This window comes from Solanum dulcamara, chromosome 1 (genome assembly GCF_947179165.1).
Source record: "Solanum dulcamara chromosome 1, daSolDulc1.2, whole genome shotgun sequence".
Taxonomy (NCBI): Eukaryota; Viridiplantae; Streptophyta; class Magnoliopsida; order Solanales; family Solanaceae; genus Solanum; species Solanum dulcamara.
In genome coordinates this window covers 66,288,914-66,357,193 of record NC_077237.1, presented here as the reverse complement: position 1 = coordinate 66,357,193, position 68,280 = coordinate 66,288,914, and the positions used below count along the sequence as shown (strand labels likewise).

Genomic DNA, 68,280 nt, shown 5'->3' with positions numbered 1-68,280 from the left:
TCAAATTCACACAATTGTCCTGCTATGCTCTGAAAATGGTTGCTGATATGAGGAGTAGGATGAGTTTGTATGTGGCTGGACTGAGTCATTTGACAAAGAAAGAGGGAAAGAGAGCAATACTGGTTGGAGACATGGATATTGGGAGATTGATGACTTATGTGTAGCAAACAGAGGAGGAGAAATTATAGTATAGGGAAGAGTTTAGGAGCAAAAGGGCCAAGACATCCAACCATAAGGGTAGTAAGAGAGGGAATGGGAATATGAGCCATTTTCAAATGGGCCCATCTAGGCCATCTCCATCATCTTCTAGTGCGCCTGCACCCAGGATCAGAAATGAATAGGAGACCCAAAATTGTATAGCCCAAGGTTCCCAGTCATAAGATAGCGTGGCTCAAGGATCTAGAGGTAAGCCACCATGTGGAAAGTGTGGCAAACTTCACATGGTAAAATACCGTGAAGGAGGGGATGGGTGCTATAAGTGTGACCAAGTGGGTCACTTTCAGAGAGACTATCCGAGGTGGGCCAGAAAGACCCAGTCTTTTGTACTAACACCACCAGTTCGAGGGAACCAGAGAGGTGCTACTACTGTTACAAGTGGGGGTTCAAATCGTTTGTATGCCATGGGTAGTCGCCAAGATTAGGAGAACTCATCAGATGTTCTCACTGGTATGATTCGAGTTTTTACTCTTGATTGGTATGTTTTGATGGATCTGGGTGCCACTTTGTCATTTGTAACTCCCTATGTGGCTAGTATATTTGATAGAATCCCTGAGTGTCTTCTTGAACCTTTTAGTGTGTCTACTCTTGTTGTTGAGTCTATCTTAGCTGAGAGGGTCTATAGATATTGTACTATGTCAATTACCATGGCTGACTTAGTTAAGTTGGATATGGTTGATTTTGATGTGATTCTTTGCATGGACTAGGTTTATACCTATTATGCCTCCGTTGATTATAGGACTCGGATTATTAAGTTCAAATTCCTGATTGAGCCTGTCTTAGAATGGAAGGGTAGTCCTGTTGTACCTAAGGGTAAATTTAATTCCTACCTTAGGGCCAGAAAGTTATTCTCTAAAAGATATATTTATCATATCATTAGAGTCAAGGATTGTATTATTGAGTCTCCTACTCTTGAGTTAGTTCCGATTATGAATGAGTTTCCTAAAGTGTTTCCTGAGGATCTGCTTGGAGTCCCTCTTGTTAGGAAGATTGATTTTGGAATTGATGTTCTTCCCGATACTTAACCTATCTCTATTTCGCCTTATAGAATGGCTCCTGCTGAGTTGAAAGAATTGAAAGAGCAATTGAAAAATTTGCTAGATAAGGGTTTTATTAGGCCGAGTGTCTCACATTGGGGCGCTTCTGTCCTATTTGTGCAAAAGAAAAATAGATCCCTTAGAATGTGCATTGATTACTGGCAACTGAACAAGGTCATAATAAAAACAAGTATCCTCTCCCCAAGATAGATGATTTGTTTGACCAACTTCAGGGTACCTCTTATTTTTCAAAAATTGACCTCAGATCGGGTTACTATCAGCTAAAAGTGAGAGAATGTGATATCCCAAAACAGCCTTTCGGACCCGTTATGGCCATTTTGAGTTATTGGTCATGTCCTTTGGGTTGACTAGTACGCCTGCAGCCATTATGGATCTCATGAATCGGGTGTTCAAGCCGTATCTTGATGTGTTCATGATTGTCTTTATTGATGATATTCTAGTCTACTCCAAGAATGAGAAAGAACATGTTTATCACCTTAGAGTTGTCTTCTAGACTCTGAAAGACAAGGAGTTGTATGCAAAGTTCTCCAAATGTGAATTGTGGCTTGCATCAATGGCTTTCCTAGGCCACATTATATCTGGAGATGGTATTCGGGTTGTTACCCAGAAAATTGAGGCAGTGAAGAATTAGCCCAGACTCACATCCCCAATTGATATAAGAAGCTTCTTGGGTTTGGCTAGCTATTACCGAAGGTTTGTAGAGGGATTCTCATCCATATCATCTCCATTGACTAAGCTGACCCAAAAGAAGGCTAAGTTCCAATGGTCCGATACTTGTGAGAATAGTTTTTAGAAATTGAGAATCATAGAGATTGCTTCAGTCAAAATCCTGTAGAGAAACCAATTTGTTGAGGAAGCCATTGGGAAGCTGAGGATGATATGAAAGCTAAATACCCGCATCTATTCGTGCCTAATGATGCAAATGATTAAGGTAATGTCTCTATTCTTGACTTGAACTGTTTTGTCTATTGTTGAGTTTGAATAATTGATTGTCTAGATTTGATTTGATTGATTAGTCGATTTGATTGAGTCTCAATTGTTATTCATGAATCGGGTCCCAATGGCTCTTCATTCGAGGATGAATGATTCTAAGGGGAAAATAATGTTACATAAGGTAAAATTACCAAAATACCCCTAGAGTAAAGAATTCTCGGACAATGCATCATCCTTAACCTTTTGGGTCAATCCAAAGCCGTAATATCGATTAGGAGGAAACATCATGTGGGAAAGTGGTCTCGGTTGAATTTTAGGCCAACCGAATTAAAAGATATTTTTTTGGGGCAAAAATGCAATTCTAGATAAATGCGCGTCAAGTCCGCATCGCGGACTTGGCCAATCTTGGTTCAAAAATCACTGTTGAAAATTTTTAGAAAAAAATGAACTTTGAGGGAACAAGTCCGTGTCGCACACTTATTCTCCCACAGACCAATTTTCTACCTATTTTTAATTTTAAGGAGGGGTATTTCGGTCTTTTATCCACCCCTCAGATACTTAACCCATGACTTATGTAGGTCATTTTCGACCTTAAAATACTTTCTAAACATTCCTAAATCAATTCTACGTAGTCTAACTAGAGACCTAGGGCTAAGGAGTGGAGAAAAGACTAGGGTTCAAGAGATTGAAGTGATTTCTTGCCAGATTGATTGTCTTGTACTTATCCCAGGTATGTAGGCTAACCTAAAGCATGGAATTTTTTCTTCCATGTGCCCCACAATTGCGATAGGCTGAATTGTGAATGAAATGAGTCCCCATGATTGTGTTTCTTGAGAATTTTGTTTAAACTTAACATATTTTAACATAAAATTACGTAATTGATGATTTTTATGAACTTGTTCTTAAATAAATAATTTTTGACAATTTACTTCATAAACCCTCATGATATTTTGACTAATATTGAATGAATATGATTAAGGATTGAGTCTAGAGCCTTGATCTTGTGAATGTATGATTGTGGTTAGGATGTGAACACGATGATAGACTTGATGAAACTTGATTGCCATGGCATCTTCATTATTGAACTAAACTTAATAGTCTCAACTAAATCTTGTCATAAATGATTGTCCTAACTACTCATAAATGAATGATTTGTGAATGATTGGAAGATTGATTGTCTGAAAGAATTGATTGGATAGAACCGATGAACTAATAAAAGCCATATGAGGCTTGTTCATTGGTTGATTGGGATTGATTGTCTTATGAGAATTGAGTCTTGGGAGGAGTATCCATCACCGATTTGGGTAAGGGTAAGTAATAACTTGAACCCAATAACAACATAGTCAGCATATGAGAGGATTGAACCATTAAATTTGGATGCTTCCCTTTTCTTTAATGTCGTGAAAAGATAGGACTTGATTGTTTGATTGGATCCTTGATTGGGTGATTTTTCCTTTACCTTGGCAAAGTACTGGACAGTTGTGGCAACAACAACTGGCTTGTTTCATGATCACTAGCTCATAAGTAATTATTGTTGAATAAGAGAAACTCTCATATAGGTCTTGATAATACTCTGATTTGATTGGATTGGATCGGATTATATTGGATTGGATCAGATTTGGATTGGATTGGATTGTATATGATTGGTATCTGTCTTAACCTTACTCTTGCTTTAGACTTATAACATCCTGATTGAATTCCTTATCTTTCTAATTGCGATATCTGAACTGGTACTATTATACCTTATGCATATTTCATTTTGCCATATTACATACTCGTATATTCCACGTGCAGACGTCCATTTGGGCCTGCATCATTTTATGATGCTGAGACAAGTACTAGTGATTATTAATAGGTGTGTTGTTGAGGATCTATTTGTACTCCACTGACTGGTGAGTCCTTTCTGCTTTTAAATAATGCTAATCATTTATCATCTAGCTTTAGAGTTTAGACTTTCACTTTTATTTTATTTGAGGTAGTCATGAATCTGTCATTGGAACCACTTAGACAGTTGATAGAGGCTTCATACACTAGATTGCTGACTTATTGATTTAAGATTGTCTTTTGGCTAGTTTTATTCCTACTAGTCTTGTTGATTAGATTAGATAGATTGTTGGCCTTTGGCCTTAATCCTTAAGTATTTATTTGATCATCTTGATGACTTAAGTCTTCCGCTGATAGAGAGTTGATTGAATAATTGTGTGAACAGGCCAAGTGGTTTGCTTGGGGACTAGCAATAGTCTCTAAGTGCCGGCCACACCTAGGGTACCTTCCCGGGATGTGACATCAAGAGCCTAGATTATAGGGTTTTTTATGAGAATCATCGTGGTGTGGTTGGTTTTAGTAGTTGGGCCCTCATTTCTGGTAATTTCTTGGTTATAGTTGCTGCCATGTCTCTTTAATAGTGATAAATTTGTAAAATTATTACATGTGCTTGTTTGGGCTATTTTGAGACCCAAATTGTGTTCCATTTTGGAACACAAGTTTGGGGTAGTGTTTAGGACCTCTTGATGGAGTCAATTCCAGAATTATTAGAGCGGTTCACTTATTTTCCTTTTTGACTCCAAAATTATTCCGTCTCAGTTTTGTCTTTACTGTCTAAATAACTGTAACGACATTGCGATTTTATTTTTGACAGTGTGGTAGCAATTCGAGGCTATTCGAAAGGGAAAAGCTCTGGTAGAGTAGTTTAGAGCGCGCCTGTTCGGCCTACAAGTAGGCTTCCCTTCCTTTAGATTGAGCTTGAGAATGTGATTGCATGTTGATTAGTTAGAATTTGGGTTGGGTAGCTATTGAATCATGTATAGGTGTTTAGAATTTATGTTTTGGGCCTATTTCGGGGATTATCAAGTAACTGTGGGCATGCCTTGTACTTATTTATTTGATCCTCTTTGCTATGTGGAGTATTTGTATACTATTTTGCTATTTATTGGAAATATTTTGGGCCTTATCCTAGGTTTGACTAGTGCTTACTTTAGAAATGCATGATTCGGACTCGATAGGTCTTAGTTTTGCCCCGATGTCATTTTGGTCAGCTTAGATCCCTGTACACTGGTATAGCAGACTTGAATATGATAGTTTAAGCCTTAGCTAGGTGATTTGTTGGCTCCAACGATAGTTAGACATTTTTTTTATTCTATGATTTCGCGAGTTACGTCGACAACACCGATTTCATTCTGCGATTGGAGGTTAGTTGCAGATTCTTCCTCGGGAATTACATTGATTGGCTAAATGTGGAAAACATTCCACAGATGTTATGATTATGGATAAATTGGTACTCCTTTAGCAACTACATTAGCACTTTTGCCTGGTATCCAGATTTATTCTCAAGCCCCAACCTTATTGATATTTCAAAGAGCATCCAAATTCAAGCTCCAACCTCGATCACTCAGATAATCATTTAGAGCATTCGGTTGGAGTTCCGACCTCAATTACATAGTATCTGCAGTTGGTTACTTAGATACTTTTGGGGAGCATCATGTGCGACGTTCCTCCATTTAGTCATATTCTACTAGTGTTGGTTGAGGTTTTGGTTCAGTACACTCTAGTTTTGAGTCCTCAGATTCAGTTCTCTTTAGTCATAACTATTTTGTGTACTCGTCGGGCTTATGGGAGTCCATTCGGTGTTTTATTTAAACTTGTGCACGAGTGTACCTTCTTGGCTTATGGGGGTCCAGTTAGGTATAGTTTAGTTTGTAGATTACTTCAGTTAGTCCTTTATACACTCGTGTTCATCTTATTATTACACTATAGCTTTCCTCTCTTGACCATTATTCTGCTCTATTCCTTCTTTTCATATTGCCTTTACCTTTCAAGCTCAACCGACCTATAATGCCTACTTGGTACATGTTGTTGTGGACTCATACTACACTCTGCATCTTTTTTATGATGCAGGTCTGAGCACCAGTGGCCAGCATTGGTATCGAGCCTACAGTAGACTGATCCAAAGACGAGGTGAGCATATGGCGTTTTTGTACTATTTAAGTCTCTATTTGTATACATTGACTAGTCTAGTGCATTTTGAGACAGTCCAGTTTCTATAGTCCACTTTTGGAGCTTGTACTCATTTTGTTAGTGGCTATGTACTTGGAGGGATCTTCTTTTGTATATATATGTTTTGGGTTGCTTCCGCTTATCTATTCTTTTCATCTTAGAATTGCCTATCTTATTTAGTTTCTGCACTCAAACTCATTACTTGTAGTTTCGGGTTACAAGTTGACTTACCAACTGATGGGTTATAGTAGGTACTATCATGACTCAAGAAATTGGATCGTGACAATTTCAACATTTGTTATATCTAATTGTGATTCATTACAAACTATGATTTTATCAGATCCATTATAGTTTTTAAGGTCAGATAGAATACCTAAGTTATTTGTCATATGATTGTTGGCTCTTAAGTCCACATACAAGGTGTCATCAATAGCAGATATATTCTGCAAATTGACACCACCCAATGCTTGTGGTAGTTCATCTGCAGATTGGTAAGAATAATCCCACCTGTAAAAACACTTAAAATCAGTATGGTTATTCCTACCACAGATTTGACATGACTCATTAATGTTCCTTTCCTTATTTCCACTTGGAAAGCTTTAATTGTTCTGAGAACTTATTCCTTTCCAGCAGGCTTGAAACCTCTTCCTCTAGAGTTAAAGTTGTTGTTTCCTTTTCTCTAAGAATAGTTTCCTCTTCCCCTGCCCTTTTGAGTAGAGAATGCCATGTTATGGTTCTTTTGTGGCACCTATTCTTCATCCTCACTCATATCAAAATCCCTGAGAGCATTAATAAATTGATTAAGAGTGGGATATGGTGTCTTACCTAGCATGACAATCTTGAAGGTCTTATACTTTAGACCTAAAACTCAAGAAAAAATAATTACTTTGCTATCTTCATCCATAGGTTTATGAATGGTTGTAAGGCCGTCAGATATTCCTTTGAATTCCTTAATGTATTCATCAATCTTATTGGTTCCTAGCTAACATTTTGCAGTTATTGTTTGAGTTGAAACTCCTTATCTTTGGTTGCTTGAAGATAGGCTTCTTTCAAGCATTCCCGCATCTTCTTGGCAATTGAGCAGCCCATAATTTAAGCACATGCTTTGTTCTATAAAGGTGCCTGAGATCCAACTCCTTAACAACACATCTTTCTCCTCCCAATCATCAATGTTGACACTATCTTCTGCATCCTTCTCAACGGTTATAGCTTTCTCAGCAGTATTTCAAGTGGAACAACCACTTTTAGTGGTTTATTCATTGTGATGAGATAGGTTAGTCTCATCACCCAAATCAACTGCATCATTTGTGTCCTCCATAAGAGATAGTTTGTTGGCTTAAGTTTAATGGGGAAAGAGGCAATGAGGTGGTGACGGGAAAAAGTGGACAATGTATTAGTAAGGGAACCATTTCAGTTGAACGTGGGATTATCTTGGATTCAATACTTTAGACAGTGGAAAATCTTAAAAGCTCTAATACCATGTAGAAATCTCAACAACTATTAAGAGAAATTAAGGATTATATTGATAATTAACAATCGAGTACATGCTGCTTTATATAAGAGAGAGTTGTAGAGTCCTAGGCTAGATAAACATAGAATTATACTACAACACAAATAAGATTACAAGTAATAGATTAATTACAGATAGACTACAATCACTACGTTTACATAGCCTAGTCACAGTCTGACTCTAACTCTCCAACAGTGAGTCCAACTCTAACTCTTTAACAGTCTTTGACAGTCTTCATGACTCCTATCAGTTGGACCATGTTGTTTAACCTGATCCTTAGCTTCATCATAATCCTTATCTTCAACAATAAGTATGAGGATGTTAAAAGCTTTCAATAAGTATTATCAATCATGTTATCTGTCAGATCAGAATGTTACTCATTTGTAAATTCCCAAAAGTACTTTACACTCAGTAATGGAGAAACACTATAATATAAATTGAAAGAATCAAACCTAGGATTAACATCAGATATCTTAGGTAGAGTAAAACAAGTCCAACCAGATTCAAATTGAACACCGATGGATGCAGCAAAGGAAACCCGGGCAATGCAGGTGGAGGAGGCATTCTCAAGGATGAGAATGGTCTTTTTATCATAGCTTACTCAAACTACTATAGAGACTGTACTAATAATGTTGCTTAATACAACGCTCTTCTTCAGGGAATGCAATGGTGCATCACTAATGGATACAAAAATGTTGACATAGAATCTGACTCCATGATCATTATTAACATGAGCAATGATCAATCCAGTGTCAACTATTATATCATTGATCTCATTAGCCAGTTAATTTCCTGAAGAGAATGTTGATTACAAATTCCAACATTGTTATAGAAAAGTAAATTACTCGGTAGATTACCTAGCTAATATGAGTGAAAAACAAAGGAAATATTCCTTCTTCACACAGAATTTGACTCTTCTCAATAAAGTCAAAAAATGGTTGAAGAATGACATTGAAGGAACACCAAATTTAAGAATTCGAGCACAAAGGAGGTCTTTTTCTTTTGATAATGGTTAATTACTTTTGATCTTATTTGGGACATGGAAGCTGTATATTTCACATTTTGTATTTATGCACCCGAGACGTTACCATGTACCACTGTATTAGGACATTTTCGTAAAAGGATGAATTGTTCATCCATTTTATTTCTCAAGGTGATTTGGACAAAAACTCAACACATCGACTCTGTATTTTTGCTAATATTAATATATAAATTAGGCAATTCCTAATCCCCACCTTTGGCGGTTAAGAATGACTCATAACATACCAGTGACCACACCTGGAGAATCTTCTTCATCCTGTTGAGTCAGAAGAACATAAAATATGTTTGGCATTGTCCGCCACCAAAACTAGATAAGGTACCCTGCAGAACCCTGGAGCTGCTGAAGTGTTCGGCTGAGACTGCTGGCAAACATCCCTACCCTTGCCTCAGGCCGATGGGCAATCCCTCAAACTTTGACCGATCTTTCCACATCTGAAACAACCCCCATTACCAGCCATGTACTCTCTTGGATGATTCTTACCACACTTATGACAAATCGGTAAAGAGAAACCACTAATGACACCACCTTGAAACTTATAGTCGGGTTCTCCATACTTGTTAAACTTAGGCACCAGAGCACTAGCAGAAGATGGGGTCAGGAAGAGTATTTCTATCAAAACTGAGAGAGACTACCACCTCCTAATTTCTATTAAGAGTAGTCCACACTATCTGTCCGAGCCCTCTCGTTATCCCCAATATTTTCCTTAAGCTTCTTCTCATAAAATTTTGAGCATGAGTCATAAAATTGGAGATATCCGTCTCTCTTGGTTCTGCACTCTTTCACCATTATCTTAGAAACACTAGAGACAAACTTACTCATGCGGACCCTAGAGTCAACCACCTTAGTCGTTGTATACTTTGATAGTTGGATAAACTTCAAAGAGTACTACTTCATAGTCATATTTCTTTGCTTCAAGTTAATGAACTCTTGAACCTTAGCTTTCCTCAACTCAAGTGAAAAGAACCTATCTAAAAAAACACCCTCAAACTTGTTCCAATCAATGGGGCCTAAAACATCAGCCCTATCATCCTTTCATTGCTTATACCAAATTTGAGTCACTCCCTTCAACTTCAACTGATAAACAGCCAAGTTTGCACTCTCGATCGGAATGACACCCATAATCATAGTGATCTTCTTGATACCCTCAATGAACTCCTGTGGATCCTCATATACCATAAAACCATGAAAATTTTGAGGATTCATCTGAGTGAAGTCCCAGACTCTAGTAGCAGCAGTATTAGCATTAGGATTAATCAGAGCCACAATCACTCAATTGTCTTGATCAGTCATAGCTTGGCCCAGCACCTGAAAAACAGCCCTAAACTTAGCATGAGAGACATGTTCAGCCAAAGAGTCTACTGGAACTGAAGGTGTTTGTTACTCTTCATCTCTGTTCGTTCTGAGATAGGCTCTTCTGGGAGGCATGATGTTGTAAACGTATAGAGCAAGAGTTAGAAGGATATTAAATAGAGTTACACTCTATCACATGACTGAGAGTATAGAAGAAGTGAAGTATTTCTTAAAATATTTCATAGCCTCCTATTCATAGATGTGGCGCTCTTCATACCCATGAATAAGACTCTACTTAATGCGGCTTTCACACACCTTAAGACACTTGAACCTGAAGCCCTGATATCAAGTTTTTGTTATGAATCAAGACTAACCCCTAGTTGTGACACTGTTCTTAGAGCCATAAGTGATCCAAAGCTAACTTGATGACATGGCATGACACTAAGATTCATAAAATCAACATCAAGAGATAACTGAAATGCGTAAATCAACATGAATAGTCTAGTAAGATTTTAACATCAAATAGAAAATATCTAAACAACATAAGAGGAATCTAATTTGACTATCTGAAAAGCTTCAACTACATGCGAGTTGCTAGGACAAATCTCTAACTAACTCTATATGTCTGAAACTGAAAGTAAATGATGAAATCAAAGATAGAGGTCATCTCCAAATATTAAGGATTCATCAAAAAGGCTAACTTGCAGATCAGAACTCATACTAACCATGGCTCGAATGTTAAATATCCGAACCTATATTAATAAATAATATAGACAAAAAGTATATGGTAGTACTTTGAATGTACTGAGTATGAGGAATATGCATAATAAACATAATATCAGAACATATTGAATTTGTAAAACATGTTGATGCAATGATCAAGTAAATAACATGAAAACTTATAAATTGAACTGAGATAACTGAAATACTTTATCATGCAATAACTGAAAAGTCTAACTTTGGGAGGTACTATTAACTGACAGAACCACGTGAGCTACAACACTGAGTCTGGTGTATTGCCCCACCAAAAACAGCATATATAGTTGCTAAGGTATAAAGGCTGAATCTGAGCTAATGTGGATCCACTAAGCTAAAGTCTGTGTGAGAAAAATCCTACATTAGCACATAGTTCTGGGAATAGGAATTTCTACTAAACGACCACGGATGCTAATCAAAATCCTTCATCCCTAACTTCGATTGGTGTTAATTATTACTCTCATAGAAAAATGCATAAAACTAATACAGTATTAATATGATAATACTATAATTATATAAATTGATAATATATTGAGTAGCTCCTGAATCATAATTTAATCTGATAATAACTAAAAGATACTTTATCTGAAAGCATCAAAATTATGGCAATCTAAGACATGCATCTGAAATAGCATAATTCTAAATCATAAAATTACTTTCATGCTATGAGTTCATTAAAATACCATTAAAACATGAAATTATAATTGAAAACATGAAATTAAATATCATACTTAAAGAAGAACTGAATTTCAATAAAAACCCATGAAAATTTAAAAATTCTAGGTTTGGAGAATCATAGAACTTGAAGAATTGGAGTTTTCTTGGGACTCAATGAGTGAAGAGATACCCATATTGATGAAATTACACATGCCTCGAATAGAAACCTTGTCTTGATTCTAAGGAATGGAGACTTGAAGTTTGAAACCGTAACTCTTGCTTGAGAGAAGACATGAGAGAGAACAAATCTATTTTGGGTATGCTATGAGAGAATGAGAGATTTATGCTAATAAGAATCACATAATTCCACTTAGAATAATCAAATAACGTAGTATAAGGATTGAAAGAATGGGAAAAGACCTAAACACTCTGATTAAAAGTTGTTAGAAGACAACTACATGGGTCATCTGCGGACCGTAGATCCCTTTCCGTAGATATCAGGAAAGATTTCAGGATTTCTGAAGTTTCAAACCACGAGACTAAACTATGGTTCATAGTCCGGATTATGACCTGTCCTGCTAATTTGTAGAACAATAATACTGAAAAGCATTATCTTTGAGGTTTAATCTACGAGACCCTTTCTAGAGACCATTTCTCAAACTATGACTCGTAGATAGTATTTCGTAGAACTCAAATATAAATCTAAGTATTAAAGTTTGGGACTTTGGTTTACAAGACCATCTACGGTCCGTAAAATCATCCATGACCCATAATTCCTCTTGTCCTATTCAAGTCTAATTTTTCCCGAGTTTTTGAACATCATTTACGACCTCGATCTGCGACCCATAAAACAAAGTACAACTCGTAACACCTGGCTCATAAATCTCAGACCAAATTTTTGATTTCTAAAGTCTCATCTACAAATGGTATTTACGAGCCATGGTTCCATTTACCCCGTAAACGTCCATCATAAAACCCAAAAATTGCAGACTTCAGATTTTTCCTAAAATATCCAATGGATTTGTACTTAGGGACTTCAGATGTGTTACAATATATCTCAATATGCTAGCATTTCCAGTTATCTCTCAGGACATCACATTAGTATATATAGATTAATAAAAAATTCACAATAGCTGACATGTTTATTCATACAAGAAATCATTAATTCAACTATCGACAAAACAAAACTACTCCAATGACCAATCAACATGTTGTACAACTCATATTACATATCAGAAACTAAGCAAAGTGTAACTCCAAATAAACCTTTAGTTATCACAGTTGTTCGCCCCACTTTAAAGTATCCAAGTCACTTTATCGACTTAAACAAATTGCTCAACTTTGATCATCATGTTTAAACTAACTTTCTTCTTACTTACCTTTAGAGCCATTTATTAATATCACATTTTAATCCTCATTTAAGCTCATTCTTCTTCTTTACTTAACCAATTATGATTTTACTAACTATGCAACCCTCTTGATTCCACCTGACAAACACATCAAGACCCATAAACAATCCTTCCTTCCCCATAACCATTATCAAGTACCACATGGTTTCATTACCAAAGACATAACAAGCACAACCAGATTGACTCTATGCACTTTTCACATTTGCTCGAATTATTAAAATACCATGAAATTCCTAAGTATCTCTTCATATTTTATGCTATTAACAATCCATATAGATCACCACCATGATTAAAAAATTTGGGTTACTCTATTTTTAAGGTTAACACCCAATTTTCAATACCGGGAGACCTAAATTTTATACCTCTCAAATCTGCGATGTAGAACATATCATTAATCAATTCTAATGAGAATTAAATCATAACCTACCTCAAAGTCGAGCCGCTTCCCCAATCCCCATACATCTCCATTTCCATTTGGTGGTTCGATGGCTTGCTGGAGAAACCGAAGGAAGAAACAGTGGTTGATTTGCAAGAAGAATTTCCTTTCTCCTCTCTTTTGAATTCTTCTCTCTCAAAATAAGCCCTAGGATATTTTATGAAGTGCTCTCACTAAGTTAGAATAAAATCCTTGAAAGCTACATAAAATAGTTTACTGTTTCTCAGGGTTTGCTATGGAGAAGCTTGTTGACCTGTCAACTTTGACTTGGAAGGTCAACGAGGTCGGAATTGACCCCAAAATTTTTATATTAAGCAGTTTCATTGGAACTATTTCAAGTAACAACGGAATGAATCATTGCATCATATACCAATTAATCAACCGTTCATTTCCAAGCGAACTAGGCAGAAGAACTCTGCGATAAAATCGCGAGATAACTTATCTCGAGATAAAATTGCGAGATAACTTATCTTAGGATTATAATGTTATTTTTATACTACATTGAGAATGGAATAACGATCTTTCAATAACTAATCCCAAAATTTTTAGTTTCGGGATAACTTGTTCCCCAACCAAATGAGCCCTTAGTGATATGCTACCAAAGCTGACTGTTTTCAAACCAAAGCATATGGCTGACTGTTTTATATCAAAGTTTAAGACTTTGTGTCAAATCATTATATTAGTTCCTTTTTCTTTTTCTCTTAAAATTCCATTGCTATTATATAACTCAGCTGGTTATATACAAATATAGGTACGTACAAAAATAATTTTGGATTTCCTATCCTTTTCTTAATTGTTGTATTCAGTAATAAGATTATATTAAACAATTCAACTAACATTTTTTTGTCAAATTCACGGATGAAAGGAGTTATAGTTTTGAATCAGAAAATTGATATGATACCTATATGTGGATCTATATATAATTTACATGCATCAATCAAATTTTCCAATGTTAACAATTACTAAGTATATATGTTTATCACAGGTAACTTTTACATTTTTTTTCCAGATGTAATCTACTCATATATAGATCATATTTCTACACAATTTTTATAAAACAATAATTTTAGGGAGAGCTTATTCTAACTTTTGTTGTCAATGTAGATTTGCTCATATTAAGGGTGTTAAGTGGGCCGGGTCATATAAGCCCACCAATTTTTTTGTCCATCAGGTACCGGCCTGGGCTGGGCCGGTCCGATCCGGGCCCAACAGTGCCAAAAGGTCAGACGGCCCAGCCCAGGACCTATTAAGGGTATAGTTGTCGGGCCTGACGTGACGGGCTGGACTAGACCCATTGGGCTTTTTTTTGGCGATGTTTGTGTATTAAAAAATTTGAGTCAATCATCAATATAGTGTATCATTATCTTTTAAATTTAGAAGTAATTATAACAATTTATATTCTTAAAATATATAATGATATACTTATATTATATTACATATATACTTACAATGTATATCAAATATAATCACAATATTCTATCTATTATAATGATATACTTACATTATATTGTATATACTTACAATATATACCAAATATACTCATAATATACTATCTATTATAATATACTATCTATTATAGTGATATACTCACAATATACTATCGATTATAGTGATATACTTACATTATATTATATATATACTTCAAAGTATATCAAATATACTTATAATATACTATCTATTATAGTGATAAACTTACAGTATACTATATATATTTACAATATATATCTAATATATTCACAATATACTATCTATTATAGTGATATACTTATGTTATATATAATATATATGCTTATAATGTATATCAAATACACTCACAATATACTATTTACTATAATTATATACTTACATTAATATATATATATATATATATATATATATATATATATATATATATATATATATATATAGTATATCCAATATACTATCTATTATAGTGATATACACACAATATACTATCTATTATAGTGATATACTTACATTATAATATATGTATATATACATATACTTACAAAGTATACAAAATATACCTAAAATATATTATCTATTTTAGTGATATACTTACATTATATATTATATGTATTTACAATGTATAACAAATATACTCACAATATATTATCTATTATAATAATATTTTTTCAAGTATTGAAATCTTATACTGACTACAAATTTATTTTTTCTTATATGATTATGTAAAGTAAAAAAAATTATTTAATTGAATCATACAAAATTTATAGAGAAAAAAAATTAAGAAATACAAAAAATTCAATGAGTCTTTGACTTTATTAATATATTGATAAAATTCAAAATATACAAGTTACAAACTTACAATTAGTTGTATATAATGAATTGTAACTTCTACATATTTCAAATTATTTTCTTCAATTCATCTGTATTAACATTAACAGCAATTGACTCATAATTTTCAAAATCAACTAATCCGTAATTTGGACTAGCTTGTACCGAAGAATCTCCAATTGACATTATTTCTTCAAGTTCTTCATCTTCTTCCGTATCTTCTGCTCTTCATTAATTCCTATGCTCTGATCTAATCCGATCTTTGACGCAAATTAAAACATTCATGGCATTGCTCCCCAAAAGTGTCGATTATCTCCGATCTGTTGTCTTCCTTGACTAAATGCGTTCTGTGATGTAACAATTGACATTGAAATATTTAGCACATCCCTAACCATAATTGATAGTACTGAATATTATTTTTGATTGTTCTTCCATCATTCCAGTGTAGCGACATTATTTTCATCATAAGTCTCTAGAACCTGTCTCAAATAATTATTAAGCTCGTCTCAATTTATAGTCTATTGTGATGTAGGCTATATTTTATTCCAAATAGATAAATTAAAAAAATTATGGACAGATATATCACATGCCTGTCTTTTAGAAGATGATGGCTCGTCAGAAGGGAGACAAAAATAATGAATGGGATAGTGACACTCCACTAGCCACCAATGCGGAAGGATGCCGTCGGAAAGAATGGAGGAACAGTATGACTAGGGGTAGCATTATCAAGTAAGTTGATTTAATGATTATATAATATTTGAATATGATCATTTGTAGCACGCATCGCCTTAAACATATTAGGATCTTCATCTTTTTCAATTTCTATAGAAGTATATATAAGGAGAACATATTCAGACATAGTATTAAATTTCATATACAGATTTAACATAGCACCAATTAAATAAATAGGAGGAATAAGAAACAAATATTTTTAAAATTTTTCTATCATTTCAGCGACAACTTCTTTGTAATCATCATTTTTTTTATATTCCATAAGCAATACAGAAATTTCGGCTAAATAAACTAAAATATTGAAAATACTAGGATAATAAGCACCGAAAAATTCAAGTGTAGCTAAATAGTTTTTTTTAAAAAATATAACAACATCATTAATTTTAGTCTAATAAGATTCTTCCAATATGACTTCAGAAAATTTATATGCATATTGATAAAAAGTTATAGTTATAGGGGCTTTATAAATATTATAAGTCTTTAAAAAATCATAAATCGAATTCCACCTAGTCTCAATTTTTCGGGCATTAATCTTGGTCTAAGATTATTTTTCTCTCATTTTCTTTTAAATTCTTTAAATCTAGCTTTTATATTATTTCCTTGAATAAAACCAACTTCATGCATAATTTTTTCAATTGTTGGCTCAAAAAAATAAAATCCATCTTTTACAATTAAATTATATATATGACAAGCACATCTAATATGAAAAATATCTTCTAAGGGGGGGAGCTCAATTTTCAAAGAATTAATAGCAATTGTATTGTTATATGCATTATCAAAAGAAATACATAAAACTTTGTGTTGAAAACCATAATATTTTGCAACCATTGATATAGAATCAGAAATAAATTGTGCATTATGTTTTCGATCTTCAATATATTGAAATGCTAAAATACGTTTTTGCATAATAAAATCACTATCTATCCAATGACAAGTAACAATTAAATAATCATTTTTATTTATAGCACGACCAAGATCAGAAGTAAGTGAAACTCTACATGGAAGATTTGTTAATAACCAACGTAAATAATATGCATATTGTCCATGAAATATAAAAACATCTGATCTACAAGTACTTCTAGGAATACCGTTAAACATGAGATTATAAATTAATTGTATATAATGAATAAAAACATCAGAAGAAGCAAACGAAAAAGGTACACAACCCACATCTATTATTTTTGCTATCTCTTCATGGTCTCTCATTTTATTGTACGTCCCATTAATTTTTTGGTTTGTAGGTTTATTCTACCTTGAACTGGTCTAGTAGCACCCCTTATTCGTTCTTTCCAACCAGAATGCTCATTGTCTAGATGTTTAGTCAATTGACTTGTTCCACCTTTATTACCCCCAATCTTATGCTCAATTTTTTTTGACATTCTTTACATTGAACTTTAATTGTTTCGGCTATGCGTTCAAAACAATGTCATACTAAACTAGTTTTTTTTGTTTCTTTTACAGGTCATGGATGAAAATTAACAGTTCTAAATTGAGCATTACCTATATCTACATCAGGATTAATTAATGTAACATCAACATCATTATTATTATTTTATTCTATTTCTACTTCAAATTCATTTGGTTATTTTATACCATAAGTTTCTTGATATTCATTTTCATTCATATCATATGTACCTACACCTATTTCTCCAAATTTATTTGGTGGTGCTTCAGGCATACGAGAATAATTTCTACTTATACTACCTCTATCGGAAGCACTTTTTTCTTACTATCACTACCTTCGCCAAGACACAAATTTTTAACACTTTTACCTATATTTTTTAATCTATCCATTATGCAAATTAAACTAATAAAAATTATAAACACAAAAATTAAATATTTAAATATACTAGAATTAATTTATAAAATAAAAGCAAGAGAAGGAACGATTATACAAAATTGTCGGAATCAAACAAAGAATCGTAAAATTGATGAATATTTAACACTTGAAAGTTGAAAACTTCCACTTGATTTTTTTGTACAAAAACTAATAAAAGATTGATATCACTTTAAGAGAGAATTAAGAAATTGAGAGAATTAGATGATTGTTGGTGGAAAAAAATGATTAAATGTTGTAGGTATTTATGGAAAACAATTAGATTAATAATTTTTTTTTCTTTTTTTAAAAAATGTCATTTTATATAGATGTTGGCCCAACAACCATTTTCTGAAAATTGGCCAAAAATGACATTTTTTTTAAACAGAAATTTTTTTATTACTCAAGTTCTTTTCTATAAATATCGACAACATTTAATCATTTTTTGTCATTGGACCCAACAACCATTTTTTGGAAAGTGGCCCAACGGCTATTTCAGAAAATAATTTTTTTTAATTATATTGGGCCGGTCTAGGCTAGTGGACCGATGGGCCAGCTACCGATTCCATAACGAACCAATCTAATCGGTCCAGGCCAAAAATTACACCGAACCAGCCCAACTTTCTTTTGGGGTGGGCCAATACTCGATCCGCTCCCAACCGTGCCGAGCCCTTAATGGGCCGAAAACCGGCCACCCAGCCCATTTGACACCCTTAGCTCATATTCATTGCTATTGCACATTATAATCAAATTGAAATCTTTTTAAGGGACCCCACCTTTTTGAGTTGGTGTGTAAGGCATTGATGCAAATGACTTTAGTACATTGTTGGTGGGAAAAGATATCCCCCACTGCTGCAGTGAAATTGTAAATTATATTATGATGGGGTTTAATTTCTACTCAAAAGAGTAAAACTCTAATTCATAATGGCAGGGGAATTACATAATTAACGTTGATATATTAGTTCAAGAGTAGTAAATTAAAGGCTTTGATCTCACACCCCTTCCCTTTCTGATTCCATGTCACTGATGCGAATAGAAGCATTTTCCATAACCTGATTATAAACAAAAGGAAATTATAGGTCAAAACAAAGCAATGTTGACTAACTATTGATCAAAATAAAACCATGAATTTTTTTTATTCATAAACTAATCAATTTTGAATGCTCTTTACAATTCATCACACTACAAAAATAGCTAGCACTACTTTTATTTAGGCAAAATATATAAATGTGTCATCTAAATTGACGGTTCTCTAATTTTGGGTGTACAGAAATAAACATTTAAACTTATATTAAGTTGAACAAGTAGAGACGAGTATCCTATGAGAGAACTTAAATAGTTGTCCTATATATATATATATATATTATGACAAGTAAGATGTGTTTGTTACTTGTTCAATTTTTATATAAATTTAAATGTCTATATGTGCACACTCAAAGTTGGAACATGTAATGTCAAATGACACATGTACTATGCCTTTTATTTATATTAATAATAACAGGAAACGTAGCTACATTGACTATAAATTGACAAATGTCTTCATGAATTTTGACTAACTAGAGATGGAAGTAAATAAACTAACAAATATTGAATCCTAATAATTTTGAGTTTACTACAATTTGAATTATTCTAAGTAATTAATTCCAACAATAAACAACTAAATGTATCCTATGTATGTACATTAAGAAAGGCGCAATGTCAAATATATAGATAAACTTACTTGGATCACTGAAGGTAACAAGACCAGTGCCTTTGAAGTCACAGTTCCAATAATTCCTTCCATGCATCTGATAATAAGCGTTCATGGCATAGGATGCATGGGCATAAACTTTATCAGGTTGAAAGCAGTCCCCATTTTCATATATCTCTCTACAGTCCACGCCCCCAGATCCACAACAGAAATCCAGCACCGCCTGTATTACCTTGTCATCTGCATGTGGCTTAGCCACACACCAAACTGAAGGTCCACGACTTAAGGACGATACTATTTTCTCTCCAAATTTTTCATTACTGCAGAATTGACAACTCAAATCCACATCATAAACCTTTGATCCATCCCCATTGAAAATCCCAAAGTTTCTCTCGCTATTTGCTCCTTGTTTCTTGTTTTCGTTGAATAACGCAAACACAAAAACATCAATGCGATCTTTTGGGCTCATCGGGGTACCTTTATTCGACTGAGCACGTTCAATTAATCGGGTATTATAAGTTCTAGCATTTTCAGTGGTTGCGGCTGCATCTCCCTTCGATGGCCATCCTGATTCTGACACGACAATCTCAATCGTCCGATTTCCAAAACCCAATGCATTGATTGCTGATCGAATCGCATCAATTTGTGCATCTAGCATGTTATTGTATACGTAACCTTTAGGGTCACGTACCCCGGTTGCGTTTCCTAGTAACGCATATTCTAAATTGACCATAGAGGGATTGTCCCGGTAAGCAAAATATGGATATGCATTAATCATGAAGGGGGCATTTGTATCAGCTAAAAGCGCGACAATGGAAGTCATAATAGGAAGGAGTGTAGTGGCAAATGTAGACGACGAAGGTGGAAACGAAGAAGCAAGTACAGCCATGCTATGTGGGGTGGACACTTTAATTTTGCGGTCTAATCCGCGTGATAGTAGAACCGAATGCAGATTTTGCATTGCTTGGAGTAACGCATTATGGTCTAACAATTGATGATCATCGCCATCCGCATTTAAATACTCATTTCCTACGGCAATTGCAACGACAGAAGTGGAAGGAATGAAAGGCAATATACGAGTGGTGAACCACTTATCCGCAGCGGATTGTGTGGCGCTTAAGTTTGCGACGTGGGAATTTTCAACAGCAACAATGAGGTCAATGCCGGTGTTGGAGAAGGCTTCAAGGATTTCAGGGTTGGTATCGTAGATCTTAACCTTGTCAAAGATTGTGGACTGAAGTAGCTGAGCCACTTTCTTTGGTGAAGGGAGGTTGCTTCCGATCGTCCCATAGTTTATTCCGACACCATAAACGATATTGCAGCTAATAAGAGGGAGGAGAATGAGGAAAAGACTGAAAAGGAGAGACATGCTAGAGGTTGCTCTGAACCTGATGAGGAGTGGACAGTAGTTCAATTATGTATGAATCCACTGATGATATGATAAAATTATCTGTACTGTACGTGTCATGTGCCCCAGCGCAATTCAGTCAAAGTAGTGGGTCATCTTTTATTCAAAATTGTGTAATTTGTCAAAGTGGTGGGTCATATTGTATTGAAAAGTGCTGACAGAATTATGAGTCTCCCAGGAGCTAATCCTGATTGGTTTGAAATCGTGCACCTGCAAAGACAAAATGTCAAAAAAAGGCGCTTCATAAAGTCGATCGCGATCTGATCACATTGAAACCCGTGCAGCATTCTGCATCCAGCTAGCTAGTTGAAGTGACGACGAAGTCTATTAATTACAAGGCAGATCCCGGCCAAGCTTCTCCACCCATCTCCCGCCGGAAGGTATTTACAGTAAATGAGTGAAAAATATATGTTATAATATATATATATATATATTTTAACTTTTCACCAAATCAATTCACTAAAAAAATAAATTGTGTGAAATAAATATCATTAGTCTAAGCCTAGACTAAGGCCCAACATATTTCCAAACATATAACCACAGACAATGCATACAACAAGGCGTAGATGAACGACAATAGCAGGGATCATGCTTAAACAATCCAACAATTTCTTAAAATAGCGCCTAAAACATGAATTCTAGGAATTAACATGCTTGACACCCTAACCCCTCCAACTCATAAAATTCAAGATACAATTGCCTGAGCATGCTCAGTCTCACGAGGGGAAAATCGTAGCCTACCTGTAAGCCGACCGTGCGCGCTCCTACTCACAAAATCGGAACTTTTCCTTCCGAGTGGCCTTCGAATGCTGCCACGCTATCAATGATAGAATCACAACAATAATATGATCGTTATGACACTAAAATTATCGAATTCGGAGACGGGCTAATTTCAGAGTCAAAAATCGAGAATTGTGGGACACACTCTATAATTCACGAAATTGACTCTGAGAATAGGCTCCAACTACTACCCCCATCTCATGTTCCACAAAGGAACACAATTCACACACCAAAGCAGACCCAAACCTAACATGCACAAGTGATCAACTTCAAGGCCTAAGAACTTAGAAATGCAGGAGAAAAAGGGAATTTTACCTCAAAGGAAGCCTCAACTCCTAATTCTGAACACACAATTGGATTTTTCTCAAAAATCTACACAATTCAGCCTTTTGAATCACCCAAATTGCCCAAGAATTGAAGGAGAAAACAAGGTTTAAATTTAATAGAAAATCTGAAAATTGGGTCTTAAGAACGACCCTCTTTGTCGCGTTAGCAACTCCCCGGTGATCGTTTAAGCGACACCCACCAAAAAGGCGAGCATCGCATTATCGACACCAAGCGAAAGGAGTGTCGCTTAAGAGACGCCCGCCCAAGAGGGTTGGTCGATTTAGCGAGCTCCTGGCCACTTTAGCGACACTCACTTTAGCGACCAGGGGTCACTTAAGCGACGACACCAGACACAACTGGTGCAAGAATGCGCTTAGCATGCTAAATCCTCTGACGGGGTGCTCAAAATTAGTTCGAAATTCCATGCGCACAAACGAGATATGCTACCCTAGAAAATTTAACGTTCCGAACTCAACGACGCATTCGAGCTTCCCATACGAGGTCATTTTTGAAGAAAAGTGGGTCCCACACCCAAGTGCCATTTTGAGCCCATTTTAACAACGGGCCTCGAGATTAGACCGAAAGCTTAGAAAAGCAAACAAAGAGTCGTTCTAGACCAAACTCGATATTTTGGAGCTAACTGTGTTGTCACAATTTTTCATCCGAGGGTGTCTTCCAAAAATGTTGACCAAAGTCAACTATAGGCCAAATTTTAAAGACAAAAGCGCCAAATGGTCCTAAACTCGTACCGATTGTCTCGGTACTCATGCCGAGCATGCTACTAGCCTAATTCGGCCATTATGAAACAAATGGAACCGTCAAAATTCCATTCTGAGGTCGTTTTCCTGAAGTTATGACCGAAGTCAACTTTTTAGGTTATAAAAACTTCAACACAGGAAAATGGGCCTAAAACCCAAACGAGCGACCAGACGGCCGAACACTCAGTTTCAGTAAGTCATAAATAACTTGGGGTCGCTACAGAAATGCTCTAAACGATGGAATGAAGGATAAAATTCAAAAATAACCTCGAGTAAGAGGATGGAAACAAATTAAATTTTTTATTAGTAATAAACAAACATGGATTCATTTGCATATAACACAATCAAATAAGACACAAATGGAGAAGTGAACCTTTAACAACAAAAGTTTCTTTAAAATATCAAATACAAATCCTCCAAAGCTTCAACATGCTCCACACTTTACATATTTAAAATCCACAATGAAACTGACTATAATTAACAAATATTTGTTTCTCCAAAGCTTTTAATACAACTCAAACAACAAACTAAGATATTTCTTTTTTCTTGCAAAAGTGACGTAAATAAACTAATAATGAAACAAACTATCAACACCATAAGATCCAAGAAAAGCAACCACATATGAGCGTAAAGAATTGACCGATAACCGAATGAACATAATTTAAATATAAACGAGAAGTAATGCTGGAAATCAAAGCGAACAAAGTTAGAATTGGACCTTTAGCATAAATCCTCTTTGTAATATGTTGGAGAAATTTAGTTGTCCAGCAAAATGAAAGTACATTCATAATCATGCATTAAACATCTACCAAAAAGCACCATAGTAGGAGAATGCCGTCAGAAATCTTGACGGACTCAAACTCTTGAACCTAACTCAGAAACGTTCGGTTAAACATCATCGGAAAGATGTTATCTTGGAGATTTATTAAGCAGGTGGTGAGTGGTGGCTGTTTTCGATGGACCGGAGTGGTTCAAGGTGGACCTCGTGCTTGAGCTTTTTGGCTATGGAGTTTAATTGTATTGGAATTCCTAAGTTTTAAAAAAAGGTTGATGTTTCATGGCTACCTCATGAATTATATTAGCTAGTAGAGAATAAGTGGTTTAAGAGGCTAAATTGATGGTGGAGAAAAAAAACTAAGGAAGTCAGAACCCTCTTTTTTTTTTTTTTGTGAAGAGGAGTTATTTTTTGAAGAAGATTAGCTTTTCATTTTAATAATAAAAATAAGGAACGTTGGAGGGAACAAAATAAAAGGAAAAACTTGATCTAATGGGAGTGATTTTTAGGAAAATAATATTCTTCCCATGAAAGAAAAATATTGATGTGGATTTTTCCAAATATGAAAAGATTTGACCAAGTTTGAAATTTGAATGTAATAAAATTCTATCAAAATATATAAAATAAGTAACTACTAAATTACTAAGTAAATAAATATTATTCAATCACTAATTATATTTTATTGTCAAAATAATCCAACATTATTTACGATAGATTGATCAAAATTGGGTGTCAACAGAGTCATCGAATTCAACGAATCACCGAATATGTTCGTGAGTCATCGAACTTGATTTCTCCTCAACAAATTTCTCTTCTTCTGAGCAAACTTTTCAGTAACATTAGGTGAGCTCGCATGCACTTCGGCGATCCGCCGAACCCTTTCGGTGAGTCGTCGAATCTCAGCCTCATTCCTCCTAAGTTTCCTTTCTCAACTTCAACATTCCAACTTTCCAACTTTCATGGCCTTACAATATCTCCTCTTTAGGAATATTCTTCCTCGAATGAGAACTTAACTAGCACGGAAAGAGACTATCAACCCAACATGAATGCAATGACACATTAAAAATGCATAAACCATGAAATATTCAATCCCAAGCTAAAACATGACTAAAAATCAATTTCATGAAAATGCATGCATATGAAAGATACGAGAATGACTGAAACGTGTGAATTCGATGGAGTGAATCATGAAGAAACTTAATACCTCAACTAGGAAGGAAAGAGATGGGGATAATGTGTCATCATGGAAGCCTTGGCCTCCCATGTAGCACCTTCAACCTCTTGGTTCCTCCACAACATCTTCACAGATGCAACTTCTTTGTTTCTCAACTTTCGAACTTGTCGGTCTAGAATCTCAACTGGAACTTCCTCATAGTATAAACTCTCCTTTACACCAATATTTTCCAAAGGCACAATGGAGCTAGGATCACCAACACACTTATTCAATAAAAAACATGAAACACTGGATGCACCGATGCCAACTTCGAAGGTAAATCCAACTCATATGCCACCTTGCCATAATGCCTTAAAATTTAATATGGGCTTACATACCGGGGACTAAGCTTTCCCTTCTTGCCAAAACGCATCACACCCTCATGAGTGAGATTGTAAAGTAAACCCAATCATCCACCTTGAGTTCAAGTTCCCTTCTCCCCACATTCGAATAAGACTTTTGCCGACTTTGGACAGTCTTTAATCTTACTCCAATGAGTCTAACCTTCTCCATTGCCTCATTCACCAACTCAGGTCCTATTAATGCAACATCACCAACTTCAAACCAACCAATAGAAAACCTACATCTCTTATCATATAAAGCATCAAATGGAGCCATTTGGATACTCGAATGGTAGTTATTTTTATAAGTTTGATCAATGACAAATAATCATCCCAATTACCCTTGAAGTCAATGACACAAGATCTCAACATGTCTTTCAAGGTCTGAATGGTACGCTCGGCTTGACCATCGGTATGATGGTGAAAAGTTGAGCTCAATTTAACTTGAGTACCAAGAGCTTTTGGAAAGAACTCCAAAATTAAGATGTGAATTGTGTACCTCAGTCCGAAATGATAGATAACAAAATACCGTGAAGCTTAACCAACTCTCGAATGTACATTCTAGCATAATCCTCTGCCAAATAAGAAGCTTAACAAGGAAAAATGCATTGACTTAGCCATTCAATCAACAATAAGCCAAATCGAATCATGTTGTCTACGATTACGAGGAAAATCCGTGATGAAGTCCATATTCAAGTCTTCCCACTTTCAAGTAGGAATCTTAATGTCTTGAGCTAAATCTTTCAATTTTTGATGTTCAACCTTCACTTGTTTACAATTTGGAAATTTAGCCACGAACTCTGCAATATCGTTCTTCATGACCTTCCACCAATACACTTCCCTCAAATCTCAACACATTTTTTGGGAACCCACATGAATAGAATACGATGAACTATTAGCTTCAGACAATATCATTTCTCTCAATTCATCAACATCAGGTACAATCAGCCTTGATATCTTAGTACGTCATCTCACCCTTGAGAAAAATCCTTAATGGCTTTTTTGACAACCTCCTTCTTCAACTCAACCAAGATCAGATCATTATCTTGCTTTTCTTTCAAATCTGTCACGAGAGGATGATTCGAAACCATTTTGGACAACAACAACACCATCCTCCGAATCAATCCAGTAAACACCTAAACGAGCTAGACTATGAACATCACAAACTAACTCCTTCTTTTCATCCTCAACATGAGCAACACTATTCATGGATAACCTACTAAGAGCATCGACAACCACATTTGCCTTACCCAGATGGTACAACACAATCATATCATAATCCTTCAACAACTCAAGCCACCTTTTTGCCGAAGTTTCATGTTTTTTTGGTTGAACACATATTGCAAACTCTTACGGTTCATGAATACATCAACATAGACACCATACAGATAGTGTCTTCAAATAATTAAAACAAACACAACCGCCTCTAACTCCAAGTCACGAGTTAGATAGTTCTTTTCATGTACCTTGAGTTGCCTAGAAGCATATGCTATCACTTCACCATTTTGCATCAAAACTAAACCAAGACCAACCCTTGACACATCACAATATACAAAAACCCGTTGGACCCAAGTCAACACATGAGCGAAAGTAAGTCTATCTTTCAAATCTTGGAAGCTTTTCTCACATGCCTCATACCATTGAAATTTCATCTTATTTTTGGTCAAAATAGTAAAGGGTGATGCAATGGAAGAGAATTCTTGTACAAACCGTCTATAATAATTGTCTAAGCCCAAGAAACTTTGAATATTAGAAGGAGACAAAGGTCTAGGCCAATTCTTTACCCCTTTATTTTTAGAATACACCATAATCCCTTCACCGGACATAATATGACCAAGAAAAGCAACCGACCCCAACCAAAACTAACACTTACTAAACTTAGCAAAAAATTGAAGATCCTTGAGAATTTGTAAGACAATTCTCAAATGATCAGCATGTTCATTCTCACTCCGAGAGTAGATCAATGTATTATCGATGAACACAATAACGAACATGTCCAAGTATTGCTTAAACACCTTGTTCATCAAATCCAAAAAGCTGCAAGGGCATTCGTTAGTCCAAAAGACAAAAAAAATAATTCAAAATGACCATATCGAGTTTTAAAGACCATCTTCAGAATGTCACATTCCCTTATGCAAAGTTGATGATAACCCGATCAAAGGTCGATCTTTGAGAAGTAACTTGCTCTTTGAATTTGATCGAACAAGTCATTGATCCATCAGATGGGATACTTATTCATAATAATGACCTTTTTCAATTTCCCATAATCAACAAACAAACAGATAGAACCTTCTTTGTTCCTAAAAAAAAGAATCAGACCACCCCATAAAGATATACTTGGTCTAATAAAATCCTTATCCAACAAATCCTTTAACGGATCCTTCAATTCCTTAAGTTCTGCCAGAGCCATACAGTAAGAAGGATTAAAGATACATTCGATATCGGGAAAAAAGGTCAATACTGAAGTCAATCTCCCTTTCCAGAGGGATACCCGAAAAATTATCGAGAAATACTTTCGAAAACTCATTAACAATTGAAACTGACTCAAGATAGAAGCTTCGGAATTCATATCCTAACCCGTAATAGATGATAAATGCAACCTTTAGAAATCATTTTCTGAGTTTTAATGAATGAGATGAATTGACCCTTAAACACAAAATTACTACCTTTTCATTCTAGGATGACTCATTAATAAACTAAAACTTAACTATACGGGTTCTACAACATATGAAAGCATAACATGCATATAGCCAATACACACCAAAAATAATATCAAAATCGTTCATATCAAGCTCTACAAGATCAACTAAAGTGATTTTATGAAAAACTAAAATTGAACAATTTCTATAGACTCTTTTAGCCGAAATAAGTCAAAAATAAGAGTACATACCGAAAAAAAGGTTCTAATAGAATCTTAGAACTAGCATCAAATTTATTAGCAAGATAAGGAGTAACAAATGATAGAGTAGAACTCAAATCTAAAAATTCATAAACGTCAAACTCAAATACCTTTAGCATAATAGTCACAACATCGGGTGAATCCTCCAACTCTTGATGAGTCTGTAGAGCATAGAATCTTTGGCGCTGATTTTCACCTGAAGTAGAACCGTGCTGAGCCGGTTGGCCTTTAGTAGTCTGAGTCTGGTGTCGACCACCTTCACCTCTAGTAGCACTCAAAGTACAATCCTTCAATTGGTGACCTGTCTTTCCACAAAAACAGAAAGCACCCGATCTCTCCAAACATTCTCCGAGATACTTCTTTCCGCACTTCTTTCATGATGGGATAGTTTGTCCACAGAGCTCCTCCTTGAGGATTTGGGTTAGACACCCTATCTTTGTTGAAATTTGGAGCCAAAGTGTTTGAAAATTTTTAGCTGAAGAACTTTTGGCAAAATAGCAAACAACCACCATTACTGACTTACCACGAGAAGACTCACCACTATCACTCCGAGCCCTCTTAGACTCCCTAACTCTCTCTTTAAACTTCTCCTCCTTAATTTATTTGGCATATGTCATGAGCCTTGAGATGTCTATCTCCTTGATCAACATAGAAGTTCTACATTCTTTGACCATAAAGTCGGACACACCCAAAACAAATTTTCTCATACAAACTCTAGGACCGGCCACCATGAAAGGACAATATTTCAACAATTGTGTGAACATAAGGGAATACTTCCTTACACTCATATTCCCTTGTCTCAAATAATGAACTCTTGGACCTTGGCTTCTCTCAACTCCAAAGGAAAGAAACGGTCAAGGAAAGCACCCTTGAACTCTTCCCAATCAATGGGACCATCATCTCTACCCCTTTTACCTTTCTATTGTTTAAACAAAATCTGAGCAACTCCCTTGAGTAGATAGGTGGCCAAGTCAGCCTTCTCCACTGGACCAATCCCTATGATGTCCATTATCTTGCAAATTCCCTCAATAAATTCTTTTGGATCCTCGTCCACCTTAGAACCATAGAACTCAGGAGGGTTCATGTAAGTGAAGTCACGAACTCGGCTAGTCGTCTTACCAATATTTGGGTTCACGGGAGCAACAACCTCTTGGTTAGCTTGTGCAGCCACGGCTTGGGAAAGTACTTGGAATGCAGCTCGAAATTCGACATGAGAGACTTGCTCATCCAAAGAATCATTAAGGACGGTGAGCTTGTTGCTCCTCACTCACGTTCTTTCTCATGGGAGCTCTTCGTGGATGTATGATTCTATAATCGCAAAGAGAAAATATTAGAGGCAAAAGCCTTACATTTCAACTCTATCGCATGACATGAGAATAATGAAAGAAGTGAAGTTTCATGAAAGGCCTCATAGCCACCTATTCACAGATGTGGCATACTTCAAACCCATGAGCAAGACTCTAATCGACGCGTCCCTAGGAAACTTTAAAACTTTGTGCTCTGATACCATGTTTGTCACAACTCAAGCTAGACTCTATATGTGACACAATGATTAGAATTCTGAGGGACCCCAATCAAGCCTTTTAAACTATCATTCATGAGCATACATAAGGTAAATAAGAACAAGAAGCTAAAACATAGATGTGGACTGTATAAGTATCAATAAGGAAATATCATAATAAAGGAAAAGCAAGCTGAAATCTCCAAATAACGGGATGGCATAGACTTCATGACAAAGCTAAAATATCTTTACTAGTCTAGACGGGGCATAGGACAAGTTCCTAGATTACCAACATAAAGAATAAAAGTCATGAAACATGAAGGAAAACCATAAACATCATGTCCTCAAAACATGAGAACTCGTCAATAAGGAAGTAGTAACTCAATATCTAGCCACGAGTGGGGTGACGAAAGAGTGATTGCCTTACCCTACATTATGATAATATGTAGGCAAAAGTATGTGTCAGTACATGAATTGTACTAAGTATGTGAGAATGCACATAAATAATAATAATCAGACATAATCAATATGAACATGTGATGCATGACCAATTATCTTGGAAACATGAGATAAAACTTAAAAATACGTTAAAAGTATTTAATAAGGTTAATACATCATAAAACATCATAAGATCTTATAGGACATAGCATATACATATATGGGATATAAACCTTGACTGACATTTAAGACCATGTGAGTTATAATATGAAATCTGATATAACTCCCACACCAAAAAGAGAGAGGCTACTTGCCAAGATAGACTCCGTATAAACATGAACATTAGTTATATATGGATCCACTAACTAAGCCATAAAGTCATCTACGGTGGCATGTAGTGTTAGAACTAAGGGTTGCTACTAGGATTCCCTCATGAATTCCCACCACAAAGTTCGCTCGGTGCTAAGTCAATGTCAACAGAATACATGAAAATATCTTCATTCAGAAAGGCAAATAATTACCAATCCACATTCATAAAATAATATAATAAGAGTATCTCCTTCAAAACCATGATCATAACATAACATGTGGACACTTACCTTTCTAAGAAATTCAAATCATAACTTCGTTCATATTGTGAGAAAACCTTTCACAATTTATGGGTTCTTGCTTGAAACATACTTGAAAACATATTTCATAACTTTACATAAATCATTCATCAACATTCTTATACCCTTGATCATGAAATCATAGTTCATACTTAAAATTCATAGCATAATGCAGTGGTCCTTGCAAAACTTTTTGAAAACATGTAATTAAACTTAAATCATGCATGAATAGACCATTAAAATATATTTAAAACATAATTAAATTGACCTAATACAAATTGATCAAAACTTTAGCACCATTGAATTGAAATGGATAGAAAAAGGAGAGATCTTTGGGACTCCATGGATGAATTTTAAAATATCTTGACTAATCAAAACCCTAGTTGCACTTGGAATTAGGAGACTTGAACATGACCTTGAGAATCCTTAGCTTGGAAGAGAAGGAAAGTTCTTGTTCGAGAGTTCTAATGAGAGAATTATTGCATAGAGTAATTGGAGAAGGAATGAGGGGAATTTAGAAGGGGTTGGATAGTTGTAGGTTTTAGAAATATGTCAAAAATGACATATTTTAGGGATTTAATGATTTAGAAAACACCGATATAAGCCCATTAAATGATTGTCGGAGACCTATTAGTGAGATCCATCGAGCTCGCCATCCTGATCAATGAGTCATCGATCTCCTGGCCCAACCCTCAAAAAAGGGTGGGTGCACTGAGGAATTTCTCTAAGCTATTTGGAAAATTACCTCAGTTTACCTTTCAAGTTAGTGAGCCACCAAAACCTCCTTCTTCTAACCTAAAATCCTTATTTTCTAAGCAAATAATCAGGACTTTTGGCAAGACTTCTCATATCTCTAAACGTATTTGGCGAGTCCCAAACTTGATTGCTCCTCACTAAATTTCATTTCTTCTTAGCAAACTTTTCCGTAATATTGGACGAGCTCGCATGCACTTTAGTAATTCATCGAACCTATTAGGTGACTCGACGAGTCTCAGCCTTTTTCCTCCTAAGTTTCCTTTCTCAACTTCAATATTTTGACTTTCTAACTTCTGGGTCCGTACAGAAATATTCTAATTTAGTTATATCCCGAGGATCCTAGACTTAGTAAAATTTAAGGTTGGTAAGGCTCCTTCTATGGATGACCTTTAAGGCCTATAGAAGATTCTACGGAATGTAGGAGGAATCCATAGAAGTCACCCAAAGCCCAATCTTCAGACCCTGTTTCATGAGCTAGTTCGATGATCCCTCTAAAGGTCTATGACCCATAGGGATACCTCATATACCTACCTTGCAAATTCTAGTAGCTACTAGAAAGTGTACTTAGGTTCTACGATTAGGTTCTACGATCTGTAACAAGGTCTATGACCCGTTGAAAGGTCTGTAGACCCCCAACCCTTACAGACCCTGTAACTTTCCATGAGAACCTTCTATGGCTTGTAGAAGTTCCTACTACCCGTAGAAGGGTATCTATAGATCCAACTTGACAAATCTAATAGATCCTATATTTGGACACTATTTACTAGGAAGGGTATTCTACGGCTCGTAGGAATTCCTACGGTCCAGTATCAGTTTTAATGAGAGGTAGTTTAGTTTTTTTCCACCTTTTCCAAACCCAAACCTTAACTTTTAAAGATAAATTTAGGTCTCTTATAAGTACCCTACGTGCTTTTTCTCTAATTAACACTTAGAAGATTTAGAGCGAGGATTGAAGAGGATAAGTGCATTAGTCAAGTCCTTCGAGTTTCGCCAAGAACATTGTTCTTCCAGGTATGGACGTCAATTCATAGTGTTGGACTTGGTTTGTTCTCGTGCTCTACATCTTAATTCTATAATTCAAGAGTTCAATCCCGTTATATAGTGTTTTTGTGTTAGTTATGTTATCTCTCATTAAGTTCTCTGTGTATTTTATTCTATCACAATTATCACCATGCTTCGAGTTCTTGAATTATTGTTCATGCTTACATTCACATGAATCCTAGTTGAGAAATTACCATTGCTTCATACCATGCATTGTATTATTTAAATAATGATGTAGTTTATTTTTTCATTGAGAAAAGAGTTTTCAAGTACATTATACTATTGAGTACATGAAGCTATATATGATTGATTTTATGCATGTTTTCACTAAGTCCAGATGAGTTAGAGTATTTGAGCATAAAAGATATTTTGAGAAATCATTTGATGAGACACGAATAGTCCTAACTGTATGATTATTTTTAAAAGAGAAAGCATATGAATTGAGAAGAGTTGAGATCTACAAAGTAAAGTCTAATGAGATTAAATGAGATATATTTTGAGTATTTTCACTCATTTGAGTATATGAGCATTATATATATGATTTATGAGAGTAGTATTGAGCACTGATTTGGGTGAGAATTTAGATAACTCAAACTATATAAACTAAGTAGTAGTGTAGGATAGGATTGTATTGTTGGTTCGGGTGACTCCTCACTTCAATCTCTGATATGAACTTTTATTGAATCCATGAGATGAGTTTGCATCCCTTACTCTAGCAAGGTATTGGACGGTTCTAATAACGAGAGTAGTTCATTGTATCATCTCGATGCTTATAAGTTATGGTTGTTGGTAAGAGAAACCCCCCAAGGAGTATACATTATTTTTATATTGAGTTGCATTCGCATATTCACACTGTGTAAAGCATTGATTTATGATCATCTTTGCATGCTTCATTTGAGTTGAGTTGCTTCAGTATTCTTTCCATTTTAGTATTCAGTGAGTATGTTTCCTTTTAACTATTTTACATACCGTACATTTCATTTACTGATATCTTTCGATAATGAATCATTTCATGATATAGATACAGGTGTTAGAGATCCTCAACCAGCGCATCATTGAAGATCACTTTCCATCCAGCTTTTGTGAGGTCTTCTTGCATTCGGAGGAACTCGTTTTATTTCTCATTATTTCAGTACTATTAGTCCTTTGAGGTAGTCGTGGGCTATCCTTATACCTATCTAGAGTCATTAGAGGCTTCATAGGCATAGATTGAGGTACAGTTGAGTCGGTTTAACCTTTTAGAGTATGTTATTAAATAGTAATTCCTTATATATATTTCAGCGTATTAAGACTTATTTTGATAAGTTAAATTTATATTCTTTTCCATGCCCATGATCTCTGACTGTTCTCACAATCTTAAAAGGACCTATATATCTGGGGCTAAACTTAACCCATCTCCTAAATCTCATCACACCCTTAATGGGTGATATTCGGAGGAATACTTTGTCACTAACTAAAAATCTCAAAGGTCGGCGTCTACGAGTAGCATAACTCTGGCGCCTACTCCGAGTTGTCCTGTGCCTATCCTGAATTACCCTCACATGATCCAAGGCCTCTTGAAGCAAGTCTGTGTCACACGGCCTGGGATTCGTAGACTCAAACCAATCGACCAGTGAGCGAAAACACCTACCATATAAAGCCTTGAACGGAGACATTTGAATACTAGAGTAGTAAATGTTGTTGCATGCAAACTACGCCAAAGGCAAAACTAGTCCTCTGACCTCTAAAGTTCATAACACAGGCTCGCAACATATCCTTAAGTGCCATGCTCCGAGCCTACACCTTAGACGCGGATGACACCTGATGTTATTGCTGGCCTGAGGGTACCATAACATGGCATTAGACAATAAAACACATCTAAACAGGAGTTGAAGAATACATTGAAAGCATTTGAAGAGACAGGTTTCATAAGAGATCAGATTTCATAACGTAAGTCATAAAAATTTAAAACCATTGTCAAAGGAAACAAATATCCAAATGTAACATAACTATTCATTCATAATTTTCAAGATAAGAATTTCTTCTTACAGTAATCATTAATAATTTCATGTAGAAAATCTAAAAAAAACTCATGCATAAAAGAATTATCAAGAAATTAAAGTACTTTCATGGAGTGTTATTGGGGTTTCATGAAGATTCAAGAGTAATTCAAGAATATGCAGTTTCTTCCTAAACCTAATTCATTCATGGAGGATCCTTTGAAACCATGGAAATATAGTTCGTGAGGAAGAACAAGGTATTCCCATACGTGGAGATAACCTTACATACCTTAGTGAAGAATCTTGAAGAAAAACCCTAGAAGATAAACCCTAACATTGGTCTTGAAGTTCTTGAGCATAGAAGTTCTTGAGAATGAGAGCATTTAATAATGAAAACTGATTTTCTATACATTTAAGGCCATTTACATAACACCCCAGAGGTTTTAGGACTAAAATACCCTCTTAGAAACTCAAAATGGGCTAAATTTACCATTTTATCGTCATTTGGGCTTGGGTGATGGGCTGTCACCCAGACCATCATAACTGACCATAAAATAGGGTTATTCTTCCTAAGTGTGATGGCCAAGTCTGAAGGACCGTCACAAGTCTAACAGGCCATCATATTTCCTATCGGACACTTACAATTTATAGCGTCTCTAGTAAAATGGTCATAACTTTTTACTCCAAGCTCGGATTGATGCAAACTTGGTGGCCGTTGGAAAGAAGAATCAAATAAATTTAATATGATAGGATGTAGGTCACCTTAATATTTATATTTTGATAGATATGGTCATTTATAATTAACCCTTATATAAACTTGTGCAAAAACTTACTCAGTAGTAAAGCTTTGCGCTTGACTTGGTGTTAGAGGTTTATTATTACCCTAATCCACATCCAATACACTTTTCACACATAAGAGTGTACCTTAAAATATATGAACAAGTAGTATATCACCCGACCCAAGTTGATAATCTTACGACAAATGGTTCGAATCCATAGAGTAAAGTTGCGAGGTGTTATATTAAGAACCTGAATAATCTGCTTTGACTAGCCACAGTTTGCAGGTGAAATATTATGCTAAGGTCGACATGGGTACCCAACTCATCTTGAAAAGTCCTCCAAAACCTACAAGTGAATTATGAACTTCAATATGAGATGATAGATACAAGCACACAATGTAGACAAAGCACCTCCCGAATGTAGATATGAGCCAACCTCTCACCACTAAGGAAGTATGAATGGGAAGGAAGTGTATCGACTTGGTCAATCGATCCATAATGACCCAAATACTGTCAACACCCCTAGAAGTCTGAGGTAAACCCACTATGAAGTCCATGGTGATACACTCCCATTTCCATTTCGGAATAGATAATCTTTGAAGCTTGACACCAGGCCTCAAGTACTCGACCTTAACCTGATGATAGCACAAGCAATGAGACATATAGTCCACTATATATCTCCTCATATCGCTCCACCAGTAGTGTTTCCCAGATCGCGATACATCTTCATGGTGCTCGGATGGATAGAACGTCTGGAATCATGGGCCTCAAGAAGGATCAACTAAATCAAACCCCCAACTCTCGGGGTAAATACATGGACATTGAACCTCAAAACCGCATTTGAATCTAAGATATCCTTCATTTCATAACCTCACCAAACCCGCTCTTAAAGAGATACCAAGTCCTCATCCTCAAAATAATGACTACAAATTCAATCTAGAAGAGATGACTAAATTCCCACATAAGCCAAAACCCGCCTAAAATCTGAAATATCAAGTCGAATCAGCTTGTTGGCTAAAGATTGGATGTATAAAGCCAAAGGTCGCTTTAAAACAGAAATTAGGACTAAAATACCCATACTCACTACCTTCTAGCTCAAGGCATCTACTATTATATTCACTTTCACTTGATGGTAGAGAATAAATAGGTCATAGTCCTTCAGGAGCTCATTCCAAAAGCGCTGCCTTAAATTAAGGTCCCTCTGGCTCATAATAAACTGAAGACTCATATGGTCATTGTAGATCTCACAACGAACTCCATACATGTAGTGCCTCTAGATATTAAGTGCAAAAACTATCATCACCAACTATAAGTCATGAGTGAGGTAGTTGTGCTTATGCAGCTTAAGTTTCCTTGACGCATAAGCTATAACTTGTCCTCGCTGCATCAATACACAACCTAAACCAATGCCGGATGTATCAATATACACCATGAAGCCCTCACCCTCAACTGGAAGAGTCAATACTAGAGCGGGAGTAAGCAATTCCTTGAGCCTCAAAAATCTCATCTCACACTCCTCCAACCACTCAAAACGGACATCATGGAGAGTCAACTGAGTCAAAGGTGTTGCAATAGTAGAGAAGCCCTAACAAAGCATCTGTAGTAACCCAATAATCTGACGAAGCTAAGAATCTCAATCACTTGGGTAGGCCTGGATTAATCACCAATAGCCTCAATCTTCATTGGATCCACCATAATGTCGTCCTTGGGCCACATGCCCTAAGAATGAAACAAACTCAAGCCATATAGTCGCTGATCTTTCTAAGTTTGAAACACAATCCTCAAATGCCACTCATGCTCTCTCTAGCTCCGCGAGTATACCAATATGTCATCTATGAAGATTATGATGAAAAAATCAAGGTATGACCTAAATACACGGGTCAGCAGATCCATAAAGGCAGTTAGGGCATTAGTCAACCCAAAAAACATCACTAAGAACTAATAATGGCCATAACAAGTCCTAAATACAGTCTTAGGGATGTATGTTGTCCTAATACTCAGTTGATGGTAACTAGACCTCAAGACAATAGTAGAAAACACGATGGCACCCTAAAGCTAATCAAATAGGTCATCAATATAAGGCATAGGAAAACGATTCTTCACCATCACTTTGTTAACTTTCTGTAGTCAATACATGTTTGCATAGAACCATCCTTCTTCTTTACAAATAAGAGTAGGATACCCCAAGGGGATATGCTAGGCTGAATGAATCTCTTACCCAAGAGATCCTGAAACTGAACACTGAGCTTCATGAGCTCTACGAGGGCCATACGATAGGATGGGATAGAAATAGGATGAGTTCTTTGCTCCAAATCGATGGCAAAGTTAATATCATGCTCTTGGAGAAAGCCATGTTGGTCTGAATGAAACAAATCCCTAAAATCATGGATAATAGAAAATGAATCAATAGAGGGAACCTCCCTACTTACATTCCGTACATAAGTCAAATAAGCTAATCCCGTACATAAGCCAAATAAGCTAAGCATCCACTAGCTACTAACCTTCAAGTCCGAATAAAAGAGATAACTTCAACCAGTGTGCGACTACAAGAGCCCTGCCACACCACCAGTGAGATACCGGGCATGGCTAAAGTAAAGGTCTTAGCATAGGAATCCAAGACCGCATGGTGAGGGGATAACCAGTCCATGCCCAGAATCTTATAAAAATCTAACATATCAAGCAAAATAAGGTCACTCGAGTGTCCCATCTCTGAATAGTCACCAAAAAATATCTAATTACCTGATCCACAACTAAAGACTCACCCAATGGGGTAAAAACACACAACAGCACAGCCAAAGGCTTTCAACACACACCCTATGCATAGGATGCCTGCACCATCCCCACAAACAACTCAAACAGATCTAGCAGCAAATGAATGGCCACTATAGCCTAAAGTACCAGATAGTGAATCTCCTCGGCTCTGACTCGAGCCAGAACTAGAACCACTCTAATAGTGCTGATTTCCCTCTGAAGCATGTAGAGAGGCCTTGACTATCTAGTTGGACTGACCCTACTGAAACCTCTAGCGGGGCCTATCAAATGAATCCTTGGGCCCGGGATGGGACCTGTTGTAGTTGTCCTCATACTAAACCCTCTTGTTGCTGCCCTAGTGGGCCTCATAATGGAGCTTCTCAAGTGTATGGACATGGTCAAATATATGAAGAAATAAATGGTCGGCCGACACCATAGACTAGGTCTCAATCTGAAGTTGGATTCTCAAACCTCACGGGCATCCTCCCCAATTGCCTTAGAAAACTTTGACATGAAAATCTCAAAAACACTCCGACCATCTTCTGCTACTGTAAAGGCATGACTGTATCCATAATATTTGGCTGGAGAATGACAGGTTGTTACATTCTATATTTTTGCATCTGGATTATTCGTAAGCTAACGATTATAAATTCAAGGACTTTTAATTTTGAATTTTAAAAGGACATGATTTGTTATAGATGCCAAGTTATTTGAATAATTTATGTGAAGTAAAATACATCTCAAGAAGGACCCTTGAGCCAAATCAAAGTAGAAGCCATCAAATGTTTTTTTCTTAAAGTCACGTTTCGGGTAAGCCAACTTTGGGAGGCCATAACCTCTTTAGAATTTGGGAATTTGGGAAAGCTCTCAAAATGAAAGTTGTAGGTAATTGAAATATCTTTCCAACCATAGGTCGTGGAACAAAATGTGATATCGGAGTAATAAGATATAGACGTTTTAAGTCTGATAGGCCAAGCTAAATAGTGAATTCGGCCCAACCCAATTCTAATTCGGGTCAGGCCCAATACCTACGAAATTAATCTAATTTTTATCTCTTCCTTCATACTTTAGACCAAGAAATATCTGGAAATTTCCAGAAAGAGTAAGAGAAGGGAAAGCTAGAGAGAAACACCAACATCTACCACAATTAAAGCCCCGAATCTCAAAGCTCTTAAAGAGAAAATTGTTGTACGTCGCATTGGCTTCAATTTGAACTAGATATCATCCAATAAGGAGAAGATTTTATGTGGTGCTGCAAATTTAAGGTAATATTAAAGTCTCCTTTTCATTGTTAACAAGTTTAGTTAGAGTTTTAACGGATTAGAACGGAGAAAATAGTGTTATAAACTAGTTTGGTGATTTGTTGAGATTTATGGGTTAAAGGGTTGTTTTAGGTAGCTTAAATGGATGGAATTATCTTAGTGATGATGTATAATAATGGTTGATGTTGTTTTTATGTTGTTGATGAGTTGTTGTTCTTGAATTTGGAGGAAAAAGATGTATGAAGATTGTGAATGTTCAAACCAGTTTTTGGAATTGAGTAGCTGGTAGTAATTCTGGAATATCTCATTGTGTAGACCTTCGATTTTAGATATTAAATATGTTTTGGAAATATAATACACGTACCTACAACTCTTATGTTTATGTTGTAGTCTATATATGCTGTTATTATATCGAAAAATGAGGATGAATCATAAGACAAATTCTGTCCAGATTCTGGATTGCAAAAATCCCTCATGTATACCTGTTAGTGTTTTGATGATATCTCTTTGTAGAAAATGAGTTTTGAGTGGATTTCTTTTGCATGGGAAACTTAAGATAGAGATCTAAATGTTTCATGAAGGTCATAAAGTCCATTTTTGCCATTTTCATTTTTAAAATTTAGATACAACTTGAGGTACTCGGCTTTCCGAATTTACTGTTTTAGTAACATGAGTCGGGTGGAAACATTCTAGGCTTATTGTCAATAATAAATCTTATTTTGTGTCAATATTTTGGATTTTTGATGTTTTTTGATGATTATATGGCTGGTTTGAAGGTGGGAAAAGTAAGCGGTATAGGGGAGGTGCTGTCCAATTTTTTTTAGAAATAACCTACTAACGATAGACTACGTTTTATTCTTGTCCATAGCTTAACCATAGTGCTTAACGTTTTAATATAGGTTGAGACAATATTGGACAGCATATACGTATAAACGCTAAAGGTATGTAAAGTTAACATTTTCTTCTTTTAGCATGATCCATATGAAACGAACGAATGACGTATGCTTAAATTCCAAAGAAACTCTTATTCGTAGATATACTCGGATGGCTACCGTTCTTGATTTTCAAAATTTATATTGTTATTCTTGACTCATGTGTATGATTCCAGCCATCCTAGTTGGTATAACTCATGTTGTGGTATAATTCATATTTTAGTATAATCATAATTGGTGTGATTCATAATGACTATTGTCTTGGTTTTCAAATGATGGACTGTTTTGCTTATTCTATTAAGTCTCCGATAATGATCAAATTTCACAAGGTTGCTAATGATACCTTATTCGTGCATATTGTTATGGTATTATTCACCGAGTCCTACGATAGGCCGGGTATGTTATCATGTATGTATTCCACTACATTATTCACCGAGTCCCTTACTAGAGGGCTGGGTACATGATATGATAATATGATATTATGATGATATGACGATATGATTATGGCACCGAGTCCCATAATGGGCCAGGTACGGTATCAGTGTACACTACTCTATTCACCGAGTCCCTTGCTAGAGGACCGAGTATGGTATATATATACATATGATGATATATTGATATAATTGTGACACCGAGTCCCATAACGGGCCAGGTACGATATATGATGATGATATGCATGTCTTCATTTTATAAGACACATGTACAGTGATTTATTGATTATGATACTTGACTCCTGAATCTTTATTTCAGATGTGATCTCCTTTACGATATTTTATGCTTTATATACTCGGTACATATTTCGTACTGACCCCCTTCTTCGGGGGGCTGCATTTCGTGCCCGTAGGTACAGATACTCATTTTGGAGAGCCGCTAGCTTAGGATTCTACTCAACGGGTTTGAAGTGCTCCATTGTCTCGGAGCTTAAACTTTTGGTACTAATCCTTATAATATATATATTTGTGTATTTAGGGGTACGGCGGGGCCCTGTCCCGTCATATGCTATTGTTAATCCTCTTAGAGGTCTGTAGACATATGAGTGGATTGTATGTAGATGTTGTCTGGTGTACTAGTATGGCTTATATTTTTGTACGTTTACATTCGGAGTGAAAGCCTTGTCGGCTTACCTATTATGTTATCTTATTTTTGACAATTAAGACTCTCCAAGAAACATGTGATTTTGGTATATATATAAGTGACAGTTTGAGACGACGTGCTGCCCATATAAATCCTATATCATATTTAACTGCCGATTGACTATAGGTAATAAGTGTGTATACGAGTGTCCAATTCGGACACTAGTCACGACCCACGGGGCTAGGTCGTGACACAGGTACCGGTGGCGGCTGAACCTCTAGAGTTGTTGGTACAGTCTGACCCTGCGGTACTAGCATAACTAGAGCTGGGGTTGGAGTCTGCTGCATATGCCACTAGTACAGTCAAAAACTGAGTAATGGTGGGCTGAAGGTTGGGAGAAATAGCTGGTGTGAGTGGTGGCTGGGTTGGTTCTGACCCCATCAGTTGTGGAGGTATATAAGCTACCTGAGGCACTGCCCTAGTTTTGGAGTCCTATCTGGGTTATGGGATGGTGTTGCGGCCCTCGCGCGACCTTAGGGTCGACCTCTACCCCTTGCTGGAGCTCTATCTTCGGTCTCGAGAGCATCGCCCCCGGCCTTTGTATCGTGTATAGGAGCCATCCTATGAAAGAATGAAACAAGTTAGTTTCCATGAAACTAACCTAAAAAAAACTACACGAAAGCAATACAAAATAGGAAATCTTCCTAACAACATCTTGTAGCCTCCCGAAGATAAGTTACAGACATCTCCACATTGATCCACATGACTCTACTAGATGTTAGCTCTGTACAAATGAGACCGGTGAACCTGAGGCTCTGATACCTATGACACGATTTCTCGAGTCATGATGCCACTTACTATAACCCACTAGTAGGTAAGCCGACCTATATCCCCAAATTACAAGTAATAGGAATAAGGGTAGAAACTAAACCAAAGTAACCAAGTTACAAAAATAAGTAGAAACCAGCCAAAATATATATATAAATAAAAGATCCCTCCCCAAACCCAAAGGGCACATGTACAGAGCTACTACAAAACAAATATAAGTTCCAAAAGTGGATCACAAAAACAAAGACTTATTTCAAAAAGCAAAAGACGAGTCACTATATACATAAGGAGACAACTAAAGTCCAGAACGCCATGTGATCACCCTCGTCTCCTAATCAGACTATTACAGCCTCGATCTTAATATTGATAGCTGGTACTCGGACCTGCATCATAAAAACAAATGCAGAGTGTATTATGAGTACCAAAACAATAGGTACTTAGTAGGCATCATAGACCGACTGAGCAAGGACAATAAAAGTAATATGAAATTCTAGAATTTAAACACAACCAAAATCAAGGGTGAGAAACTAACAGGAATGCACATGAGTGTACTAAGAATAGGAAGAAAGATGGTACAACTAACTAAACCCATCTGAGCCCCCATAAGCCCAAAAGGTACATTCGTACGCAAGTTAAGCAATACCCAAATGGACCCTTATAAGATCGACAAGTGCACAGGAGAGTTAAAAATTACAAGGAGAATCTGAAGGTACTACCAATATTATCACGGTCCTGCACGGACTTGAACCGAGTCAACTGAGCGCCAAGAACTTTAATCACAGCAGAACAGGAGTCAAGGACTTTAACCAAAGCGAAGAGTGGGTCAAGGAATCCAACCAAGGTTATTGGTACACCAAGGACTCTAACCAAGGCGAGAGATACACCAAGGACTCGAACCAAGGCAAAGTATGCATTACAAACTCTAACCTAGGCTGAAGATGGCCAAGGACTTTAACTAGGGCTATTGGTATGCTAGGGACTCTAATCGAGGTGAGATATACACCAAGGACTCAAACCAAGGTGAAGGATGCGCCAAGGACTCTAACCAAGGCTGAAGATAGTCAATGACCCTAACCAAGGATGAAGATATCTTAGGACTCTAACCAAGGTTGAGAATAGGCAAGGATTCTAACCAAGGATGAGGAGAGACAAGGACTCTAACCAAGGATTGAGATAGCCAAGGACTCTAACCAAGGATTAACATAGCCAAGGACTCTAACCAAGGCTGGAGATAGCCAAGGACTCTAACCAAGGCTGGAGATAGCCAAGGAATCTAACCAGATAGCCAAGGACTCTAACCAAGGCTGAGAATATAGATGAGGACTTTAATCGTAACCCGTGGAATGAATCAAAGACTTTAACCGAGAATAGAGATGAGTTGGCTAGATTTAGGATCAACGGCCAGACAAGCGTCAAAGGAAGAACCCCAAATCGAATGCCATCAATAAATCACTCCAATATCCAAACCCAATCAAACTAGAATTCATAAGGGGCCTTCAAAATAAGAATCAAGTGCACAAGAGCCGGTAGAAAGAGGGAATTATGGATATAAGGTCTCAAATGATGGGTTACTTCCTAGCTAAGGCTCAGACTATTAGACTTGAGTCTGCTATACAAGCTATAGGGAGTTAAGCTGTCCAAAGCAACGTCGAAGAGATTTTAAAGCTTATTGCTCCAAGCTATGCAAGTCTATGACAAACACTAGTGTAAGCCTAGACTAAGGCCAAGCACGATCCAACATCAACAACAAACTATAACAAGTCACACCACAAGGTATGGATGCTCAACAATAAAGAAGATAACATGCCAACGATCCCGAATTACCTGAAGTAGGCCTAAAATATGGATTTTAGGAAGCTAAACCTGATCAACAAGATACCCTCCCTAAATTAACACAAATAAAATAAATTTACATATCCAAGCTTAATCTAAAAGTCGGGAAGTTGTATCCTACTTTAGGCCGACCGAGCAAGCTCCAAAACTTCTCCAGAGCTTTTGATCTCTTTCTTACTGCCTCTAAATGGTGCCACTCTATAAAAATAGGATCACAACATTAATACGATCGTTTAGACACTAAAAATACTTAAAACAGAGATGGACCAATTTTGAAGTCTAAACATGAATGTGCCGAGCTGGCATTTCAGAATTGACTCTGTCAAATATCCTAATTACACACCCAAACTTGTGTCCCCAAAGAGGAACACAATTCAGGGGCTTGGAACAGCCCACAAACCCAACATGCATAAAAACACCATTTAAGGAATACAATCTAAGGTATTGCAGCCACCAAACACTAGAAATGACCTCAAACGAAGGCTTTCAGACACTCCCTAAGTGATAATCCACATATCCACAAATTATCTGAACACCTAGGGCTTTGAATTACCCTATTTGAGCTAAAATGAGAAAGCTATCAAGTTTTAAAGTTTGGAGCAGAGAGTTGATCGCATTTATCTTTTAAGTAAAAGATCAGACATAATAGAACTCCGCGATTACAGCCATAGAAGCCCGCAAACATGGAGGGTCGAAAGCCAGACCTTTACGAATGTAGCACCTTGCCTGCAAACATGAAGAAGATAGGGACAGGCCTCCGCGAATGCGGCATATCCTACACAAATGCGGAAGTGCCACTGTTAATACTCTGCGAATGTGTCCCTAGGCTCCGCGAATACGGAGGGAAATTTCATTGGCTATCGCGATCGCAACCCTCAGCACATGAATGGGAAGAGAAAACATGACCAGCACCTGCTGAGTTGCATTAGCTGGTTTGGCCAAGTTCAAAATTCTCTGATGGGATGCTCAGGATTCGTTTGAAATTCCATGCGCACAAACTAACTATGCTTCTGGACTCAACAACGCAGTTGAAATTTTTAATTGAGGTCATTTTGATAAAAAGTGGATTCCACACCTGAGTATCATTTGTAAACATTTCCTGCAAGGGACTCGGGGTTAGATCGGAAGCTTCGAAAAGTGCATAAAGGATCGTTCTAGACCAAATTCGACATTTCAGAGCTAACAAGGTCATTTTGATAAAAAGTGGATCCCACACCTGAGTATCATTTGGAGACATTTCCTGCAAGGGACTCGGGTTAGACCAAAAGCTTCGAAAAGTGCATAAAGGATTGTTCTAGACCAAATTCGACATTTCAGAGCTAACAATGCTGATAAATCTCATTCAAGTGCATTTTTCAAGAATGTTGACCAAGGTCAAACTTAGGTCTTCAACGCTAAACGCCTAATGGTTCAAACTCGCAACAAAAGCCTAGGGACTCGAGTCGACCATGTCACTATCCTAAAATGACCCTTCAGGTACTTATGGAACCGTTATAATTCCATTCTAAGGCCGTTTACCTGACATTTTGACCGCAGTCAACTATTCAAGTTCCAAAAGCTCCAAAACACAGAAGCGTACATAAATCTCAATTGAACGATCAGGTGATCGAACATTCAGTGCCAACAAGTCATAAATAACTCGGAGTCGCTACACAAACTTTATAAACGACGAAAACAAGACTTTTACATAAAATAATTTGGACGGTCATTACATTACACTTAATCCTCTGTAAATATGGTTAATTAATAGCCTCTTTTCTCCTCAAAATGATAGAATATATTCTTAACAATGTATTTGTTTGCTCAATATATGTATATCTATTAAAATTAAAGCATAGAATATTTATTATCTTTCCCTTTGTTTTGATAATTTTCCTTAACTTATCTACGTATTTTATTTATTTTTAATAGCCCAAAAAGTCTTTAAATTCAAGTAATCAACTTTTCACCTCCCACTAATATGCCTATTAATTAATAATTAATATTAATCTCTTTCTTCATATTAACTAGTACCATATATAAAAAAAATATTAAAACGCTGCATTATGTTTTTTAGAAACGTCTTCTTTGTTTCCCCCAAAACGGCTCCTCAATCTTTATCTGATTTATGATTTCTCAATGAAATTGTGAAACATATGCATTTATTCTTTACTCATTTTTGTGTGACTACCATTAATTATAAATCATCTTTAGTCTTTTTTCTTTCATTGATCACAATTTCCAAATTTATCTCCACTTTTCCCTTTCATCATCTACATACGGATAACGCAAATGTTGTTTGATAACATTGTATCATCATTGAATGAAGAATAATTCTGATGATTTGCATCATTGCATGAAACATATATATATATATATATATATATATATATATATATATATATATATAAACAACAACCCAGTGAAATCCCACAATGTGGGTCTAGGGAGGGTAAAGTGTACGCAGACCTTACTCCTACCAAGATAGGACGGCTGTTTCTGGGAGACCCTCGGCTCAATAAAGCATAAAAAGAAGTTAAATAAGGCTAAAAAGTTAATAAGTTCAAAGCGATATGGTAAATTAAATAACGAGAGTATATATATATATTTGTTCTTGTAATTTTGTGATATTGTATTTTTATTCAGTAGTATCTTATGCACATATTTCATCAATATATTCAACTATATATTGGTTTGTTTTCAAATTCAGACGATGGAGATTTGCAGCGTGAAATGTATGGGACACAGAGATCCTTGGCGTAGCTATCATCTAGATTTGCAGTCAGTTATAATTTTTTTTGACAATTGACCAAATCTAATGGCATTCCAGTTGTATAAAGACCTGTGTATAATATACAATTCCATTTCGTAAGATCTTTTTATGCACGCCTCCATCTCTATTATGCTTACATATTCATACGGTATTTGTTTTTTTCCCCCACTTTTGGTATTGAGTGTAGAAAAATGATATCATAAATTTAAAAAGTCTTTTATACTGCACAAAGCACGGATTAGTTAATGCATATGTGTGACAAAGTATCCATTACTATTGCGTAGTTTGAATAATAATAATAACAACACTAGTGTAAGCCTAGACTAAGGCCAAGCATGATCCAACATCAACCACAAACTATAACAAGTCACACCACACGGTATAGATGCTCAATAATAAAGAAGATAACATGCCAATGATCCCGAATTACCCGAAGTAGGCCCAAAACATGGATTCTAGGAATCTAAACATGATCAACTAGATACCCTCCCTTAATTCACACAAACAAACATACATTCACATAACCAAGCTCAATTTAAAAGTCGGGATGTTGTAACCTACTTTAGGCCGGCCATGCGAGCTCCAAATCACTTCTCTAGAGCTTTTGATCTATTTCGTACTGCCTCTGAAGGTTCTACTCTATAAAAAATAGGATCACAACATTAATACGGTCGTTTAGACACTAAAAATATTTAAAACAGAGATGGACCAATTATGAAGTCTAAACGGGAATGTGCCGAAATGGAATTTCGGATTTGACTCCGTCAAAATATCCTAATTAGATCCCCAAACTTGTGTCCCCAAAGAGGAGCACAATTCAGGGGCTCGGAACAGCCCACAAACCCAACATGCATAAAACACCATTTAAGGAACACAAGCTAGGGGATTGCAACCACCAAACACTAGAAATTACCTCAAATGAAGGCTTCCCGACACTCCCTAAGTGATCACCCACGTATCTACAGATTATCTGAACACCTGGGACTTTGAATAACCCTATTTGAGCTAAAATGAGAAAGTTATCAAGTTTTAAAGTTTAGAGCAGAGAGTTGATCGCATCTATCTTTTAAATAAAAGACCAGACACAATAGACCTCCGCAAATACAGCCATTGAAGCCCGCAAACATGGAGGGTCGAAAGCCAGACCTCTACGAATTTAGCACCTTGCCCGCAAATATGAAGAAGAGAAGGATAGTCCTCCGCGAATGCGGCATGGCCTACGCAAATGCGGAAGTGTCACTGCCAAGACTCTGCGAACGTGGCCCTTGGCTCCGCGAACGCGGAGGCCAATTTCATTGGCTACAACGATCGCGGCCCTGAGCACATGAACAGGAAGAGAAAACATGGCCTGCACCTACTGAGTAGCATTAACTTGTTTGGCCAAGTTCAAAATTCTCCGATGGGGTGTTCAGAATTCGTTCGAAATCCCGTGCGCGCAAACTAACTATGCTACCCCACCAAATTCGATGTTCCGGACTCAACACATGGTTGAAACTTTTAATTGAGGTCATTTTGATAAAAAGTGGATCTCACACCTAAGTATCGTTTGTAGCCATTTTCTACAAGGGACTTGGGGTTAGACCGGAGGCCTCGAAAAGTGTACGAAGGATCGTTCTAGACCAAATTCGATATTCCAGAGCTAACTATGTTGATAAAATTCTCATTCAAGCACGTTTTCCAAGAATGTTGACCAAGGTCAAACTTAGGTCAAGGCTTCAAAGCTAAAACACCTAATGGTTCAAATTCGCAATAAAAGCCCCGGGACTCGAGCCAACCATGTCACTAGCCTAAAATGACCCTTCAGGGAGCTTATGGAGCCGTCAGAATTCCATTCTGAGGCCGTTTACCTGACATTTTGAGCGTAGTTAACTATTCAAGTTCCAAAAGCTCCAAAATACAGAAGCGGACATTAATCTCAACTGAATGACCAGGCGACCGAACAGTTAGTGCCAACAAGTCATAAATGACTCGGTATCGCTACAAAAATGTTGTAAACAACGAAAACAAGACAGTTAAATAAAATAATTTGGAGGGTCATTACATTACACTTAATCCTCTATAAATATGGTTAATTAATAATCTCTTTTCTCCTCAAAATGATAGAATATATTCTTAACAATGTATTTGTTTGCTCAATATATGTATATCTATTAAAATTAAAGCATAGAATATTTATTATTTTTCTCCTTTGTTTTGACATTTTCCCTTAACTTATCTACTTATTTTATTTATTTTCAATAGCCCAAAAAGTCTTTAAATTCAAGTAATCAACTTTTCACCTCCCACTAATATGTCTATTAATTAATAATTAATATTAATCTCTTTCTTCATATTAAGTAGTACCATGTATAAAAAAGATTGAAACGTTGCATTACGTTTTTTTTAGAAACGTCTTCTTTGTTTCCCCTCAAACGTATCCTCAATCTTTATCTGATTTACGATTTCTCATTGAAATTGTGAAACATATGCATTTATTCTTTATTCATTTTTGTGTGACTACCATTAATTATAAATCATCTTTAGCTTCTTTTTTTTTTCATTTATCCCAATTTCCAAATTTTATCTCCACTTTTCCCTTTATCTTCTACATACGGATAATGCAAGTGTTGTTTGATAATATTGTATCATCATTGAATGAAGAATAATTCGGATATATATATATATATATATATATATATATATATATATATATATTTCATCAATATATTCAAATATATATTGGTTTGTTTTCAAATTCAGATGATGGAGATTTGCAGCCTGAAATGTATAAAGACTTGTGTATAATATACAATTCCATTTCGTAAGATCTTTTCATGCACGCCTCCATCTCTAATATGCTAGCATATTCATATGGTATTTGTTCTTTTCCCATTTTTGGTATTGAGCGTAGAAAAATGATATCATAAATTTAAAGTCTTTTATACCGCACGAAGCACAAATTAGTTGATGCATATATGTGACAAAGTATCCATTACTGTTGCGTAGTTAGAAAGTGATACATTTCTTAGATCCATTACACGGACAGAAGATGTGCTGCGACATGCAGAAGCAGTAAATAGTGATCTAATTATCAATTTCGATATCAATGTAAGGAAAGAAAAGATGGCATAATACAAGGGAAGGCTATACGTTACTATGGAGTAGTGTTTATCAAATCGTTACAAATTTGAAACCTTGTCATCTAAAGAGAAATTTTGGTTTCCGATCCACAAATAGCTGGAGCGTTTTTCTCTCTTACTATACTGAGTAATATTTCATAACACAGAGCAACTCACAACCTACAGTTAGCTTCCAACTGAATTCAAAATGTTGATTTGCAGGACAAATGGTTACATGGTAGAGCACATCATTCATCATAATGCACTCTATAATAAGAGAGCTTCTGCATAGGCTTAAACATGAAGATCAGCAACGTCTTGAGACAAACCATCGACTTCGTTTTGTTCTTCAATTGGCTCTTCCTGTGAAAACATTATCATCAATAACAAAAAATATTGTCAGATGAGTGAACGAATATTATAAATTGCAACAACTAGCATTCAAATTGGTTTCTAAAACAAGAAACTCTCATCACTTGCTGTATTGAGTGTACATTTATTGCTACTATCTGCATCATTATATACGTCTCCATGATGTCGAGAATATCCAAGTGAACGCAACAATATTAAGCATAAAGTCAATGGAGATAAGATTGCAACTGCAAAAGCTATCAGGACTACCAAAATAAGCTCTAAAAACTCAATGAAGCTGATACAGCATCTACACCTATCATTCCAGGGGGCAAGGGAAACAGAATAAAAAGATTACCTCTGTGTTTCTTCTTTTAACTTCCACACACTTGGAACCACTGATGCTAGCACTCTTCAGCAAGCTACGAGCACTGTAATTCTCTGATCCCTCAGACTGTGCTGGTGGACTCTGAAGAGTTGTTGAAACAGTTCTCTTTTCACAATCATTATTTTGGGGAGAGGTGTCCGCTTTAGGTGCAGGAACTCGCTCTCTGCAGCAGAGGTATTCCAAAAAGAAAACAAGTTCATAAGTTAACTGAATGTGTCTAACCAAACACATAATTCAGCTTTTAATGTACCACACCAGGCTATCAATCTATTTATTTATTTTTTAAAACTGGTAACATGTGTGTGTGTATGAATATGTATAAGATCTGCACCATAACAGTGCTATCTACAATTACAAAAACCCAACCAATGTTAGGACTACTGCTTCACAAGGAACCTATCATATCAACCTACTCATTTCAATCTAGTGAAATACTTGAATTTTGTATCAAGTATATGTGAACAAACTAAAGAGTTTAAACGGCACAACATCATCCTGAAACCAAACAGGATGATAATCGATTTTAAATAGCACGTAAACAAATCCAAGGTCCTCAGTGACCAAAAAAGACTGAAATATTCAAACAACAAGAGCTAACTGGTAAGTCACTGCACAAAATAACACAAGCAACTCTATGATCCACACCCATATGTAAAAGCACAAAGTATTTTTTAAAAACCTTGTTTCCATTTTATTTTTATTTTTTTCCGAGAAACTACTTTCCAAATCTGTGGATGGTTTAAATACAACAACAACAACAACGAACCCAGTGTGATCCCACCATGTGGGGTCTGGGGAGGGTAGAGTGTACGCAGACCTAACCCCCACCTTAAAAGGTAGGGCGGCTGTTTCCGAAAGACCCTCGGCTTAGGATGGTTTAAATACAAAGATAGCAAATCCTTAATATGCAGATTCTGAAAAAAAACATTTTTACCAATCTGTCGAAAAGAACCATAGATTCAACCACGCACCTAGGCAAGGAAGCATGCTGCCTCAGAAGCGGAGCGCTATTTTCACCTTTACCAGCATGCTCCTCAAGATGTGCAAATTGTCGCTTGAACCGATCAACACCACTAAATTAACATAGAAGAAAGACCATGATCAATATTTCTTGAAAAACAATACAAAATGATTCATCAGAAATAAAAAAAATTATTTGGCACAATACATTTGCCTTCATATGAAGTGAGGAGTCTAGAAGACAACAATCAACTGTATGTGATAGAGAAAAAAAGATAAAAATAACTCATGTCTTTGCACAGAAGAATGATCAATTAGATACGACATAAGACCAAGGATCAAGCAATCACTAATCAGAGTGAAAACCTTGCGAACCAAGGTTCAAATTCTAGCAAAAGTGAAACCAGGTAAATTCTTCTCATCTGCCTAAACATCGGTGGGCAAAGTTACCCAATACTAGTTCTAGTTGGATCCCAGTGGATTAATCGAACTGTGTCTAAAACGAATATGATTCTTTTGTTACCGTCATGTTAAAGTTTGCAGTAACCCTTCTGTTGCTGAAAACTTAATATCTTTGATTTCAAGAAGATTCACCACTGTGTCTGTATCTGTGAGAGGATGGGACGAGAACAACTTCCAACACAGCCAAACACAGTATTTTTTTAAAGTAATTGATAAGACACACAAACTTAGAACCAAACAAAATGATGATAACTTGTTCAATATTATCCGCAATCCACTATGAAATGTTAATAATTTATCACAGACTAGATGATGACCATGGTTTGCTATCAGGAAATGAATAAGTTTTACTGACAGATGAATGATGGTTCCTTGCTAGAAAATAAGTAGTCAGAACTGTCAATAGTGAGATAGAAGAAGCAGAACGACAGAAGGCAACATCAAAAGCTAACACCAAGAACATAATTTATCCCCATGAAAGGATTGAGCTCCAAATGGAGTAGATGGACCCACTAGTAGACTTTACCATATAAACATACAAAATCTAAAGTATATCCCAGGGAAAACACCGATCGTCTGAAAATGATTGTCAACTTTTACTTTTAAGGGAAAGAAAAGTTGTTTATGTTTTGTGATGTTCTTCCACCTATGAGAGTAGCACTTATGCTCCAGTTAAAAACTACGAACACCGGCTTTTAATGCATGAGAAAGAGGCAGGCAACTATTATAGAAAAGAAAGAGCATAAATTATTAGAACTAGCTTCTATTAGCAGCAAACCTTGGGTACATAAAGCCACTAGTCTGATCTCCACCACAAAGATACTCCTGAAGCATCTGAGGATGATATTCTAAAATCTGGTTGTTGAAGACAAGTGTAAAGTCAGTCTTTTGATCCATTTCACTAACAAGGTAACCATTAATACTAAAGAAAGCCACACCTCACGATATATGAGTTCTCTAACATCATCTTTTGCCAGTTTCCTCTTCTCAAATTCAAACTCAAGCTTTGATATTGGTGGTCTACATGGTTCACGATCAGCATTTGATAAACCACGGAAATAAGGATCCTCTAATCCCTAAGAAAAGGCAATATTAGTGTTAAGTCAATTGGATTTGAGAATTTCTTTAGTAGTTGAAATAACATTGGATTTGTTTTCAATCACTACCTCTTCCGCTGATGGCCGATCTTTAGGGTCAAACGCGAGCAGTCGTTCAAGTAGGCGTAATGCCAAAGGATCTGCATTTGGAAACTTTTTTGCAAATCCAACCGGTTGTTTCTTCCGCATGCTACTGAGGTATCTTCTTGCCTTTTCATTTCTAATCTGCCAGTTTTGAATGAAACAAGTTTAATAAAATAAGAGAAAAATAAAGTGACATGTAAAATGTGACACCATGTAACTTCTCAGCAACATTTTTTCTACTGCATCTTCTAAAGATAACACATAAATACCACCCTATACTTGTCCCATTTTTTCAACTGTACACTTTATTCTCGCGTGGATCTTATACCACCACACCTCCTTCACCAGCCACCAGAAACCCAAGCTTTATAATTCTCATTGCCACCTTCATTCTTCCCCATTCAAGTTTGAAGAGTTCACCGCAATTCAACCTAGAGATGTCTTTTTTTAAGAGTTTAGAAATATATTTTTAACACTACAACCCACAAACCATTATACTCATCCTTCATTCACCACTATGCCTCACGCCACCTTCAAGGGATATCACCATTACATCTTTGTGACCACAGATCATTCACACAAAAATAAAGCCACCTATAGTACATGTCAAAAAACCCAAAATCACTGGACAAAATCTTTCAAGCTGCCGGAGGACCACCAGGAAGAACGCATCGGTTACGCCACCTGAAAACCCACAGATACATGCTATCAGAAATACCCATGAATGCTTCCTTTAATTCACCCTCACTCTACCAGAAAATGGCATCACCTTCATCAGCTTTCATGCCATAGAGGTCTCTCTTTTCAACTTTTTGATTTAGCTCAGAAATAGTCCTCAGGGAAATCACAGCTCCTCCCGTCTTCAACCAATGAAACCCGACATCACCACAAATTTGGCGGTGATTTTTATTTTCAACAATGGTTATTTGACAGTGGATATATGGTGTGAAGAGATAATAGAAAGGTGATTTTTCAGATTGATGGTGGAATAAAAATTGAAAAGAAAAGAAAATTTACGTGGTGTCACTACACTTCCATTCATAAAACTGGTGTTGGTCGCAAAAGCTGGTATTTATACCACTTCGAACAAATATAGGAAGGTCATAGACCCCCCACAAAGTTAGAAGTATTCAGTTGAAAAAATGGGACAAGAATAGGGGGGCATTAAGTGTAGTACCCTCATCTTCTATTCTCAAATATGTATACTTGCAGTATTAGACACATACTTTGTCAAAAAAACATGCACAATAGGATGATGCTAAAAGAATAACACATTATTAAAGAACATTCTGAGAAAGAAAAACATATATTATGAGAACCGACCTTTGCAACTGTTTCTGGAGGAGGTGTCCCAAGCAAATCTGTGATTAGGTCTAATTGATGCACCACATTCTTTCCAGGAAATAATGGTTTTCCAGAAAGCAACTCTGCAAATATGCATCCGATGCTCCAAATATCAATTGCAGGAGTGTACTGCAAATAGAGAACTCTCAGAGACAGTATATGTCACATGTAAATAAGTCTATGAAGATGTGTCAACAACACAAATAAAGTCTTCACATGTATGATAAATTGTTTCATAGTGAAACCACATCTTTCTACATTATAATTCTATCATCAAAATTTGGCAAGGTACAAATCCTCGTCTTTATAGCATATAAATTGTGAACTGATGTTTCAGTGTAAAATGCAAGAGAAGTAGCTTCTTAGCATCTCATCCATTTCCTCTGTCTACACCAATGCTGGAAGCATACTCAAACTAAACTTGGAAAAGAAGTTCTCAGAAGGTTACCTGAGCGTGACATAGAGGCCGTTTGAATTGGCTTATAAGCTGCTTATAAGCTGTTTTCAGCTTTTTTTGAGTGTTTGGCTGGCCAACTTAAAGTCATTTTGTGCTTAAAATAAGCCCCAATAAATAGTTGAGTTTATTTGAATGAACTTATTTTAAGCAGTTTATAAGTTGAAAACAGCTTATAAGTCAAAACAAAAAAGTTGGCCTGCACCTACTTTTTTTTTTTAACTTATAAGTTGAAAACAACTTATAAGCTCCTTAAAAATAAGTCAATTCAAACAGGCTAATAGTCATTCTCAAAGCCAGTAAAAGTGTGGTGTGCTCTGTGCTAAAACTAAAAACTCATATGACAACATATTAGCTGCTCTGAAATGATATTGTTATTACTTTTAAAAGTTTCGCCTTTTCTAGACTTGTAAAATGTTGAATTTCCAATTTCCTTAGGCAGTTACTTGAAGATTAGCAAAATGCGCTCAATTTTTCCTACATCCTCATTGACTTGGTAATCTTCACAGTAAAATGTTTGTTGCAGCATATTCTTGCTTTTTAAGATTATCACTTTAGTCGTCCTTGTGGTGTCTCTTAACCTTGTGGCTAATGGTGGATCTACTTCGGAGCCAGTGCAGTACGAGACCCACTGCCTTTAAATTCTGTGTCCACCTATGACAAACAGTCAGCAAACTAAATCTTCCATTGTTGCTGAACCATTGACGAGAATAGGCCATACAGCAGGTACTCCATAGTATTGACGAGCACTACACTAGATTCGAGAAATTGATACTCATTACAGAAGGTGGACCATATGCTGTAAGAGGGATATTCTCATCATTGATCTAATTCAAGGAAATTATGCTACTAACTAAGTTCTTGAACTCAAATTTTCTTTTTCCAACAAGTAGCTCCATAGATTATCAACTATACTTCAACCTCTAATGAACCTATAATTCAACATAGCTACATAGGATAATATGATAAACAGGTAACATCTTCTCCTAACAAGAATAAGAACAGATTAGCGAAACAACAAAGTTATAAATCGCATAATAATGTGCCTTTTATGTATTATACTTAGACTCTTCCCTTTGTTCTACTTTTTTTTCTCCTTTTGGTTTTTGCTGCAGTTAATTTTTCAGTCAGTGCATTTTCCAGTTGTAATCAAATGAATCTAGATTGCAGGCATTGTTAAAGGCTGCAATGGTATATGAGTTCATGCAGTGTCAGCCACAAACATTTATTGTGAAAAATAAATAATTTACCTAGTGTTTTGCTCTCCCCGGGGATATAGAAAGACATATTAGCTATGAATCTCAAAGGAAAGCAAACGAGTTGAGGAGAGGAGTAACAAAATAGTGAGGAACAATCTTTATCATAATACATTGACGCTAGGTAAGCTTGCAGAAGTAACAAAATAATGGGAAACAATCTTGAACACAATACATTAAAACCAAGTTTTATTAACTACACTTTAAATCATTGTAGTTGTTGAATATATGGAACAGAATGAACAATTAAACTCTGAAATTTAGTGCCATTACAGTTGTTGCATGCACAATCAGAGAAAAAGAGAGTTATAGCTCAAGTCAGTGACATTGTAGTTGTTGCATAAACACCTGCAGATTGAACAATAAAACTGTGAAAGTGCTAAATGAATCTTACCTTAGAGAAGAAGGAGCCACAAAGCTCAGGAGCACGATACCATCGAGTTGCAACATAATCCTTTAATACATTAAAAAAGATACATGTATCAAAAATACCAGACAAAAAACATGTATAAAAAACAACGGGAGAAAGGAAGCCTTTTAAATTTGAACTTACAGTCCAGAAAATAGCTGATGGCACATCATTGAATGATACACGAGCAAGCCCAAAATCACATATCTTCAACTTACAGTCAGCATTAGCAAGGATATTTTTCGGCTTTAAATCCCGGTGGAAAATATTTGCTGGTAAGGGGGTAAAAGTGGCAGGTTTGATTATCAGAGTTAATTTTAACATCTATAGTTAGAGGTAGCAAGAGGCACATTTTGAATTACACAAAGAACCAACCTGTATGAATATATTTTAGTCCACGCAGAAGCTGGTAGAGAAAAAACTGATAATGCTCATGTGTAAGGTCATTATTGGCCTTAATAACCTGATGGAGATCTGATTCCATCAATTCAAAAACAACATAAATATCTTTAAACTCTCTTCGAGAAGGAGGCAACATAATGTGCTTTATTTCTACAATATCTGGATGCCTAAGTAGCCGAAGAAGCTTGATTTCTCTCAAGATTCTTGTCGCATCAGAAACATGATCAAATACATCATTAATTTTCTTGATTGCAACTCTTTCACCAGTATGGGTATCAACAGCAGACCCCACAACTCCATAGCTGCCTTTGCCAATTACTTCCTGAACTTGGTATCTACTTGCCTCTCCATATTCAGTAAAGAATTCCGTCTCCAATGCATTCTGAAATAAAAAGAATCCCATTCAAAACAAATATCATACATCTTGAAAGCTAAAATATCCTCTTACTCATGTTCATTGACATAAAGGTTAAAACATAATAAGGGACGATTAAAAGTAACTTCTTCATATGCTAGAAAATACACACACAATGAACATGAAACCTAAGCAATCAAGGAAGCTGTTGCTTTGACATGACTTCCCCATTGACCAAAATCCATCTGATACTTCCCGTTAACATAACTCCAAGTTTCTAAGGAATTTGCAGAGAGCAACATTTGGTCTGATATTATTCAATCATAGTAATAGCAGAGACTACCAAAAGTTCATTTCCCAAACATATAGATCAGAACAAATTAAACAAGGGAACGTGAAATACAAACATCAAGACAGATCATCCGCATCAAAAAGTCAAATCCAGAAAAAAAAAGAGGGGGGGGGGGCGTAGGTAGGAAATAGAAAAAAGAGAGACCTTCTTGAGAGGATCCATGGAAGAAGAAGAGATGGGCAAATGAAAACGCTTGGGTACTTTGATGAGCTTTAAACCGGTAATGTCAAAGTCTTCAGTAATAGTAAATTCCTGTTTATCTTCTTCTTTTCCTTGTAAAAGGGTGTCTGCAGAATTGTGGGGTTGAGTCAAGATCGCATCCTCATTGGTGTGACGACGATGAAACCAGCGAAGAACTCCATCAACAAATGTACCACTACCCCCCATATACACTACCCAACTTCTCTCCTAAACTTTCGTGTCGATTCTTGATTACTCACCACAAGATCTCAGCATTCCACGCTTTCTCTCTTCTCCAATATTCTCCCTCCTATTTTTATTGGTAGAGATTGATGCAAGCAAGGAACGAAAACAAGTAGTAATAATAGTGTATGTAAGAGTTAGGACGATCTGGCAGATGTTTCCATCTTCCTACCTTTGAAATTTTTGGAAAACTATATTAGGGAAATTACGGCTGCCAACTGGGCAAATTGATTTCCTACCTTTTAAATGTTACAAACCATATCATTACTAAAATTACAGGTAATTATTAGGTATAAACTGGACAAATTGTTTTCCTACCTTTCAAATGGGGATTTTTTTTTTTTTTACTCCCCTATGAATCTATTTTTAGTTTTGTGTCTTATATACAAGAAATTTCATTTTTATAAATAAGAAATTTGGGAGAGAGGAGGGGGGTAAATCACAAAAAAAATAATCTAAGATAACCTTTTCTTCTACTTAAAACTGTGTGTGTGTCACAGGAGACCATTTCCTCCAACCCTCTGGGATGGTCATTAAGGCAAAAGAAATTATGGGGTCAATTGATTTTGTACACCTTTATAAATTTGTTTAAAATTATATATTTTATTTTACATTAGATCTTCAATTTTATGTATAATAAAGTTGAAAATAACATACAAGAGATCTTAAAATTTATTTCTCTTATTTAAAATTATAAGTGCCAAAAAAGAAAAACAATCAATTAGAAGCATAAGTCTGCTGCAAATGACACTAATTAGGCACACGTTAGAGGCTAGGTCACTCTCTTTCGGCACACAATGCAATTGTGATTGTGATACTATGGCCCGAGACCAGAAAATTGTACATGAGCCCTTACTACAAATGGGAAAGTTGATAAACCCTGTGAATGGTATCCAACGGGAGCTCCTACCTCTAACTTTTGGGAATTTTCTGGCACTAATTTACCAATAGATTGAGGAAGCTAGGGAACATAGCAACCCCAATGAAGATGAGCCTATCTTAATAGAAGGAAAGTAAGCTCATGTTATACGCCGACTCTAATTCTCTTAGAGGAACAGCTATCCAACTTACTCCACTAGTTGCTAACATTGTTTGAGATAATAGAAGCGCACAAATGGGTAAGCCTTTAACCTTTATACCTCTGATTGACTATGATGAAAGCTTGATTGACGAACTAAAATCGCAAGTTGACTATTAAAAAACTTTTCTAATTGGGTGTGTAATTGGTAACACCACTTATGAGCGATCCATGGTTAGTTAGTCTCGAGTGTTTGGAATTTCATTGCAAAACCTCAAATTCGATTGTATACCGAGGGATACTATATTTTCAAATTTTGATCATTGAGGATAGGGATCGGATTCTTCAATCCGGTCCATACACTTAGAATAAGAACCTACGGCGGACAAGCTTTGGAAAATGGATTTCTCTTTCAACCAACACAATCTGAGTATTATACCACTGTGGGGGAAATCCCTTGGTCTTCTAGTGGGGATTGGTCAGTTGAAGCATTTAATAAAGTGGCTAGTGTGGTGGGTAAACCTCTATATACTAACAAATTCACAACCTATTCAGAGAATATATCCTATGCTAGAGTCCTCGTGGAAGTTGATGCCTCTCGGCATCTAGTTGAGTATATTTGATATTGAGTTGCCTTTTAAATCACAAGTAACATATTGAATATGATTGGAAATTCAATTTTTTCAATTGTTTCCTCATATTTGATATTGATTGTTTTGATTGCAGAAAATAGAACTTATATGGAAGAGAATGTCAATGCATAAGGGAAATCAGAGAAGCCTATAAGGAAAAAGAGAAGGTTAAAAAAGAAGAAAGTAGTGATTGTTATCAGACAAGAATGGATTGCTAAGCCATTTGAGAATGATCTTCAAGCTGATGATGATCACTAATTGTTAGCTACTGTAGTTCCTACTGTCCAAACGATCATGTTCTAAATCTTTTACTAAGCACACATGCAATACTTGACAACTTGCTCACGTTCTTGCACTACTTGTTCACGATCTTGCTATGCCAAGTAAGCCTAAGGCTCTAGAAATCACTAAGAGAATGGTGGACCGAGCACAAGAGAATTGATATGAAGAATGTGTTGTAGAGAACTTTGATTGATTTTTGCTTGACGATTTTCCAAATAGATGCCCTTCTATTTATACTCCTTACTTAGAGGCTAATAAGTAAATAATAATTGTTATACAAGTCCCTACTTATTTAGAAATAAGTCCTCTTTCTAGAATATTCTATACAACTAGAAGACTCCAAGAACTTCCATGCAAATCCATGAAATTCTAAGGTCTTCCAACAGAATTTTCCACATATCTTTAGAAATTTCAACAATAGACTAGACTTCTTCCTATGTAAGGCTTCCACATGAATAGCTTTATGTAATGTGGTTATGTGATGTGATGACATGATGGGTCATCACACTCTCCCCACTTGATGTTGTGACAACCGTCGTGCATTTCTATTGCATAAATTCTTGGATCTTGTCTTTAAATTTCCACAAGTCTTCATATCTCTCCCATGTGGCTTCTTCTGGTGATTTTCCCTTCCAATGGATGAAGAACATGCCCATAGCTTTTTTTCATTTTTTTTGCTAGGCTAGTTATTAATGATATTCTCAATCTCTCTATCATGCGAGACGGTGATAGTAATGGGCACACGACTTGATTAGCCTATGCTTGGGTCATCTTTGTCTTTTTTGTATGGCTTAAGCATGCAAGCATGGAAGACATGATGAATCTTAAGATGTGGAGGCATGTCAAGCTTGAATGAGATCTTTCTCACCTTGGAAAGGATCTTAAATGGGGCCTCGTACTTGTAAAATAGATTTTGGTGAATGCCTCGTAGTGCCTTGAACTGTCTTAGGTAAAATTTCAATATGACCATGTCCTCAACTCTATAGTCTGTGGGACGCCTTTTGTGGTCCAGAATTTCTTCATCCGCTTACTTGACTTGTCCAAGTAGGACTTAGCAGCGCCAAGTTGCTCCTCCCATCCTTTGTCTATATGATAAGATCCCAAACTCTTCCCTTCGAATACGGATGGTAGTGAATGTAGAGTTTGAGGTTGTGGTCTTATGGCTAGCTCAAATGGTGTATGCCCTGTGGAATAACTCCGCTGCAAGTTATAAGAAAATTGGGTGATGTCTAAGACTTTGCCTAATCCTTATGATGTGCGTTTACATAATGCCTCAAGTAGCACTCTAGTACGGCATTGACTCGCTCTGTGTTCCCATCAGTCTACGGGTGAAAATTAATAGAGTAGTGCAGCTCCGTGCCAAATATGTCAAATATCCCTCTCCAATAGTTCTCAGCGAAGCGAGGGTCTCGATCACTAATGATATGCCTCAATATGCCCCAATACTTCACTATAGTTTTAAAGAATAACTTGGCATCTTCCTTGGTTGGGCAACTTGGCAAGGCGGGCATAAAAGTGGCATACTTAGAAAATCTATCTACGACCACCATAATAGTACCATAACTGTCAGACTTTGGTAGACATGTGATGAAGTCCATAGTCACACTCTCCTATGGACGCTCTGCTACTGGTAGCAACTCTTTCATGACCCAAATTCAGGCTATGATGGCGCCTACTATAACCCCCGAGTAGGCAAACCAAACCCAAGACAAGCGAAAAATAAATCTCAATCTAATTAAATATTTAATAACATAAGAAGGCAGAAGCAAAAGAATATAACCAAAAAAAAGTCAGGCCAAGGTATAGATATATAAATATGATACAAAATATATAATAAGCCCGATAGTGACCCAGAAGAATAATGAATTGACAATAGACCAAACCCCGGACCTGGTGTCACCTATACAGGAGTTACTAAGTATAAAAGCTGACAATATGTATACAAATATAAAATACAAATCTGACTGTTCAAAATACAAAATACAAGTCAGAGAAAAAGAGGAAGTGTAGCAAGTGTCTGAATACCAAGCGCTCACTACAATCCAGATCTGGCACCGCTATGGATAATCAGGCGCGCGCTAGGGGTGGCTTGAATTGGGAGCTGCATCAAAAATATGAAAAAGTGCAGTATGAGTACCAAAACACGGGGTACCTAGTAGGCATCATAGGCCGACCGAGATCAGACGGAATAAAATATATAATAAGCGGCACGATGATACTAATAACAATAAGAGAAGCACAAACTACAAATACGGGAGAAAAGGGGCACAGGAATAATCATATGGTAGTCAGGTAAGCCCGACCAATCAAGTAAGCACATCAATAATCCCAATTGATAAAACACCGAAAGAATACACAAGTGTAAACTCGTAGATAAGGCTCAATATCCTCCAAAGGTATCATGAAGCTCCCGGAATTCACACCTCGAGCTTCCCAACAGTAGTAGTAATAATAGTAACCTGAATATGTATCATGGGCCACTCGAAATTCACACCTCAAGCTTCTTAATAATAATAACCCGAATTATGTATCAATGGGTTACCCAAATTATGTATCAATGGGTTGTCCGAAATTCACTCCTCGAACTTCTCAATAAGAAATGTCATAATTAAAATATCACCGATATTTTCTTAAATTATTACACTTATCCATCAACCAAAAGTCTTGAAATTTCCATTTTATTCTTTCTTTAAAAAGAGTTTTTAACACCGGAGAGGCAAATCAATACAAGTAGTATGTCAAAATCATATTTCACTCAAGTTGGGTAAAAATCGCGTCAAAGGTGCCAAATCACTAACCTAAGACTTCGGTGTGCCGAAAATACGGCCTTGAGCCCAATATTTCAATATCAAAAAACAAGCAAGATAAAGGCATACACCAAAATAACATCAAACGGCAACCAAAACCAAGCAAGTCAAGCAAGCGACATTCTAAGTTCAAATCACCTAAGAGCAAGCTCTAAGGATTCTAATCGATGTAAACAAATCAAGAGATCACCTAGACTAAGGATCCAACAACAAAAACCCCAAACGAGTCGCTATCAATGATCATCGACTCCTAAATTTCCAATGGATATCAACACTTAAATCACCAATCTAATCATGCATTACTACTCAAAATATACCAATTCTAACCAAGCTAAGTCTAACAAGAGTAAGTCATAATCTACCTGAAAGTTGAAACTGCACCCGAACCGCTAAACTTGAGTCTTTCCTTTCTGGGCCACCTCCAAACGATACCACTCAATCAAATTATTGAAGGACACATCAAAACAAGGCCAAAGATGCCTATATTGCTATAATTAAAACAGAACTAAAATCGGGTCAAAATCAATATTGGGACCAACGCACGAAATCAAAAACCTAATTCCGTCACAAGGTCCCAACTAGCTCAAGGAACTTATGCCCCAAAAATGAGCACCTTTAGAGCACTGGAATGCTCAAATAATCCGACTAAATTTAAGCCCTAGAATAGTTAAAAATGCAAGAAAAAGTACAATGTACCTCTAAGGAAGCTTTTTTGCCTAATTATGTACATAACAATGGATTTCCCTAAAAAATACACACAATTTAGCCTTTTGAATTACCCAAATCGCCACATATAGAGAGAAAAATTGAGGTTGGAAGTTTGGGGCTCAAATTTGAAAAAGAGACCAAAAATAGGTCTCTAATGTCGCTTAAGTGAACCCCCGGTGTTCGCTTAAGCGACCACCTCAGAGAGGCAGGCGTCGTTTTAGCAACACCAGGTTGCTTAAGCGATAGTTCGCTTTAGCGACGACCGACCCCTGCACTCAGTTGCTTTAGCAAGCTCCTTGTCGCTAAATAGTGAAGGCACCAGATTCCTGTTGGTGTAATTTGAGCTTTCCATGCCAAATTCTCCGATGGGGTGTTCTGAATTCGTTCGGACCCTGTTCGCGCAAATGAGCTATGCTACCCAATTGGAAAATGGCATTTCAAACTCAATGGAATTGATCGGTTTTCTAACGGAGGTCATTTCGATGGAATGTCGACCCAAGTTAAAGGATTTCAAAGAAAATACTTAAAATACACAAATGGCCAAAAACTTGTTCCGATCACTTTGGGAACCGAACCAAAGGTCATTCTAGACCAAACTTGGGTTTTGAACCTAACCGCGCTAACAAAATTTTTATCCGAGTATGTTAACTTAAAATGTTGACCGAAGTCAAAATTGGCCAAAATTTAAAGTTAAATTGGCAAAACCACCTAAACTCAAAACGAAGGCGCCAAAACCAAAAACAACCTTCCTTCTAGACCAAAATGGTCCTTGCGGAGTTGATGGAACTGTTGAAATTCCCATACGATGCCGAATCTCTAGATGTTGACTAAAGTCAACTCTTTCAAACTTTAAGCCTCAAAAATGGCTAAACCGCCTCAAAAATGGCTAAACCACCTCAAAACTCAACTGGACACCTTGGAAAGCGTGCCTCTCGTCCCAATATCACATATGAGCTATAAAGAAGGGGTAAAATGATAAAAACACGCAAAAGTACAAAAAGGAAGAAAGGTACTTGGTGCCTCAAAAAGATAGGATATTGGGTGCACATGTCCTGCTCAGTCTCCCAAGTAGCCTCCTCAATCGGATGATGCCTACACTGGACTTTCACCGATGAAATCTCCTTAGACGTCAACTTCCTAACCTGTCTGTCTAAAATAACTACAAGTTTCTCCTCAAAGGAGAAGGACTCATCAAACTGAACTGAATCCCACTAAAGCACGTGAGAATCATCTGGGATGTACCACTGCAGCATAAAAACATGAAACACCGGGTGAACAACTGATAGTGTTGGGGGTTAGGCCAACTCATAAACTATCTCCCGTACCTGTCTCAGGATCTCAAAAGGGGAGATGGACCTGGGGATAAGCCTACCCCTCCTCTCGATTCTTATTACGCCCTTCATGGGAGAACTTACAGGATTACTCAGTCTCTAATCATGAACTACAAAGGTCGCACCCTCCGATCAACATAACCCTTCTACCTACTCTGCGTAGTAAGGAGTCTCTCTTGAATCATATGAACTCTGTCCATCAACTCACACAGCAAATTGGCCCCAAGGCCTAACCTCAAAAACATCAAACAGCCCACTGAGGAATGATATTTCCTACCATACAATGCCTCAAAAGATGTCATCTTGATGCTCGAATGGTTATTGTTATTATATGCAAACTCTGCCAAAGCTAAAGACTGATCCCACTGACCTCAAAAATCAATAACACAGACCCATAGCATGTCCTCTAAGACCTGAATAGTCCTCTCTGATTGGCCATCGGTCTGAGGGTAGAACGTTGTGTTAAGCTTAACTCAGGTACCCAACTCCTTCTGTATAGACCCTTAGAAATACGAAGTAAACTGAGTACTATGGTCTGAAATCATAGATACTGGCACACCATGAAATCGAACCACCTCTCGAATGTAAATCTGAGCCAACTTTTGTGAAGTATAGGTAGTCTGGACCGGTAAGAAGTGAGCAGACTTGGTCAATCGATCTACAATGACCCAAATAGAATCAAAACCTCAGGAGGTGCATGGTAAAACCACTACAAAGTCCATAGTTATCCACTCCCACTTCCACTCTAGAATGGGTAGTCGCTGGGTCAAACTACCTTGCCTCTAATGCTCGAACTTGACCTGTTGATAGTTCAAGCACCTAGCCATAAAAGTTGCAATATCCCGCTTTATCCCACACCACCAGAAATATTGTCATAGGTCGCAGTACATCTTCCCCGCACTGGGGTGAATGAAATATCTGGAATAATGGGCCTCCTCAAGGATGAACCTGACTATATCTCCAACTCTAGGAACACAGATACGACCCTCAATCCTTAATATGCCCTCCGGATCTAAGGTTGCCTTCCTAGCCTCCCTACTGAGTACCTTATCATAAATCACCCTCAGTTGTGGGTCCTCAAACTGTTGTTCCTGAATCTGCTCCATCAAGGAAGACCTAGCCTCTACACAAGTAAGTACCCTGCCCGGCTTAAAAATATCAAGATGAATTATCTGTTCAGCTAAGGACTGAATGTCCAAAGCTAGAGGCCGCTCCTCAACTAATAAGAATGCCAAACTCCCCATACTCGCCGCCTTCCAACTTAAAGCATCTACTACCATATTTGCCTTGCCCGGGTGATAGAGGATAGTGATTTCATAGTCCTTCAGCAACTCCAACCACCTGCGCTATCTCAAATTAAGATCTTTCTGGCTGAAGATATATTGAAGACTACGGTGGTTAGTGTAGATCTCACAATGGGCTCCATACAAGTAATGCCTCTAAATCTTCAATGCGAAGACTACCACCGCCAACTCTAAATCATGTATAGGGTAGTTCTGCTCATGCACCTTCAGCTGCCTAAAAGCATATGCAATAACTCTACCATGTTGTATCAGAACGCATCCCAAGCCAACACCTAAAGCATCATAATACACTGCAAATCTCTGACCCTTTGACAAGAAGAGTAAGAGTCAAAGATGAAGTCAACAAGCCTTTGAGCTTTAAGAAGCTCACCTCACACTCTTCAGACCATTAGAAAGGAATATTTTTCTGAGTCAGTATGGTCAAAGGTGCTACAATAGAAGAGAACCCCTCCACAAACCCTCTGTAATATCCTGCCAACCCGATGAAACTATGAACCTTGATAGGAGAAGTGGGCCTAGCCCAATCACGAACTGCCTCTATCTTCACCGGATCTACCATAATCCCATTCTTCAACACTACGTGCCCTAGGAATGCCACAGATTTAAGCCAAATACAACTGTTGATCCCTCAAGGTCCGAAGTAGGCGAGAATGTCATCAATGAATATAAGGACAAAAGATTCCATGTATATCCTGAACATACGGTTCATCAAATCCATAAATGTTGCGGGGGAATTAGTCAACCCAAAAGACATGACTAAGAACTCATAGTGCCCGTATCGTGTCCTGAAAGTAGTCTTAGGGATATATGACTACCTAATTCTTAGCTGGTGATACCTTGACCTCAAGTCTATCTTAGAGAACACTGCTACACGCTGGAGCTGGTCAAATAAAACATCAATCCACAACATTTAATACCTATTCTTGATGGTCACCTTATCTAGCTGCCTGTACTCAATACACATGCGCAAGGTACTATTATTCTTCTTTACGAATAGAATAGGAGCACCCTAGAGAGACATATTGGGCCTGATAAACCCCTTACTCAAGAGGTTCTGGATCTATACCTTAAGCTCCCTCAACTCAACTAGAGCCATCTAATACGGCAAAATAGAGACTGGTTATGTACTCGGCTCAACATCAATGCTGAATTTAATATCATGCTTCAGAGAAAGACCAAGTAGATCAGTGGGAAATACATCAGGGAACTCTCAGACCACCGAACCAGAATTAACAGAAAAAGTGTCAGCACTAGCGTCATGTACATAAGCAAGATACGCTAGATACCCTTTCCCCACTAACTGCTGAGCTCTGAGGAAGGAAATCATACAACACAACACATGACTAACTGCACCTGCCCACACGACCGGAGGGATACCAGGCATATATAAAGTAATGGTATTAGAGAAGTAATCCAAAATCATATGATGAGTAGACAACCAATCTATGCCTAGAATCAAGTCAAAGTCTACCATATCTAGCACAACAGGTTCGCTCAAGTATCATACCCTATGATAATCACCACATAGGATTGATACACTCAATCCACTACTAAAGAATCACCTACGGGGGTAGATACACATATAGAAATAGGAAATGGCTCACATAAAACATCTCATCGAGTGGAATAATGAGCAGACACATACGAGTAAGTGGACCCCAAATCAAATAAAGCATAGGCAGGCTAATGAGAGACGGAGTTCGTACCTGTGATGAAAGCATTCGATGTCTCCACCTTTGGCCTATATAAAAAGCATATATGTGGCTGCGTCCATCTCTACTATATGTTCGGTCAGCTTGGGTACCACCCTAGTACCTGAGACTCACCTCTACCACCCTACACACTCTTTCTGGGCAGCTGAACTAGGTTCTTAGGGGCCTAAACCTGCTGACCCT

At 36.7% G+C, this 68,280-nt stretch overlaps 2 protein-coding genes across 2 annotated transcripts; both read right to left on the bottom strand.

Moving 5' to 3' along the window:
• Positions 1–18,996: 18,996 nt before the first annotated feature.
• LOC129892889 (glucan endo-1,3-beta-glucosidase 12-like) lies at positions 18,997–21,261 on the bottom strand. The gene is made up of 2 exons (XM_055968430.1): positions 19,864–21,261; positions 18,997–19,195 (listed from the first exon to the last, which is right to left on the bottom strand). The coding sequence occupies exons 1-2, from the start codon at positions 21,200–21,202 to the stop codon at positions 19,164–19,166; spliced, it is 1,371 nt and encodes a 456-aa protein (XP_055824405.1). The 5' UTR covers positions 21,203–21,261; the 3' UTR covers positions 18,997–19,163.
• Positions 21,262–49,924: 28,663 nt separating this feature from the next.
• LOC129892826 (mitogen-activated protein kinase 9-like) lies at positions 49,925–58,639 on the bottom strand. Its single transcript, XM_055968386.1, has 11 exons — positions 58,025–58,639; positions 57,147–57,555; positions 56,916–57,043; positions 56,757–56,816; positions 54,632–54,781; positions 53,294–53,449; positions 53,066–53,203; positions 52,906–52,982; positions 51,677–51,778; positions 50,676–50,868; positions 49,925–50,329 (listed from the first exon to the last, which is right to left on the bottom strand). The coding sequence occupies exons 1-11, from the start codon at positions 58,265–58,267 to the stop codon at positions 50,261–50,263; spliced, it is 1,725 nt and encodes a 574-aa protein (XP_055824361.1). The 5' UTR covers positions 58,268–58,639; the 3' UTR covers positions 49,925–50,260.
• Between the last annotated feature and the right edge of the window lie 9,641 nt (positions 58,640–68,280).

Excerpts from the sequence above, each read along its gene's own strand:
- LOC129892889 (XM_055968430.1), bottom strand. The coding sequence starts at position 21,202 with ATGTCTCTCCTTTTCAGTCTTTTCCTCATTCTCCTCCCTCTTATTAGC. Across the intron at positions 19,196-19,863 it reads TGTTACCTTCAGTGATCCAA|GTTATGGAAAATGCTTCTAT; the intron begins GTAAGTTTATCT and ends GTTTATAATCAG.
- LOC129892826 (XM_055968386.1), bottom strand. The coding sequence starts at position 58,267 with ATGGGGGGTAGTGGTACATTTGTTGATGGAGTTCTTCGCTGGTTTCAT. Across the intron at positions 53,450-54,631 it reads CTCCAGAAACAGTTGCAAAG|ATTAGAAATGAAAAGGCAAG; the intron begins GTCGGTTCTCAT and ends CAAAACTGGCAG. Across the intron at positions 53,204-53,293 it reads ATCGGCCATCAGCGGAAGAG|GGATTAGAGGATCCTTATTT; the intron begins GTAGTGATTGAA and ends GCCTTTTCTTAG.